At 34.8% G+C, this 72,089-nt stretch overlaps 3 non-coding genes and 1 pseudogene across 3 annotated transcripts; 2 read left to right on the plus strand and 2 right to left on the minus strand.

Annotated features, from left to right (window-relative positions):
* Positions 1–26,001: 26,001 nt before the first annotated feature.
* Positions 26,002–26,075, minus strand: TRNAV-UAC (transfer RNA valine (anticodon UAC)). Its single transcript has one exon. It is a non-coding gene; the product is annotated as a tRNA-Val (tRNA).
* Positions 26,076–26,297: 222 nt separating this feature from the next.
* TRNAL-CAG (transfer RNA leucine (anticodon CAG)) lies at positions 26,298–26,378 on the minus strand. Its single transcript has one exon. It is a non-coding gene; the product is annotated as a tRNA-Leu (tRNA).
* Positions 26,379–26,613: 235 nt separating this feature from the next.
* On the plus strand, positions 26,614–26,686 carry TRNAR-ACG (transfer RNA arginine (anticodon ACG)). The gene has a single exon. It is a non-coding gene; the product is annotated as a tRNA-Arg (tRNA).
* A 3,134-nt stretch (positions 26,687–29,820) lies between these two features.
* On the plus strand, positions 29,821–42,848 carry LOC149576314 (polygalacturonase-like; annotated as a pseudogene).
* The last annotated feature ends 29,241 nt before the right edge of the window (positions 42,849–72,089 follow it).

The raw sequence follows: 72,089 nt of genomic DNA on the forward strand, positions 1-72,089 counted from the left end.
CAATTGTTGCTCCTCCATTTATCAAGATTCCATCTAGTTTTTTCCCCCTCTTTTTGTCATTCCCTGATCATATCCATCATATTGCAAGATATCCTTGGCTCCTTAACCATGGCTCATGAACTTGTTAATATCCATTGTTATCCTACTTAATGCATCACTAGTCTATAAATACTCTGTCATTGGCCTTTGTACATAGTTTGTGTCTTGTCTAGGGGCATATTACCTACATAGTGCATGACTTTGAACTTGAACTAGGGCCATATTCCTATGCAATTTTTATCCATTGAACCTATCACATAATGCATTGGAGCAAACACTTGTTTTTATGATCTTGAAAAAATCCTAAAAATTCAAATTCGATTCTGAAAAAAATCCCAAAAAAGAAAATATGATCCTAAAAAAATTCATAAAAAAATCATAGAATGTTCTTTTAAAAAGTACTAAAAATAATAAAATGTCCTCAAAAAAGCACTAAAATAATAAAATGTCCTAGAAAAAGCACTCAAAATCATAAAAAGGTCCTAAAAAAAAGTTCCATAAAAATCATAAAATGTCCTAAAATAAACCCTAAAAATTGTAAAATGCCCTAAAAAACCTATCACACAAAAACATCAAATATTCCTCAATAACCCTACAAATCACAAAACCCACCAAAAATCTATAATAAACTTTGTAAATAGTCACTATGGATAATCACCCCTTTTGCATGAACACTTGCACTTTGCATACTAAAACTAAAAGCACTACACTTCCATGACAATCACACCTATTTTAGCAATGTGAACCAACAATCAATCCAAGATGTCACTATGGGCCTATCAACTAAATCCACCATCCCAACCATCACATGATCAACCTATCAAATGCTATCTGACAACCTAAAACACTAAAAAGCAAGTAATAATGGACAAGAATAGTTGTTGGCTCACACTGTTTAGTGAGTGATTTATTTTTTGCTTTATTTTTCTTCGATCATGCTCCTATGCCACTTGATGATATAAACTGATCTATGAGAGTGGCCGAGATGGTTCATGGTCATCTTTTATTTCCTGTCTATTACAATATACCTTTGAGAGTCTGGGGCATGTATATATGCCTTAGGAAGGACAAGGTCATTTTCTATCTACATCGTGCTTGATTACGCAAAATGTTTACATTTTGTGCTCTAGCCCTTTATGCCATGATGCATTGCATTCCATTTACCATATCAAAATAAAGCTCCATTTTCCATATAGTGCACTTTAAAAAGAAAAAACCTTCTAATCATACTAACAATTCCTCAGCTCATCTCCTCCATCTTCTGTGTCTTCTTTATCCACTACCTTGCATCTCATTATCGACAAATTAACCTACCATATGTGTATCTTAGTCAATTTCTTGAGGGGGCACCCATATATATCATTCTTACTAGGGTATGTTGTTATGGTTTTCTCATCAATTTTCTTTGACACAACACTCTAAATCACATTGTATCAAAGAGGGGCAAAATGTAGATGCTCAAAAATGGTTCACATCTACAATTTCATCAAAACAAAGCTCCACTTGACATATGGCACACTGTTTTGAAAGAAAGAGTTTTCACCTCATTCCAATTGGTCCTCATCTCATCCCTTTGGTCTTCTTTCATTCATGTCTTCATTCATCAACATTATCATGTGTTCTGATGCACCATATCATCTTCATCTTGTATTCTTGCATTCCTACATCACCCTATGTTGTTTGTCAACCTTCTAGGGCTTTCCATGTAGTCTAGCCTTGGTTTGACATTTTTTTGACTAAGTTTGACCAAATTCAACCACTTTTTAATAATTTCACTCATGTTCTAACCTTTTTCCACCATTTTGGGAAATCACACAAAGTTTTAGGTCATTTTGAGTCCAGTAGGTCTATTTTTGGCCCCCGTAGCCTTCTAGGGCACATTCTATACTTTTTGAGCATACTTGGGCTTCCCATGTGTGTCATGGGAACACTTGGTACTATCATGGTGTAGTTGGGCTTGCCAAGTGTGTACTCATTACACTTGGGTGAGTTTTGGGTGCACCTGGGGTAGTAGGATGCCCATAACTACTCTCGGAGACCCTATGTTGCACTTTGGAGGCCATAACTTTTGTATTTCAACTCTGAGTTTTAAACCGCCAAACGCATTGGATTCTTATCTTCATTATGAGAAAATTTGAGCTATCATTTTCATTATTTTGTCACTATCTTGAGTGGTAACCCTTGAAAATACTCTCGAGCCCCTCAATTGACATCACTTCTTCATACTAATTCATCCCATTTTCTCGTTCTACTAACTTCGATCTTTTGGCCAAATTGATCATACTTTATCATTTGTATCATCTTTCACATCACTATATCAAATTAATTTAGAATTACCCCAAACCAACTTGGAATCACTCAAAATTAGTCCTAATCAACCCAGAACATGTCAAACATCTCAAATCTATCATCATTTGTCCATTCCTAGGTATTCTTGTGGCTTTCAATGTCTTGGAAACCTATCAATCTATCAATCTTATCAATCTAACCTTAGTATTGTCATGGCTCTCAGTGAGAGGTCAAACTATCATTCACATCATCTAATCTTTGACATTGTTGAGGCTTTCAATGTCAGATCATGACATCATCAAACTATTTTAATATTGACTGCATTCGTCAATATTATTATGATCAACCATATCAATCAATCTCAATCTTGTAGCATTTACGATATCAGTTAAATGTTACGTATCTTAAATTCATGTCATGTGTCCTTGGAATGTTATCAATTTTGATCAATAAATTTGACCATAGCTTTGGTCTATCCATCATCATCCTAGTTGATTTCCATTATCATCACATTTCATCAAAGGATACTGTCACACTTATTAAATCAAACTAGCCAATTAGTTACTAATTTTCTTTGTAGGATTAAATAACCCATAATTTAATCCTATCATTCTTACTAATTATTCTTCCTAATTATCATCATCAATCAATTAATTAATTGGTTCATCATTCACAATCCATGGAAATTCTTAATTTCCTAAGTCACATTTTCCTCCATTAATTCCATTTTTACTAATTTCTATTTTGTGGAATAAAGGATTTCTAATTCAAATATTCCGTGAATATTGACATCATCATGACACTCAGGTATGACACCTCATGGATTCTCCTTTGAAATGTGGCTAAGATATGTCATAATCATATATTCTTATTCCTTATGCACATCCATATTTAGCTTGCTTTGTCATAGATTCTTGGCTTTAAGTGGGCTTGAGGTGTCATATGACGCATCATAGATTCTCTTCCCTCTTTAGCCAAGTTAGAATTCCATGCATCATAGAATCTTATACTTGGCATCTTGTGTCATATGCATCATGGATTCTCAAAGGAATCTCTTGCCACATCACATATCCAAGGGTGATAATTCCAATGCTCTCATCCTCCATGTTGATTATAAAATGAGCATTCTTCCTCTCATTTCGAGTCCATAATTCTTAAGTCTTTTTAGGTCCCTAGTTTTATCATTTTTTCACTCTTACTCTCACATTCAAATCACATCTTCAAGTATTCTCATAGCATTATCATCATCTTAGGCTTTTGCTTCATAATTGTGTGCACTATAGGCAATTTTGGAGCTACATCACATGGAGAAGAAAGAAGGACATGGGAGCTACAAATGAAAGAGGGTGTTTTAATATTGTTTTTCTTCCTTTCTATTAGTTTTGCTTTCATGGTAGACTAGAGGGTCCTGGTGTATGTTTATTGAGTTTTTGATTTGCTCTTAGTATGTTAGACATTAGCTCGTTTTCTAGGTCCTACACTTAGTAGATTCCACTTGCTTTGGTTCATCCAATATTTCAACTTAGTTTTCTTGTACTACTTATTTAAGTTTATTAGATTTATCTTTTTCTTTTGAATCTAATCTAATCTCAGGTTTCTTTGTAGACATGCTAAATAGTTAACCAAGATCATTCTTAGCATAAGTAGGTCTCTGTATTGACATTAAACCATCAAGCTTTTCTCTACTAGAATAAAGCTTCTCAATTTGTTGCTTGCACTAAGTTAATTCACCTTTCATAATAGTATTGTACTTATTAAGTTCTTAATTATCTTCTTTCAATGTTTCAAGCTCGGATGTCTTCTTTGCCAAACTTTTTCTAAGATCTGTACTCTCATTCTTCAAATTAGTTTCAATTTTTCTAGGATCACTCCTCAAATTTAACTTCAGATTCGTAATCTTCAATTCATGCTTCAAGATATTATACTCTATCTTTAGTATTAATTAATCATCATCACTAGTTTCAAATTCAATAGATTCAAGCTTGTTGAAATCAATTGCCCAAAGTATACTTTGGAGTCTTCATATCTATCCTTTAGGTTATCTCTTTCTTTAGTAAAGAAATTATTTTTTTCAAGTGCCTCTTCAAGGTTTTTCATCAAGTATTCCATATCCATAGGGATCTTACTCAAGTTGTTAAGCCTCTTCTGAGTTACAATAATCTGATAAGAATTGTTAGAAATATGAATTACTAAGAGGGGGGGTGAATCAGTAATTTACAAACTTTAGTCACCAACTAGATATTGTTTTTTACTTTAAACCACACATAACAAAGTAATAAAGTAATGCTGAATAGTAAACCACGCACAAAGATAACTCATAACACTATATTTTGTTAACTAGGGAAACCCTGGCAAAGGGAAAACCTTGGTGAGGATGATACCCACTAGATGATATATTGATATATAAGTTTCTTGTTAGAGGATGGACCCTATTAGGAGTCAATAAGAAAATTTAGTATAGAGAGTCCTTGTTAGGAGACTTTGAATCCCTATTAGGAGATTCCAACCCTATTAAGAGTTGTGTCAACCCTATTAGGATTTGTATTATAGTAGATGCAAGATAAGCCCACTGCCCAAACATGCACTTCCAATTACAAGAAGAGCTCACTACCCAAACAAGTAATTAGGATTTTGGAATATAAATTCTTTATCAATTCGATCTCAAATCACAACATAGCTTCACAAAATTTACATATATCACTTTCACAAAAGTTTGCATACAATTGCTCAACACAACCTCTCCAAAATAGCACACTTGAATTCACACGATGTCCTTTGTATAAATACCATGCCTTTTCATAATTTTTTTACTAGGTCAGTTAAGACCACAATACATTTTTTCAACCTAGAGTAAACATCTAGGATGTCGTTTGTAATTGGAAAAGTAATCATTTTGTAAACAAAAGCATTCCTTTCCTATAATTTTGATGTCCTGTTACATTGCTAAAACACAAATATCTATTTTTGGTATAGTTTTTGCTAACTTCTAAGATTATACATGTCATCATCAACATGTATACTATCTCCATCTAACTTTTCTAGTCATAATATAACATCCACAATAAGTTACAAACAAAACAATACACTATTGTATACCAAATTCATACTTAGACAATTTTCTAGGTACCAAAAGCTAAGTATCTTTATTTCTAAGGTTTCATGTAAGCATGTACATCATGTGTTGCCATAAATGGAAATGATTACATATCCTCATTAGCCAATAGTCAACAAGTATCACACTACAGTTATAGGTTCTATCATACAATAGTGGAAGAGTATTGCATGACTATAGTAAACTCTATCGCATGGTCCCTGAAAGTATCACTTAGTAGTTATTGGAAATTTCATATGATACTTGACAATTATCACTTGGTTGTATTAAAGTATCACTTGGTTATAGTTAAAAGTGTCACCTAGGTCTATGAGTAGACCTACTCAAACGACTAGTGAGCTCCTTCTAACTTGACCAAAACTTTTTTAGAGGTGACTTGGCTACCCTTTATGGATTTCTTGAACTCTAGCATTTGAATTTTCAAATTTGGGATCTTTTAGATTCAAATTTTTTTTGTGGCCTTAGTAGCATTGTCATTTTTTTTGGTTTTAGAGTCGCTTGGAGATTCATTGGTTTCCTAGATTGGTTGACTAGGTCTTCTATTGTGATGTTATGATCAGTTTCATGTTGATGTTTTTTAATTTCATGATTTAAAAAAAATATTGGTTTTTTATTTATCCTTGATTCAAGGATCTTTGAGTGGGGCATTAGAAAGCACATCCTATCATTAACTTGCTTGTAGAAATAGTTTTACGCATGGTTAGGTCTCTAGTTTATCTAAAAATAGTAATAACATATTCATCTGTGTCTATTTAAATATTGATATAAATAACCTAACATTTCAACGTTGAAAAAAAATATTGTTGAATTATAGAATCCAATCATAGGAATAATCATTATTTTTTCCTTGATGTCAAACCTGCTACTTGTTGGTAAGACAATTGCTAACTTTGGTTAGAATGATATCATTTGAGTGATTGATGAAGAGGATTTGAAAAAAAGGATAACAAGAGTACCTAGAGAAAAGGTTGAGTTATATGGTGTATAAAAGGAGCACTAAGACCAAATAATACTTTGATGATATAGTGTATATTTTATCTACTTAAGGATCAATGAAAGGATACTGAAACAAAGGCAACAAGAAGACTATACAAAAAGTATTTCTTTGTCAAACCTAACTGAGAAAATAGTGTAAGCTAAGCATTTAGCTCAGGATGAGAAAAATTTAGTTTATGCCAAGCAACCTAGAGTTGACCGAGCATCATAAATCAATTATTTCTAAGTGTTATTTTCTTTTTTGTGTTAACATATTCCATCTTCACCTCCTTATCTTGAACTAACTCTCTCAAGTAATGATACTTGATAGAAATGTGCTTAGTCTTTGTGTGCATCATAGGATAATTTGATATATTGATAGCAGTTGTATTATAACAATAAAGAGTTCAGATTCTTTGATCTCTTCCTTCATACCTTTGAGTAGCTATTTGATCCATACAATGTTTGCACAATTTACAATAGTAGCATCATATTCAACTTCAATGGTAGATTGTGAGGTGCAATTTTGTTTCTTGCTAGTCCATGTAACCAAGATATTGCCTAAGAAAAATGCTCCTCCACTAGTGCTCTTTTGTCATCAATGTTACTAGCACAATCAACATTAGTATAGGCTCTTAATTCAAATTTATCATTTTTCTTATGGTATATATCAAACTCTTCCATTCCTTCTAGATATCTCATTATTCTCTTTACAACCATCAAATGATTCTCCCTAGGATTAGCAAAGAATATTGCAACTATCCCTATAGATAATGCAATATCAGGTTTGCTATGTACTACATATTGCAATTTTCCAATCATAGACCTATATAATGTTTGATTCACCTCAGCTAAATCACCGTTCTTTGACAACTTGTGTCTTGTCACCATAGGTGTACTTACTAGTTTGGAATCCTCCAATCCAAAAGTTTTCAATATTTCTTTGACATATTTTGACTAAGTGATGTATATACCATATTCCATATGAAACCCACAAAGAATTTGATCTCTCCAAACATAAACATCTCAAATTCTTGTTTCATTTCATTTGCAAAAGTCTTACATAAAGCCTCTTGTCCTCAAAATATGATATCATCAACAAAAGTTTTAGATAACAAAATATCTTTTCCTTTCTCTGTCTTCATGTACAAGTTTTTGTTATCATTAGTCCTTTCAAATCCAATCTTCATAAGATAATTATGAAGTCTCTCATACCATGCTCTTGGTGCTTTTTTAAAACTATATAAAGCTTTTTGTAATCTACATACCATGTTCTTATTGTTAACATCAACAAATCCTTCTAGTTATTCTATGTAAACTTCTTCATCTAATATGTCATTTAGAAATATAGATTTAACATCCATTTGATAAACTTTGAAACCTTTGTATGTAGAATAAGAAACTAAAGTTCTTACTCCTTCCAATCTAGCAATAGGAGCAAATGTCTCTCCATAGTCAATTCCTTCTTCTTGTGCATATCCTTTGCAAACTAATCTTGCCCTATTCCTTGTGACTTTACTATTTTTATCTAACTTTTTTATGAATACCCACTTAGTTCCAATCACATTTTTATCTTCTAGTCTAGGAACTAGAGTCCATGTTTTATTTTTCTCAATTTGTTCAATCTCTTCTTCCATGGCTTTACTCCAGTCTACATCTTCTAAAGAATCTCTCACTAATTTGGGTTCATTCATGCTCAGAAAACATGTGTCATTTCTCAATATATTTCTTGTCATTGGTCTAGCATCTTTATCTCCAATAATTTGTGCACCAGGATGATGTCTCTTGACATATGTGGACAATCTTGGTTTAGCTCTAGTTTCTTCATTTTTTCTTTCAACTTCAATGTCACTATGTAAATCTCTATCAAGTAGCTCAGCATCTCTTTCATGTACACTAATCTTAGAATTATAGTGTGCAATAACTTCATTCTATAACTCGGCATCTGAATGTAGCTTGGTTCCTGAATACAACTCAACATTCATAGTATGTGACTCACCAGTCATTGAAACTTGCTATTGATAGGTAGCTTCATTTGTAGCATCTTCTTTAGTAGGCATACTTCCATAAAAGTATACAAATGGTTTGTATTCTTCTAGTTCTTTCATAGGTTCAACCTCAAATACTTCTATATATTCATCAAAATTTACATTTTTAGTTTCCAACACTTTGTTAGTGTTAGTATTTAAACACTTATAAGCTTTACTTCTTGAAGAATATCCTAGGAATATACCTTCTTCACTTTTCACATCAAGTTTACCATCCCTAAAGTCTTTAAGAATGTAAAACTTGCTTCCAAATACCTTAAAATATTTTACATTGGGTGAGTATCCATACCATAGTTCAAAAGGTATTGAATGAGTACCTTTCTTGACTTATACATGGTTCAAGGTATAGATAACTGTACTTATAGCTTCTCTCCAATATTTCAAAGCAACATGCTTCTCCATCATGAGTGTTCTAGTATAGTCTATTATAGATATGTTTCTCCTTTTAGCTATTCCATTTTATGGAGGTGTTCTAGGTGCAGATGTCTGTCTTTTAATTCATCTGTCATTACAGAACATCTCAAACTCATTTGTTGTGAATTCTCCTCCTCTGTCAGGTCTTAAACACTTCAGACTTTTACCTATTTCCTTCTCAACTCTTGCTAAGTACCACTTAAACATTTGGAAAGCATCAAATTTTTGTTTCAAAAACATAACTATCACTATTCTAGAATAGTCATCAACAAGTAGCATAATATACTTATCTCCTTTGTAGCTTTGCACATCAGTTGGTCCACACAAGTCAGTATGAATAATCTCTAGTATTCCTTAAGAGGTATGAGCTTTACTCTTAAAATTTGACTTTGTCATTTTTCCTATCTAAAATTGTTTATACATTATATTATCAAGCTTATTCAACTTAGGAAAACCTCTAACTTTTCTGATGTGATTGATACTAACCAAGTTATCAAAATTGACATGACATAAGCTTTTGTGCCATAACCATGCATCATCAAACTTTACAAGTAGACAAGTAGCATCCTCTATATCAAGATTTAATAGATTACTCCTAGTTTGATCACCCATTCCAATAAATTTCCTATTTGTGTCATATATCTTAGCAATCTTGTTTTCAAACTCAACCTTACATCCCGAATTATTCAGTTGTGACACACTCAACAAATTATAATTAATTCCTTTAACATAGTAAGCATTGTCACATAAAATCTTATTTGTGAGCTTGATAGAACCTTTTTCTTTTATCAAACATGGTACATCATTACCAAATCTTACACTATTTCCATCATTACAATTCAAAGTAATGAACTTACTTTTGTCTCTAGTCATATGATGTGAACAACTATTGTCAATGATCCATCTATCATTCTTGTTCACACAAGTCATAAGTGCAGTTGGCTCATCTTCATCAAATTTTTCCTTCATTGCAACATACACCACTTCATCATCATGTTCATCAAATTCATCCTTTGTTTCCTCTTCAGTAATATAGCATGACTTCTTTCTTTTGTCTTTATAGTCCTTACTGCCTTCATTCTTTTTACTTTTGTACTTGTCACAATCTTTTTAGTTCTTCTTTTCTGGACATCTAGCAACAATATGACCAAATTCATTGCAACTAAAATAAATGATAGGTAATTTACCTTTAAACTTTCCTTTACCTCTATGGAATATTCTTGCTAGTAGTGCTTCGAGTTGTTCAACATCCTCCTCATCTGTGTCACTGTCTCTGGATGCATACTTTATCTTTCTCTTCTTCTTCTTCTCATTATGTTCCTTCAATGACACCTTAGCTTTGAAAGCATATTCAATCTTTTCAGGTTTGTAATTATCAAAGTTAGATAGCTCAAAAGCAGTGAGTCTAGCTACCAAACCTTCAAGTGATAGATCATTCCCTCATATGCATCTCAGTTCTTGAATTGTAAAAAGTCTAATAGCATATATAGGAAACAGTGTCCTTAAAAATTTTCTTAGTATAGTATCATCATCTAATTTACCATTATCTCCTCTTATTAGATTAACAACCTCTTTTATCCTTGCAACATATTGAACAATACTTTCACTTTCTTCCATTCTCATTCATCAAACTTACCTCTGAGACTTTCAAATTTGGCTCTTAGAACATTTGTGTCTCCTCCATAGATGGTGGCTAAGATATCCCAAATTTTCTTTGTGCTATCAAGACCTTTGATATCATCAAATTCTTCATAACTTAGGGTAGAGGCAATCTCCAACATTGCCCGATTATGTTCTTTCTTCTTTTTCATATCCTCAACAATTAGGGCTCCAATAAGGTCAACATGCTTAGTAGTAATGGTAGATTTTGCATGGTCTCCAAGTCCTCCAAGGTTTAGCTTCATCAAAATTTTTCATGCAGGAAAGTTATCTCTATTAAACTTGGGAACTTCTCTTTTTGACATCTTAATCTGTGTGCTTCTAGTACCTTCAAACTAGTCCTCTTAAGTAGATGGCTCTGATACCAATTGTTGGAATACTTTAGAATAACTGAGAGAGAGGGTGAATTAGTTATCTAAGATCCAAATGTATAAATAAAAAATTGCATAGTTTAGTGAACCCATAAAACATTTATCATCATGCATGCATCCATAAGATTATGCAATCACTTAAAACTTGTCGGTTACTATTAAATCAACTTGCAGAAGTGTAAACATGAAACATAATAGATGCATCAACACACTTGACACAATGACTTATGTAGAAATTCAATTTGAGAAAAACTACCAATAACATGCTACTCTTTTTCACTCTTCTGAATTGATGCCTTGTCAAAGGCCAACCCTATTAGAGGTTACAATACACACTGTTAAATGTGACCCTATTAAAGGATTTCAATCACCCTATTAGGAGTGAGCCTTGTTAGAGGACTTTAGACCATTCACTTGGAATGCCACCTAGTTAAAGGATTTACAAATGATTGTTAGGTCAACCTTAATCCAAAAGATTTACCCTAGACTAATACAATTATTAGAGAGTAATAGTAAGGCTTGATCTGATAACAAATTACAACTCCATTTACAAATTATAGATCACTATTTTAATCCTTCATTCTACTTGGCCTTCACTCATTACAACTCTGATAGCTTGTTCATCCTTCAACCATTCATATCCTTAAGCCTTCTTGCTTAACATGCTAGTGCAAACTCTTCTCTTAGGTCACTTGATGAAGCAAAACCCTTAACTCCTTATCTTCCTTAGGTTCTCACACATGACAACCTTGCTTCATGACCAGCCATTCCCATGTATAGAAAATTAAGATCTTTTGCCACTCATTCTCCATCATCCAATTTAGGGTTAGGATGGATTAGGTAGGATATAATTAATCTACCCCACATTCCATATCTCTTCTAGAAATTTCACCTTCAATCCTCTTTGAATTTGCCCAAAAATGGTTTACCTTGAATTTAGTGTTGCCAGCTCATCAATCTTATCTTCCACCCAATTCACACAATCCAAGAAAACAAATTTGTCAGCTAAAATTCATGAATTCATGATCTTTAAAATAATGTAGAAACTCAGCATCATCTGGCTTTTGATGTTTGGCACATACTGCGTTACTCAACATCCTTTATAAAATTACTTAGCATGAACTAAAGTTTACTAGTGCTTGGCATCAACTAAACTTTACTTTGCATCCACTGTTCTACTTGGCATACACTAAAATAGACTTTTACTCAGCTTCAACTAATTTTTTGCTCGGCACCTACTATCCACTTAGTCAAAATTGGCAAACAAACTTTGTGTAACTTGTTCTTCTAAATTTCCATAGTGTAACTAACCTTTGTAACCTTAAGTAGATTAAAAATACATCATGTTATCATTGTCTTAATTGATTCTTGTACTTCTTTACATAATCATAACTCAACCTTTCTTCTAGGTGCTATTGTTACATCTTTTGATCAAATCATCTTCATCAATCAACTAAGTGATAGTACTTATATCATATAAGCAGTTGTCTTACTAGAAAATAGCAGGCTTGACATCAGTGAAAAACAATGGTTGGAACATGCAATCTCCCCCTTTAACAATCTCTTTTCAATCTAATCTCAACAATCTCCCTCTTTGGCATTGATGGTAAACCAAACTGATCAACCAAATGGCAAACACCTTGTTCAACCAAACTGACTAGGTTGAAATAGTAAGACCAACAAAATACCAAAAAGAAAATAATTAAATATGATTATTATTCAGAGCTATCACATTTCCACAATCCATCAATAAACAAAATTGATTTTTGGGCATGATTGTGTGAATATTTTTGTCATCAACGTTTCAGATCATACTACATGATCCATCATCAGGATGCAAGAGAGTCATGATTATTATTATTACTATATATATGATTATTATTATTACTATTATTATTATATAATCCAGTAATATATTATTATTATATTTAATATATAGTCGGATATTATTTTATAATATACTAATGTATTATTATTATATAGTAAAATATGATAATTATTATTAAATATAATATAGTAATATATTTTTTTTTTATTATTAGAAGTGAATAAGAGCAGGTCCATCAACCCTACCATACCCCATCTTAGTTATTTCTTCCCTTCCTACGACCCCATGATTAGCCTATGTCCTCGGACCCCTAGGGACCTATTTGATTTGTTTGAATGGTTCAAAAGGGATGCATTTCATGACAACATATGTCCCTAGGGACCCCTACGACCCCTAAGGACCTATTTGGTTTGTTTGAATGGGTCAAAAGGGGTCATAGGATAACTTATGACCCCTTTTGACGCATTTCATAACAACATATGTCCCTAGGGGTCCTAGGACCCCTAGGGACTTATTTGATTTGTTTGAATGGATCAAAGGGGGTCATAGGTTATCCTATGATCCCTTTCAATGAATTTCATGACAACATATGGGACCCCTAGGTACCTATTTAGTTTGTTTGGATGGGTTGAAAGGGGTCATAGGTTATCGTATGACCCCTTTTAATGCATTTCACGACAACATATGTCCCTAGGGACTTATTGATTTGTTTGAATGGGATGAAATGGGTCATAGGTTATCATGTGATCGCTTTCGACACATTTCATGACCTATTTGACTTGTTTGAATGCTTTGAAAGGGGTCATAGGATAACCTATGACCCCTTTCAATGCATTTCATGACAACATATGTCCCTAAGGGTCCTAGGACCCCTAGGGACCTATTTGGTTTTTTCAAATCAGTCGAAAGGGGTCATAGGTTATCTTATGACCCATTTTGACATATTTCATGACAACATATGTCCCTAGGGATCATAGGACCTCTAGGGACCTATTTGATTTGTTCAAATGGGTTAAAAGGAGTCATAGATAATATATGACCCTATTTGACACATTTCATGACAACATATGTCCTTAGGATCCCTAAGGGACCTATTTGGTATATTCAAATGGGTTGAAAGCGATCATCAATTTTTGATGCATTTTATGACAACATATATCCCTAGGGGTCTTAGGATCCATAAGACATGTGTCCCTAGGGGTCCTAGGATCCCGAGGGACCTATTTGGTTTGTTTGAATGGGTCAAAAGGGGTCATAGGTTATCTTATGACCCCTTTTGGTGCATTTCATGACAACATAGTCCCTAGGGGTCCTAGGACCCCTAGGGACCTATTTGGTTTGTTTGAATATCTTGAAATGGTTCATAGGTTATCATATGACCCCTTTCAACACATTTCATGACAACATGACCTGCACTAAACATCGTACGCATGTGAACTATGAAACTAGTCATAAAACTTTAATGTCATTCATCGTTTCCTTTATTTCACTGCATAAGAGAACCCTAAACCATATATTACTATATTATATTTAATAACAATAATCATATATAGTACTATATATTATATTTAAGAATAATCATATGTATATATATTACTATATTATATATAATAATAATAGATTTCTATATTATATAATAATAATATATTTCTTTATTATATAATAATAATATATTACTATATAATATTAATAAATACTAATATATAATTATATATAATTTAGCTATGTATTCCCCACACTTGCCAAATTTTGACTTCCCTCCAAAATTTGGTTGACCATTTTAGGTACCTGATATCTAATTGGGTATTTGATCTTGAATCAAATACCTAATAATATTGGATACTCGATATGGGATCAAGTACCTAAAATACTGGCATACTTTTTCCCAAAATATTCACTGTCACTATAGACTCAAAAATCACCTTTTTTGGGTCTATTTTCAAGAGTTTGGAGAAAAAAAATTTGGGGCCCATGCGATCGTAAAAGTTGCTATAAGGTTTGATTAGGTGTCAGGAATTGTTGTCTAAATGGGGAGCAGTAGTCATCGAATGGCTCAATGCAAAAAAAAGGTATCAAATGAAGACATTGCAACATATAGGGAAAGGGACAAGGTAAATCACCGAAGGAAGAGACAAGGTATGTTAAATGTGAACCAAATTGACAATGTATTGATCAAAGGTTAAATCATAGAGTTAGATAATGAATATGTTCATATGGGGTATGAAAATATACCATTTGATAATGATAATATTGGGATTAAAATTTTGGAGAATGAAAATTTACCAATTCATAATGTAAATGCATAGTAAAAGAATGTTGGAGAATTGTGGTGCTAGTGGGCTTCCAAAATCATCAAGACACTTGCTAGATCAATTTTTATCTCCTAGAGTTAATGGTTGTAACTTTTATAGAATTTCTTGCTTAAATGAGAAGTGCTCAGAATGTGGTGGCTTATCTAATTTTGACACATGTTCCCACGAGGGGTGTGAATAAGATCTTGGGAGGACAATAGTAAAAAAAATGGTATAGGTAATAGTGAAATACACATTGAAGAGTGGAGGTGAGGCCTCTAGATGTGAATCGGTTGTAAAAGAAATCAGTGTGGTTATTTTTATTTCATATTTCAAGACAAATATTTTCTATAAGTATGCAAGGCATAGTCACAGGTCTCGATGGTTGGATCAACAATTTATAATATGGTAAGAAGACTTTTCCCATTGGAACTATTATATCAATTGTTGACTTTGTAAAGAACTGAACATTGTAGCCCCAAAATGAGAGACAATATCAGTATTACAACTCCATTCATATTGTTATTTTGTCCACATAACATATAGACATGCCCCTAATAGTGTGGAAGATAATCGAAAGATTATTAGAGAGTACCTTTTTTACATGAGTGATGATAGATCTCACTCTCACGAGTTTGTGCAACATTGTTTTGAGAATTATTTTGATTTCTTATAGGAGCATGACATTACTATGGATAGACATATCGTTTGGTTAGATAATTGCATAGATCAATTCAAGATGCTCACATGTTTTATTGGTTGTGTAAGATGCACATAGAGAGGGGGTGCCTCATATTTGGATTTTTTTTAAGTCCATCCATGGGAAATGGGAACATGATGGAGCAGGGGCATGTGTGAAGAGATCTCTAGTGAAGGAGCAATTGAAGATTTTAGGAGTAGAGCTTCTTGATGCTCATAGCATTGTTGATTGGTGTAGTTCAACATTATCATAGTGCAAACTCTTGATTCAGTAGTACATAGGTTCTTTTGGTTGGTTGAGGAAGGGTCCATAGGTGATAGATTATATTGTGCTACTATTAGAGACTCATCAAAAATGCATTCATCTCAGAGCTCTGATTCTAGTACATGGACCATTTGGACATGACAACTAGCTCTCTTTTGTCCTAGTTGTTTTTAGTTTGATTGGGATCATTGTGAATCAAGTGATTGGGTGGACACATGGTTTCTACGTTATCTTACTCCATTGTCTATCATAGTCTCTATCAAAAATGATGAGATGGAAAGTTCACTTGAGCATAACCATCAATTGGATCTTCTTTAGCCAGGACATTTCTTTGCATTGGTTACACTACATAGGAATGATGAGAAATCAGATTATTGGTTAGCACATTATGCAAGAGGTAATCAAGAAATTACACAATTAATCACAAATGATAATGGATTCACATATCCTACTCGTTCAATTTTTGTTGCTAGAACATGGCTACAAATATACATGCTTAGAAGTAATGGAATTCCAACATTCAAACACTATCAGAAGCACAAAACAATAATCATATATTCACATCTTATTATAGCAACAAATATGAAGTTTTTGAAGCATCAAGGAAGACCAAAAGTAAAAGAACTTTTCACTATTACTAATGTTGATCATGAAGCCCTATTGAAGACCCTAAAATAGAGAGTGGACCCTATAGGAACACTCAACTAGGTATATTTACTTCTTATGTTCTTTTATCCATAATGCTTTGTTGAATCAATAATTATCTTATTTAATATGATTATTTACTAATATTTTTTATGATATTGAAATGTAGGTACATCATGAAGAGTAGCCATGCATGAAGATAAAAACTAAACAAGGAGAAGAATGAAGAAAAAACTATTTTATTTTTTATACTATGATTTTTTACACTATGATTCTTGGCACTACGATTTTTGACATTATGATTTTTGAAACTATGATTTTTGGTAGTTGTGTACTAATGTAATAATGATGAAACACTTGAGCTATTGTAAATGTAAACTTTTTGATTTAATGAAAGAAACGAAGATGTTTTTACTTAATGTAATTTATGTAGAGGGACCTAAAAATGATGATTTTAATTAATACTAACACCAAAATTTGAAACCATTGATCTTGGCATCGAATCATTAATACCATTAGCTCACGATGGGTAGGTGAACTCTAGTGACACCTTTTTTCTATCCTTGGAGAGCCTTCATCATTCACAATCACCCCATATCAAAGAGTCTCTAAGGTTCTCTAAGCGTATTTGGATATCAATCTTTAGAGGGTCGTAACTCAGAGCTCATGGGGGCTATCATTGAAATGTCAAATGCTATAGCACAGTCATGTCAAGGCCTATAACAACCTATTTCATTTGTGAAAGATCACATTTTGTTTGGATTTAGCATAGTGATCTTGCTTGATGCCAAAACTTGTAGTGTGCCTCAGTTCATTGGTGCATCACTACGTAACTTTGAAACCATTGATCTTGGAATCAAATCATCAACGCCATTAGCTCTGAATGGATGGGTGAACCTTAGTAACACCCTTTTTTTGACTGTGGAGAGCCTCTATGGTTTGCAGCCACCCCATACTAAAGAGTCTCCAAGGTGCTCTAAGTTTTTTTGGAGGTTGGTCTTCCAAGGGTCATAACTTGTAGCTTGTGGGGGCTACCAGTGAAATGTTGAATTCTACATGAAGCTCATGTTGAGGCCTACAATAACCTATCTCATTTTTTGAGAGATCACATTTTGTTTGGATTTGGCACAATGATCTCACTTGATACCAAAACTTGCAGTGTGCCTCAGTTCATTGGTGTATCCCTACGTAACTTTGAAACCACTGATCTTGGCATCGAATCATCAGTGCCATTAGCTCAAAATGGGTGGGTGAACCTTAGTGGCACCCTTGTTCTAGTCATGAAGAGCCTCCATCATTTGTGACCACCCTATACCAAAGAGTCTTTAAGGTGCTCTAAGTGCATTTTGGGGTTAATCTTCTAAGGGTCATAACTAGGAGCTTGTGGGGGCTATTGGTGAAATGTTGAAAGCTACAAGATGGTCATACTGAGGCCTACAATAACCTATCTCATTTCTAAGAGATCACATTTTGTTTGGATTCAACACAATGATCTTGCTCAATACCAAAACTTGTAGTGTGCCTCAATTCATTGGTACATTACTACGCAACTTTGAAACCATTGATCTAGGCATCAAATCGTCAGTGCCATTAGCTCCATATGGGTAGGTGAACCCTAGTGACACCCTTTTCTCAGCCACAAAGAGCCTTCATCATTCATGGCCACCCCATACTAAAGAGTCTCCAAGGTGCTTTGTGTTTAGAGGTCAATCTTTTAGGGGTCGTAACTCAAAGCTCGTGGGAGCTATCAATGAAATGTCAAATTCTATACGATAGTCATGCTAAGGCCTATGATAACCTATCTCATTTCCAAAAGATCACATTTCATTTGGATTCGTCACAACAATCTTACTTAATGTCAATACTTGCAATGTACCTCAATTCATTTGTGCATCACTGCATAACTTTGAAACCACTAATCTTGGCATCAAATCACCAATGTCATTAGCTTTGGATGGGTGTGTGAACCTTAGTGACACCCATTTTCTAGCTACAAAGAGACTCCATTGTTCACAACTACCCTATACCAAAGAGTCTTCAAGGTTCTCTAAGTGCATTTGGAGGTCGATCTTTTGACGGTCGTAACTCGAAGTTCGGTGAAATGTCAAATGTTACAGGACATTTATGTTGAGGCCTACATTAATCTATCTCATTTCTTTGAGATCATATTCTATTTTGATTTGGCACAATGATCTCACTCGATGCCAAAACTTGTAGTGTGCCTCAGTTCATTGGTGCATCACTATGTAACTTTGAAACCATTGATCTTGGCATCAAATTGTGAGTTCCATTAGCTTTGGATGGGTGGGTGAACCCTAGTGATACCTCTTTTCTAGCCATGGAGAGCCTCCATCATTCACGGCCACCCCATACCAAAGAGTCTCTAAGGTGCCCTAAGTGTGTTTGGGTGGGTGAACCATAGAGGCATCTTAAGGGATTGCAGAGATCATTTCAAATTAAACATTGCATCAAAATTTGATAATAAAGGTTGTTAAAATTCTCTTACAAATTATTTCATTTGAATTGAATACAACAAATATGACCATAATGAATGATATTCCATAAACATGAACAATGCACATGATCCATGATAAATTGAACAATATTATACTGAATTAATATGTATATCATTGTGCACATAAATGACAAAAATATATATCAAAAAAAATGTATACATAGAAAAATTACACAAATATATATATATATCAAAGTTCATGTTTCCATTGAAAAATTACACAAATATATATTAAAACACAAAGGTCCATATAAAAAATGTGGTTGATCATGCCATTGAAATGTGTATAATATCAATGTTTTTGTATACAATGTGGCATATGCCATCTCAAAATTTCTCATAACACATCCTATGACAACTATAATATCCTATGTTTCTGGTGGATGATCAAAATGTAGCCTCTTCACCGTACTAGGTGGATTGGATGCCTCTTACATAGACAAAAAAGGAAAACCCAAAGTTAGACTACTAAATTTATATGATTCTATGTATCTAACATTGCATTACTCAAATTAATAATGATCCTTTTTTTAATGAATATTTATAGTATTAAACTTTCATCATAATTACCTCTCTCATCAACCTCTTGTGCTAGTCAGGATTCCTCTCATATGTCCTTGACAATGCTTGAACCTCGTTGATTGTGACCTGTATATGTTCAAGTATGTTTGTCAGATGAATCTACAACTTAAACTATAACATTATAATTCATAGAAAACTAAATTTATAGCATATAATCAAGAATTCAAACTACAACTTACCTTTCTCGAGTCCTCCTCTGGATATAATGGCTGCGTGAGAAAAGATACAAAACTTTGATGTTCAACCTCCTATGCACTAGGTGTTTCCTATGAGATACAAAAGACTAGATGTTAATATCATGGAAATAAATTTTGAATTTGTTTATGAAACTAAGGAAAATAACAAATAAATGATACTTATACATATGATGGGGCTCTCACTGTGAATGGAAATGCCAAATGGTCTGTGACACTGAATCTGCTTGGACTCGTCATCAGAAGCCACACCTTGTACAATAAAGAATATAATTAATTTTCATTACCACAAGAATTTTACAAGAATGCATCAATATTTAGTCACTTTAAAAGTACCTAATTACCTTTCCCTTGTCACTGGGTTGTGCCTTAGCCCCCGCACTCAGCCCCCCACTGACAGGTGATACTTGCAAAAGAAAAAAAAAGATTAGAAACCATATGTGCTCCAATATCAAATAGAAAAACAATGACAACAAAACATAATGTATCATAGATGTCTCAAGGCCACATGAAATAGCCAAGAGCATGACAATATCAACCTATCTGAGCTCCTCCTTAGTCATCAACTAAACATGAATGAAAATCATATACATGTATAAGTTAGTATGGGTTAAAATTACTCCAATATAAAGATTAACTTTAAATCACATATGTCATAACAAAAAAATGTATACATGTACCTACACAATAGGTTTTCATGCCTCTGCATGCCCCTCCTCTCTTATGTCAGGGTGTGTAGTCTTTGTACATGCATCTGGTGTATCCTCCTCCTCAAATACAAACTGATACTCAAAAAGGTCACCTATGAGACCAAGACAAATATTCTTGTACATTATGCAAGTATGGGGTACAAAAACATGTGATGAGCTCGTCAATGATGAATTTTCCCATCATCATCAACATAGGAAGGCAACACTAACCTAGCCTAGGAAATGAATAGGCTACTCAATCTATGGATGACTCTAATAGTCTAAGAGCTAGCCCCTATAATGATATTAGGATGTTGCACTAGAGGAGAGGGGGAGACAAAAGTGCTAGCTTTCTTCCACTAGGAAAAAGGTCTATTCTAAGGAGCTCCTCATCCTACAGCCATGTTGGGCCTTATGCTCTAGTAGTTCACCTTGAGGTGCAGCACAAATTTGGTATACAATTTTTTAATGAAATAAAATAGCACCTCTAAATTTTTGTGTGGAGGTTTTTCAAAAACCATCCACCAACGATCCCAAAAGTTCACACGCATAGCCTCATTTGTGCACCATTTAATTGATAATGTGGTTTTTGTGCCTTCTACTAGTTTACCAGTTTTTGGGTCCGCAAAAAGGCTAACTATATCATCTTTAGTTATATTTAGGGTCGTAACCTCACCGTAGTGCAACCCATCATCAAACATGGCATGGGTTTGCTCACACCAATGAAGAGCAACATTTTGTTCATTGCTAAGTGTTTCAATATTATCCACTATGGTGTTTAATGTGGATAACATGAGAGCCAATGCAGTTATATTAGTATATTTAATTTGCAAAACTCTCAATTCAATGAGATTTTCATATATCAAATCTTCAATTCAAGGGGGGTTTTGAGGGGGTAGGGGATCATTTAGTGGAGGATTACGAAGAACATTGTTTCTTGCCTCAAGTCATCATTTAGGTCAACCATACCTATTAAATTGCAAAACAACATTTCCATTAAAAAAAACTTAGTTTTCAACTATTTCTATTAAAAAAACCTAATTTTCAATGATTTCTATTTTAAAAAACTAATTTTCAATTATTTCTATTTTAAAAACTATTTTATATTAAAATTCATTCAAAATCATAAATAAATACAAAAAAATCCTTACCTATATCATATATTCATTGCTATATCATATACCCAAAATGGAGTCAGCTCAAAACAAATCCAAACTCAAATGTGTTATTTGCTCTCAAGTTTTTTTGTTAAATCCAAGTCAAAGGTTTTGGGTATCTGATCTTATATTGGATACCCAATAAGGTTTGGCCCAACCTTTTTGCCTTGGTATCAGGATGGGTGAAAAAAAGTTAGAGGCGATTTTGAAATGCTTTTAGATGTTTCCAAACTCCACTATTTTCACACCACCACTTTTTGGCACACCGTGATCCTGCACATACCCAATAGTAAGACTTTAGAAGAGGCGTAGTTTATATTGGTTTAGAAAATTTCTTGTACCCCCCATTATGGGTCAAAAGAGATAGAAAACAACCAAATACATAGATGTGCTATTAATAAGAAAGACAATCAACAAACAAGATAACATACAAAGCTTGAGAATCAACAAACAACTCAAGGAAAAGGCATACCACATTAATGAGAAGAATTATCTTAGGGTTGTGCTAGAGAGGTAGAAAATAGTGCCTCGAGGAATATGGTGCAATTTTTTATGGCATTGCCTACAAAAGTAATCTGTAATGAATGAAAAAAGAAAATGGCGGTGAATCAATACTAATAGAAGTCATTGTTGTTGGTTTGACCTAGAAACAAAATCAAAGAGAATAAGAGCTTTCCACATTTAACCTCTATGGTTTTCTGGTGAAATCTTCATCAATAGTTTACTAGAGTAATCATTTACAATCAAAAAACCCTAAATTAGTAAGAAAACAAGGGATTTGGGAACGAGGTACTAGGAGCTGGAAGCACAAGAGTAGTAGTAATCATAACAAACACTAATATTTTTGGATCTATTGTATAAACACTAGAGTTGGGGAAAAAATTCGTATTCTAAAATTTTGTGAGACAAAACCCTTTCTTACTTGTTATGATCATAAATTTTTGCAATTCTAATTTACATAAACAAAAAAAAACTAGCCAAGAAGGTCTTTTCAAGCACGAACATCATTTTTGAACTTCGGTCTAGTAACAATTTCTTTTTAGACCTAAATTTTGACATTTCCACAACATAAAATGTCAAAATAAATGTTTTTACTCGAAACCCACATTAATAAAATAAGACCAATGGTTGACTAGAGGATAATGGTATCAATAAGTACACATAAAATAGTTTTTCAGCAGCCATCAAGTAGAAGAACACATCTCTAGAGTACTTCATTTAGACATTTTCCTGGCATTGTTCTTCTATTAGTGCCCTTTGGCTATGCAACATGAGCAATGAGGATTTTTTTACCATAGAATGGTGAGAAGACTATGAATTTGTATTGATGTTGTAGTCACAATTTTGGTTATTTTACTTCAAATGTTTCCCACACTTGAAAGAGTGACAAGCCTCTAGTAGGGAAGCTTGAAATATTCCACTCTTGAAACTCTTATGATAGAGTTGATAAATCCTTAAATAAATCAGACTTATAGTTGCAATAATGTGAAATGTTGTTTCCATGAACTATTAGAAGACATTGTTTTACATATAATGGGAAAGTTGATGCAAACCTAGCATTGTAATTGAAGCATGTTAAACAAGAGTTGTGGTAGAGTCCATGCTTGATGGGAGGGACGAAAAGCCGAAGAGGTATGTAGAAGTTGTTGTGTGGAGTGAAATTGAGTATAGATTTAGATACCCGTGAATAGTATAGAAGGCATGTTTTTATGATCCTTTATGAAGAGTATAGCACTTGTATTTTCATGATCCACTGAAGGAGAAATTTGTTGGTTGGGAACAATATATTAATGGTTAAAAAGATCTGGCATTAACTCTTTTGATGAGTTTGTTAACCAGATGTAAAGAGGAAAAATTATTTTCACACAACTTAGACCTCCAACTTCTTGAAATTAATAGAAATTGGGATCTTAGGTTTGTAATTATTACAAATGATAGTAAGACATGGAGATTAAAAAATTATGCCAAAATATTTTTAGGTAAAAACCAACACATATTTAGCTATTAAAATATAAACCAATGTTAACCATATCATTTTTCATTGATGCTAATGCTACTACTAATTTGGCATCTCTACACTTTGCACTTGCTGAGTCTTCAAAATCAATTACAGAATTATGCATTACACATTCAATAGAATTAAATTTGTAGAATTATGCATTATATATGGTCAATAGAATTAAATTTGCATTTATTAAACTTGCAATGTTCAAATGTCAACATATTAAAATTACATGAATTCAAAATTAATTACATAGTCAAATGAATCAAATTTACATTTATTGAACTAGCAAACATATATAAACTTGCAATGTTAAAATGTCAACATATTAAGACTGCATGAATTTAAAACTAATTTTGAAGCTTAAATATCATCAATCATGATTTTTCTAGTAATATGAACTAAGTCGCAATGTAGACTATCACTCTTGAAACAAAAGTTGATTAGTTGTAGCACTTTTTATGACCTGAATCCATTTAAGAATAATAGACATGATCGAAAGTAACAATCGCAAGTGTGGATGTCAAAAAAACCAATAGGAAAATAAACAATTATAAGTTCAAGATTTAAATTGCCTTATAGCTATAACACTAATAAATTAGCTTGACTTAGCAAATTATCTAAAAAGAATGTTCTTTAAGTTTACTTTAATTGAAGATTACTCTAATAACATTGGAAAACATGAAAATACAATATTCTCATTTGTTTCCACAATAAGTTGGCATACCTACTTCTGAAATATTAATTTTAATTATAAGTTTTGGTTTCCCCTATCATGCCCAACCAAGAGGTCAATCAGAAATGGAACAAGTAAAAAAGAAATGATGATAAAATTGAGCAAATAATTTCAAATACATGTATCTTAATCTAGTTTAGCATATGAGCAACAAAATATTAATATTACAATAAGTAAGGTTGTAAGATATCTCTTAAAAATATAATGCAAAGTAAGGATGTAAATCATTCCTGCTAAATTATATTTAAATGCAACTTTAGTTAGGCAATTTGTTTATTTTGTGGTGTACAAGAAATCAAATTCAACGAACTGTAGGTTGTAATTTATATTTCAAACTGTTAAAAAAATGAGGAGCGAGCGCAAGAAAAAATACAAACAAAAACTCTTTCCTATTGTCAGATTCATGTCATTCATGTGAAAACTAACATTTGATTTTTGAACTTGGGAAGGATAAGAGATTTTAAAGCAAAATTAGTAATAATAATAATAAATACGGGGGAAGATTGTTGTGGTGGTGCAGTTGCTCATCCTGCAGGCTTCAAGAAAGATGAATCATAACTTTATGTCATTGATTCAAAGTGCATCAAAATGTTAATATTTTGCTACTTGTTATGATCATAAATTTCTGCAATTCTAATTTACATAAACCAAAAAATATCAGTCAAGATGGTCTTTCCAAGCAGAACATCATTTTTGAACTTCGGTTTAGTAACAATTTCTTTTTAGACCTAAATTTTGACATCTCCACAACAGAAAATGTCAAAAGAAATGTTTTTACTCAGAAACCCACATTAATAAAATAAGACCAGAGGATAATGGTACCAATGAGTACACACAAAACAGCTTTTTAGCAGCCATCAAGTAGAAGAACACATCTCTAGACTACTTCATTTAGACATTTTCCTGGCGGTGTTCTTCTATCAGTGCTCTCAAGTAGAAGAGCAAAGAGGATTTTTTTTACCATAGAATGGTGAGAAGACTATGAAGAAATATAGGGGGATTTGTACGTATGAAGTAAATGCAAAATGGCATTCTCATGCTAATGGCACGTCTATTAATCTTAGAATGGCATGGGAAAACCAAAATAAACACATGCCTGCAAATTGGTACAAATTCTAGTGCTCTATTTTTTCTCATTTTTTATGAAAAAGAAAATACACAGACTAGCAAGAAAAAAGACGGCAACCAATGAAAATGCAGCAAAATACATTTACAAAAATTTGGTTTAATAGGGAATATTTATCAGACTATGCGATAAACGGTTATCGAAGCAACAACTGATAATAAAAAATGAGTTAAAACTTTAAAGAACGCAAGCTAAATAAGGAATATGGAAGAAAACTAGACATCTGAGGAGGAGGGATGATATCAATGTAATAGAATGTCGAGGAGCACATCAACAACACTATTGACATTATTTTGTGCGAAGATTAACCTGTCCCCTCTCTAAATTCCTAAGCCAGTCAAATGAAAACGTAGATGTTTCAACATTGGTGCTGCCCAGGCTCGAACTGGGGACCTTCAGTGTGTAAGACTGACGTGATAACCGACTACACCACAGCACCGTTTTTGGTAATTCAAGGTGGAAATTCAGAATTTTTTGAAAGAGAACCGGGGACATCAATGGTATCTCGCATATAATGTGAAACTATCTATCTGTTGTTGTCGTCTTGTTCGAAGATAAATTAATGGTGGTCCACGATAAGAAAACTATAAATGGTCAGGATGAGCATCCTATTTGCATATGCCTATGTCTTGCAACTGAGTTGTGAAAACGAAAATAATAATGTCAAGAATGGGATTCGAACCCATGCCCTTTCGGACCAGTACCTGAAACTGGCGCCTTAGACCAACTCGGCCATCTTGACCTTGCAGATTTTGAGGTTCTTATTTAGTAATTCACGAATACATTTCCATCATAGCCTGTACAGAAGCAGACATAGTGCGCTTGGATTTGAAAGATGCTTTTCAACGACGTGAAAACGGCATTGCCGAAATTAACTGGATGATCAGGCAGAGCACAAGGAATATTAAGTACAACGGAGATGTAATTGGGTGGCGAAGTGGGGGTGAAAAAGGAAGACAGAGAACTGAAAACTCTACGGCTCTATGGCCCAATGGATAAGGCGCTGGTCTACGAAACCAGAGATTCTGGGTTCGATCCCCAGTAGAGTCGCTACCTATGGACGCCATGTTTCCGATGATGAGGAATTCTGCCATCCTGTTTCGTTCTGCAAAACGGTATGACTTGTGCTACTTTCCTTGCCTCCAAAATGCCTTTCTATACCATGGTAGGGTCCATGCTTAATCTTTATTCTCTGAGGATTAAGTGACTCAGATCAGTGACATCCCTACTGATTAGGTTAATATCTGTGCCTTTTGGGTGACTCAGCTTCAAAATCATATCCTTCTTCTGAGTTGGAAGGATATGGATGATTTTCTTGCCATAGACGTTCTAAGCGGTCTTCAATAGATTCTTCCTTCCACAAGATGCTACGATCAAGGCGAACATATGTTGTAGGTTGACTGGTACCAATGCCTGCTATGTGAGGAAGAGTAGTGAATTTGGTAAACATCCAAAGGGGTTTGTGCTGAGTGGCGAAATGATGAAGATTGCGCAGTTCAATAGTGTCACGCTGCACAGGGTTTGGACCAAAGTGATAAAAAATAAACTGGTTTATTGGGTTAGAGGTATATGAATAAAAATTCAATTTATGCAAATAACCATAATTTACCTCGGTGGGCATCAAGGCATGAGAGTGAGGATACAAACCTCGAAAATACATTTCAAAAGGATCTCCTCAGGCTAGCCATCTTCATTGATTGGGAATATGAGTACTACTCAAGATATGAACTAGTCATTCAAACAGTGTGGCACTGGTAGCAGTATGAGCCAAATATGCTCAAATTTCATCATCAGAAGGGTGACATGGCTCTTTTTGAATGATAGAGTCTGTAAGTAATTTCCTAAATGCAGCAAAATGAAGATCTCTTTATTCTTGATAGATCTTTTGTGACATAGAGAATCGATTGTCTTCCCAGGGCACATTACTGATGAATGTATAAACTTCTTTTCTTTCACAAGTCATACGAACATGATGTTCTTGAGCTGGTACTTGATTAAATTCATGGAGGAGAACACGATACCTGTCATTATGTAGCCGATCATCTTCAGGATTGATTTGAGCTAGATGCTGAAACATTTGATGCATATGATCTATCACTTGTGTTTGATCTCATTCAACTTCAGTCACCAAGTTAGGTTATTGAACTATTTGTTGATCCGGATGTCCTTTTCAAACACCGCAAACATTTCACAATAGTTGTTGTCGATATGCTTTTGCCTGTCTTCCTTGAGCATTTTCTTCAAGTATGACTTGACGATCTTGAGCATATCTTTCCCATGGACCTGGTTCAACATAGACTCTGATATGCAGATTTGACAAGATATCTTGTTGACTATCTGTGGGTGTATCTTGCAGATTGGGTTGCAAAACTCGAACACCATCAACTGTAACAACAAGTTGATTCAAAGTATGAATATGATTTTCTTGACATCCTTCTCGACTGAGAAAATCTGCCAAGACATTCTTACAACCTTCTACATGTTCTGTTTCAAATTCAAAAGTATCAAGAAACTGAGCCCGTCTGAGCAAACGAGCTCGAACAACTTTGTTTTTGGATTCCTTTTTAAAGAATCCGACCAGATTTTGAAGATCACTTCTTAAGACAAACTTTTGATCACCAATGAATAACTAAAACTTTTTGAAAGCATTAACAATAGGTAAAAGTTCTTTATGAGTAGAATGATAATTTAACTCAGAGCCTTTAAAAGCGCCAGATTCAAATCTAACAATTTCTTCTTTCATCTTACCATTGACTGAGACAAATTCGAGGAGTACAACTCCCCAAGCATTTTCACTAGCATCTGTGTGCACAATTTTCTTACCTTTTCTTGGGATGCGAAGAGGTGGTAGCTGTTGACATTATTGCTTAATTTTTTGAATTGCTTCATCGTGCTTGGCTATCCAGGGTGGTGCATTCTTTCGAAGCAACTTATTTAACTCTTTTCTGACTACTGCAATATTCTGAAAATGGCCAGCAATATAATTAACCATGCCTAAAAATCTCTATAAACTTTTCTTATCTTTAACTTCAGCATTTTGAATTGCTTTCAACAGATGATTCTAAGGATAAAGCTTACCATTAGGCTCTATTCTTGTACCAATAAATATCAAGCTTTCAATGCACCAACTAAGCTTTGTAGGATTCAAACACAGACCATGAGTTTGACAAATGGAAAGGAATTTCTTTAAATGCTCCATATGTGATTTATGATCTTGGCTAAAAATGAGGATATCATCTATATATGGCTGGATAAATTTTGCATGTGGTGCAAAGATTTGATCCATGAATCCTTGGAAAATAGAAGGTGTTGTTTTGATTCCAAATGGAAGAACGTTCCATTCAAATAGTCCTTGTGACACAGAGAATGCAGATTTATACTTATCCTTTTCATTGAGCTTAATCTGCCAAAATCCCTTAGTCAAATCAAATTTGCTAAACACATTACATCCTTGAATTCTTTGCCAAATATAATCCTTGTTAGGAAAAGGATGTTGATTACTCTCAAGACATGCATTCAAGGGTCTATAATCAACTACTAGATGTTTTTCAACTATCTCATTTCCATTTTCATCTTTCTTTGGGAAATACATAACATGGCAGGAGAATGGACTAGTGCTAGGTCTGATAATAGATTTTTGCAATAAATCAGCAATTTCTTTTTCACATAATTCTTGTTTACTGCAGGACAAGATAATATAATTGGCTCGACTCTTAGGGAAAAGTTCTTTTCCATTCTCATCTCTTTTCAGAGGCAAAGAGCATTCAAAATTGTGCTGATATATATGCAGATCTTTGGTGAGGACAATGGCAGCAAAATCTTGTTGAATCTGTTCTAACTCCCCCCGGGTGGAAAGAGACTGGTTGGCAAACCAGACACGGGAACTAGGCAAAAGAGGCTTAGGAGGAGTAGAAAAGGCCAGTTTAGGTGAATATGCACGACTTTCATTGATTTGGGGAGCAGTGCCAAATTGAAAGGTGAGCGTAGTGCCGGGAAAACCAACAGTATAGGGAATCCATTGTTTCAAAGTATGGCTCCCAATGATACAATCATATTGGTCAACTGGAAATTGGAGAAACATAGCCATATACTGTTAAGACTGGAATTGGATAGGTACAACGGCTTGGAAATGAATAGGATTGTTGGAATGTGAAACAAAGTGGATAGTGGTAGTGGTTGGTAACATGTCGCAGCAGAAAGTTCTGGATATTCTTCTAAGAGTTTCTGACAGTCTGCTTCTAATTTTACCAAGTCAGCTAACACTTTTTGATGCTGATGAGGAGTCAAAATTTGAGCTTTTCTTGATTCCAACTATGAAGCTTTTATTGTCAAGTGCTCCAATTGCTATTCAGGTGTGAAGTCTAACCAATGTCGATTCTGTTGAGTGAGGGATTGACCTCGACCCAAAAAATAAGGCGATTTGCGAAACCTAAAACAAGCAAAAGAGATATCAGAATCAGACTCAGAATCAGAAGAAGAAGTTAGAGAAAAATATTCTTTGGGCTCTAGATTCTGACTAATTTGGTAGACTTTCTTGTCATCTGGAGCTTCATCTTCACTGGAGCTTTCTGTAAGCAAAATATTTTCAAAATCTGAAGGTTCTGAAACAATTGTTAGACGCAAAGTATCCAATTTAGCTTCTGTGAGAGTACGAACTCTCTTGGAATTCTTTTTGCCTTTATCCGGACATTTGTTAGCATAATGTGCTCCTTTACAAATGTAACAAGTAGGAGTAAAATCCTTTCTGTAAACTTTCCTTTTATTTCTTAGAAACACTTTTTTATGCTTAGATTTTCTGAAAGGCTTGGAACAAAAGGATTTCTTTTAGAATAATCTTTAAATCTTCTATGAGATTTATGTGTTTTCTTATGTTGAAAACACCCATAACTGTTGTCTTTACAATGGCATAGACTTGTTTTTAAATAAGGAAAAACTTCTTTCTTTTTTTTTCTGGTCTGTTTCTCAGTACATAGATCACTATTGATTTCCTTGATAAATTGGACCGAGGGAAAGTGACATCATTAATTGTCATGTTAGGAGTGTTGAGGATGCTATTTAGAATTTTCTCCCTATAGAAAGACTATAACTGGACAGGGAAACCTTCTAGATGTAATGCCCCGCTCGGGAACCCAAGAGAAATAAACCTAACATGTTACAATGTTTACTAAACTATTTTTTTTTTCTTTTTTTCTTTTTTGAAGTTTAAACAACATCAAGATAACATTAATGCGGAAGCAATAAGAACATACATATCAAATACACATTTGCAATTACAGATATAGTTTCAATTCCTCAAAGGTTCCTTTACGTTGAGTCACATTTAATAATTTTAAATTTAATAGTTTAAGTTTCCAAATACAATGTCTCATGATCATAAAGAAATAACAGATACATAATCGAATAAGCAAAGCATAAGTATATCTAATACAATGAAAGTACATCCACTACACATGTCGCAGGGTATGTGAAAATAGATACAATACACCAAGATATATGATAACATATATACATCATCTGAAAAGAAGTCTCTGAGATATGAAATAAGAATGATAAAGGTACATCTTCTACGACGAACATCCAATAGCTAGTAATGTGAAGGGAACCCAAATGGTAAGAAGGCACTACCTCCCGACCGCGTGGTTACCTAGTCAGGCTTCCACTCCCACCGTGCAGGGAAGATAATGAACGATCCACATACGGCTAATCAAACATAAAACATTCCTAAGCAAGGTACCCCTAATAGCCAAAACTACCTCAAAGGTAACACATGCTACTCAAGAAGATAAAATAATCCAAAAGTAAGAACACTCAATCCAATACTGACACCACATAACCAAACATCATACACGAACCAAGTATAAACCAAATACCAAGATCATAAGATAAAGTCAATGAAAGACAATCATCTTAAGTCAAAAGCCACATGTCAAAAGTACAACATCCATGAATCACCAATCATCATTAATGAAAGTAAATAACCATAATGAACATATCCAACAATAGATACACCACCAACAATAAGTACACCACCAGAGATACACAAAATCTACAGAGGAGACTTAGGCTACATACTAGGGAGTGTCATCACATGGCTGCTTAAGTTACCCTGGACTGATCTCCTAAGAGACCCCGGACCCTCAAGTGTTGAGTTACCCTGGACTGGTTACTATGAACCCCGGACCCTCAACATCACACATATGGAAACTAGAAAGCCCTCTCAAGAAGACGAGGCACTCATCTCATTCCCATCCTTAGTCTATACAAGCACTAAAGGCATGGGTAGATCAAAAATCTCTAACTTATCTTTTTAGTCTGTTTCCCCCCCATAAATTTTAATTACTAGATTATCACTTATTACATAACTTGCATTAGGTTACCCTGGTACTGACCACTTTGGGTCCCGGACCCTTATGCAAGCCACTCCCAAGTCACGTACCTAGACAACCTCTCCTAAGCACATAAAAACACAGTTGTGTCCCATACCACAACACCCATAAAGATCAAACTCGATTCCTTAACAGGCAATCCGAAAGCAAATTGGTTCTCCAAACCCAAGTACACATAAATGTTCCATAGAGTAAACCTCATAAATATAATCTCAATTTTGAATCACAAAGCACATCATGACTTCCAACCACAAAATAGTATCAAAGAAATTCCATAAAACCTCTGGTGTACGTCCTAGACTGGTCAACATCTAATCAACTCCAAAATCCCAAAGCATAGACCATACGCGCAAAACAATACAGTTTTATAGTTTGAGTTACAAGTAAAGTTTCAGTTTTGTTTTCAATGTGCGTTTTCAAGTATACAAGATTCTCAGTATCACCCTTATAACTTAACCCAATCATTTATTCGAATAAAGTATAGAATTACCCCTAATTGATTTAAATCAATTTTCAGTAATAATTTAGCATAACTATTTACTAAAATTATTACAGCAATACCTATTGATCTTTGAGTAAAATAATTGTGATTTTATTAAAAATTAATGTCATTAATTAATAACTAAAACAATTCACATCTTCTTCAATAATTACCATTATTTAACAATCTCAGATAAAATAGCAATTATATTAAATTATTAAATGTTAATAAGATTTATCAATAAAATTATTAACAAATAATAATTAAAATTTAACATAATCTAAACTTAATAATTTAAATTTATTAAATTATAATTAAATTACAATAAAAAAAAGATGTTTAAAGCCTGCCGGCTTTTGGCCGCAGCCTCTACTGGGCCGGCGGCAGCTCTGTCGTAGCAGGCTGCTGCTGCAACAGTCCTTGCTGCGGCAACAGTTATGCCGCCCAACAAAAAGGTAAGGGGGGTAGGGGCTGGGGTAAAACCCGCCCCTCCCCAATTTAATATTTTTTTATTTTTTTTTATATGCAAAAATAAATAATAATAAAGAAAACCATTTTCTCAAAAATTATATATATATATATATATATATTTTTTTTTTTAAATTTATTTTTTTAACATATCTTGCAATTATGGTCTGATAGAAGAGTTTTCTATTAATCATATATATAAATATATAATGTACAAAGTCCTATTTCAATTTTCAAATTCTTCCCAAACCATCCAATAAAAAAGGTTTGTCTAACATTCGAATTTCTCAATTAAATTTACTTTTAAACTTCAAACCCCTTTTCAATTATCTAATAGATTCTCGTATTGTTTGATTTCTTATTCAATCTTATGCAATCCTCTAAAATAAATTCAACGAAGTGTCCATCTAAGCCATGTACAAATATTTCTCAAACAAGAACAATATTGCATACCCGTAAAACAACACATACAAAAGACAAGGAGTAGACAGAAACTTGAAGAGTGAAAAACTACTATACAATTAAATCACGAGATCCTACTTGGATCTGATGCTAAATAGTGGCAGTTAGATAAAGATTCCTACTGCAAGTGAAACCCTTCAAGCTACGAAAAACTTCCCTTCTTTTCCAAACCCCTTGATTTTCTTTTCAAACCTGTGTGTGTCCTGAAATCTGTGTGTCTGAAAAACTCTCTGAGACCTGTGTGTGAAAACTTGTCTCCAAAAATCTCCCTTGAAAAATGAACCCTCCAATTTTGATAAGGAACTCTCTTCCTACAATCGGGGCACTAATTGTGCGTTTACCCGAGAGGTCTCTTGATCCCCCTCGTTAACTCTAAAATCAACCTTTATTTATCTTATCTTTCATATTTTCATGCACGTTAAATGGATTATTAAATCTCTTTATTTAATTTCCACTCAACTTCTATTTTAATCAATTTATAACTTATAAATCTCATGTGCACTTAATGCTATTAAATATCTTTATTAATTTCACATGTTTAATCTTTTCAATTAATTTCTTTTATTTTCAACTCATGCATAAATCATGTGAACTATAATCTTTATGATAATTAAATATCTTTTCACTTTTAATTTCATTTTTAGAAACTTAATTGATAAAATATTTATTAACTTAAATAACAATAATATTTAACATTTATTTAAAAATGCACTCTAAATATATTATTATTAAATTAAATAAATATAATCACGTTCTAAATTTAAACTTTAACTTTTATCTCCAATATTTAATTCTCTCTTATTTAATTAATTCATTCATGCACAATTAATTTCCTTTTTAAATTAAAATATTCTTTTATTATTCCTTCATGCACTTTAAGTGAATTATTAAATTACTTTATTTAACTTTCCACTTTACTTTACTTTAAATTAATTTAATAACCTTTTAAAATCTCATGCACACTTTCTTACAATATCTTTATTAAGTTCACATGTTTTTTTTATCTTTTAAATTAATCACTTATATTTAAAACTCATTCATGGGAACTTAAATTTTTTTCCATAAATTAATATCTTTTTCCTTTTTAATATATTTTTGAACGTTTAAATTGATAAATATTTATTAACTTAAATAACAATAATATTTTAAAAATGAACTCTAAATATATTATTATTAAATTAAATAAATATTATCATGTTCTAAATTTAATCTTATAGCTTTTATCTTCCAATTCAATTCTTTATATTTAATTAATTTCTCAATTAATTAAATATAATTAAATATTCAAAAAGTCATAATAATTCTCCATTAAATTAAATTATTAATTTAATCTATTAATTAGACTTAATTAATAGAAATTCATCAAAGACTCACAAAACAACATACGCACAAAATACTCATGGGTTTAAAAAGGGTAGACAGTCTGTTACGAGTCCTCCTTGTAGGACAAGTATTATAGGCTTATGGCTAAGATTGGACCTGATCATTATCTTCCCATTCTCACCATTTGAGTATTTGTAATAGGGCATGCTCATCCTAGCAATTCAGGGAAGTCGATGCCTGGTACCTGCATCTTGCATAAAAGACGAGCATGTACATGTATATAATATATCTAAACTAAACAGACAATGGCGAGGAGTGGTTCATCGTGTAGATCCCAACTAGCAGGTGACTACGACTCCCTCCCTTAACCACATCAAACACTTTAGACAGAAGGATAAAATAAACATGCGCACCATACACATGCAAGTATGGGGTAAGTATCATAAAAATCACAAGTCCAATATCAAATGTGCACATGTAATAATGCATCTCTATCAATACAACATAATCGTCATTAAAGATATCACGTTAACATTGTTATAAAAGAAACCGCATTTACTAATTAGGAATCATTAAGACATCATTAACGACACATGAATGAAATCAACTAAGCAACAATAACTGATACATTTGTAATCAAAGTCATGAAATAATATCATAATATTAAAAATCTAGAATCTCTAAAACTAATCAAAGCATAAAATCAGCCTAAAAGAATTTGACAATGATAACAGAAATGCGAACTAGGGGCAGGCACTACATTCACCCCCCCTAGAATTAGGCTTACTCCTGGAAGCCCAGTACAAGAAACATGAATCAACACAAAACTAAGGTCCACGATCGGGGCAATTGGTCGCTCTATGACCATATTGTCCATAAAAGTAGCAATCTCCACTAAAGCCTCCCTGAGCTTCAGGTGCACGCGACTGATCACAACTACCAACACTAGCATCCTCACTGAGAGCTCGAGGAACTCGATCCAACCTATTGCGCATACTACGCTTCCAGTTGCGATAGTTCCCTGACTGTGAACCACCACTGTTACCATGGAAGAACTTTCTTCTCGGCTTCTCCTGATTACCTTTAGAGAAGTTAGGAGAATTTCTAGAACTTCCAACCCCTTGAGACTGGTTATCCCTCAATGCTCCTCAATAAAGTGCCCCTCTAGCCTAAACACCTGGTAGGCCACCTTGGCCCAAAGTCACACTCATCTCAACCAAAGTAGCTCGCAATATAGCATCCTTAAGGGTTTTAGGTTGGAAAACCTTAACACCCCCAATGATGTTAGCATTAAGTCCTCTAATGAAATGTTGGACCATCAATGGTGAACTATCACTAACTCCTGCATAAGACATAAGCTCGAAAAACTTACGCTCATACTCCCCCACAGTCTTAGTACCCTGTCTCAAGTCATGGAACTCATTTGCCCTCTAAAGTTGCCACTGCTCTGATAGAAATCGCTCATGGAAGTGTTCAAGGAACAACTCCCATGTGACAGTCTGCATATTTATCCCAAGTTTCTTCTCCTCTATATTCCACCAATTTGCTGCAAAGAGCTCTAAGTGGGTGATGGCATATCTTGCTTTGACATTGGAGTCAAAGTCTTGCATGGAAAAACATCTATCTAGAGCAATCAACCAATTCTCAGCATCATATCCAGTACCTTCTCCATTAAAAGGTTTGATCTTGACCCATAATAGGTCATTCATCTGGATGGACTGGCTAGACTGCCTTATGTCCTCTAGATTCCTCCCTCTAGGACTCATGGACCTATCTCTATCTCCATGCTCTGAATTATGAGCTCTATCCTGCAATGGTAGGCGTGCTAGGATCTCCTTGACCAAGTCTCTAGTGACGGGTCCTTCTGTCTCAAGATCTTGCTTAACACTATCATCCTCTCTAGCCTCTTCCTGAATAGGGTCCCCTGAATGGCCCAAGGAAGGAATACGGTGACTAACTCTCCCATGACTTCTACCACATCCTGAGCTATGACCCCTAGCAATGGATCTAGAATTAGAAGTCATCTCTCCTACAACACTCAAACACAGCAACGACATCTAAGAATCCATCATAACCATAGGGTCATAACATACTGACATAAAGCAATAATCCAAAAAGTTTTATAAGTTTTCTAGTTCCATGATCAGAATTTGTATCATTTCAGAGTTTAATGTTCAACTGTTTGGTTTCAAGTTTGACGTCAATATAAGTTTGTCATTTAAATAAGTTGCAAGTTTACTAATTGCTCAAGTGATGGCGCACATAATGCCTAGAGTTCCCAATGTTGAAACTCAGGCTCTGATACCACATGTAACGCCCCGCTCGGGAACCCAAGAGAAATAAACCTAACATGTTACAATGTTTACTGAACTATTTTTTTTTTCTTTTTTTTTTTTCTTGAAGTTTAAACAACATCAAGATAACATTAATGCGGAAGCAATAAGAACATACATATCAAATACACATTTGCAATTACAGATATAGTTTCAATTCCTCAAAGGTTCCTTTACGTTGAGTCACATTTAATAATTTTAAATTAATTAGTTTAAGTTTCCAAGTACAATGTCTCATGATCATAAAGAAATAACAGATACATAATCGCATAAGCAAAGCATAAGTATATCTAATACAATGAAAGTACATCCACTAAATAACATCCACTACACATGTCGCAGGGTATGTGAAAATAGATACAATACACCAGGATATATGATAACATATATACATCATCTGAAAAGAAGTCTCTGAGATATGAAATAAGAATGATAAAGGTACATCTTCTGCGATGAACATCCAACAGCTGGTAATGTGAAGGGAACCCAAATGGTAAGAAGGCACTACCTCCCGACCGCGTGGTTACCTAGTCAGGCTTCCACTCCCACCGTGCAGGGAAGATAATGAACGATCCACATACGGCTAATCAAACATAAAACATTCCTAAGCAAGGTACCCCTAATAGCCAAAACTACCTCAAAGGTAACACATGCTACTCAAGAAGATAAAATAATCCAAAAGTAAGAACACTCAATCCAATACTGACACCACATAACCAAACATCATACATGAACCAAGTATAAACCAAATACCAAGATCATAAGATAAAGTCAACGAAAGACAATCATCTTAAGTCAAAAGCCACATGTCAAAAGTACAACATCCATGAATCACCAATCATCATTAATGAAAGTAAATAACCATAATGAACATATCCAACAATAGATACACCACCAACAATAAGTACACCACCAGAGATACACAAAATCTACAGAGGAGACTCAGGCTACATACTAGGGAGTGTCATCACATGGCTGCTTAAGTTACCCTGGACTGATCTCCTAAGAGACCCTGGACCCTCAAGCGTTGAGTTACCCTGGACTGGTTACTATGAACCCTGGACCCTCAACATCACACATATGGAAACTAGAAAGCCCTCTCAAGAAGACGAGGCACTCATCTCATTCCCATCCTTAGTCTATACAAGCACTAAAGGCATGGGTAGATCAAAAATCTCTAACTTATCTTTTTAGTCTATTTCCCCCCCATAAATTTTAATTACTAGATTATCACTTATTACATAACTTGCATTAGGTTACCCTGGTACTGACCACTTTGGGTCCCAGACCCCTATGCAAGCCACTCCCAAGTCACGTACCTAGACAACCTCTCCTAAGCACATAAAAACACAGTTGTGTCCCATGCCACAACACCCATAAAGATCAAACTCGGTTCCTTAACAGGCAACCCGAAAGCAAATTGGTTCTCCAAACCCAAGTACACATAAATGTTCCATAGAGTAAACCTCATAAATATAATCTCAATTTTGAATCACAAAGCACATCATGACTTCCAACCACAAAATAGTATCAAAGAAATTCCATAAAACCTCTGGTGTACGTCCTAGACTGGTCAACATCTAATCAACTCCAAAATCCCAAAGCATAGACCATACGCGCAAAACAATACAGTTTTATAGTTTGAGTTACAAGTAAAGTTTCAGTTTTGTTTTCAATGTGTGTTTTCAAGTATACAAGATTCTCAGTATCGCCCTTATAACTTAACCCAATCATTTATTCGAATAAAGTATAGAATTACCCCTAATTGATTTAAATTAATTTTCAGTAATAATTTAGCATAACTATTTACTAAAATTATTACAGCAATACCTATTGATCTTTGAGTAAAATAATTGTGATTTTATTAAAAATTAATGTCATTAATTAATAATAAAAACTATTCACATCTTCTTAAATAATTACCATTATTTAACAATCTCAGATAAAATAGCAATTATATTAAATTATTAAATGTTAATAAGATTTATCAATAAAATTATTAACAAATAATAATTAAAATTTAACATAATCTAAACTTAACAATTTAAATTCATTAAATTATAATTAAATTACAATAAAAATAAAAAATAAAAAATAAAAAAGACGTTTAAAGCCCGTCGACTTTTGGCCGCAGCCTCTGCTAGGCCGGCGGCAGCTCTGCCGTAGCAGGCTGCTGCCGCAGCAGTCCTTGCTCCTGCAGTAGTTATGCCGCCCAACAAAAAGGTAAGGGGGGTAGGGGCTGGGGTAAAACCCGCCCCTCCCCAATTTAATATATATATTTATTTATTTTTATATGCAAAAATAAATAATAATAAAGAAAACCATTTTCCCAAAAATTATATATATATATATATATTTTTTAAATTTATTTTTTTAACATATCTTGCAATTATGGTCTGATAGAAGAGTTTTCTATTAATCATATATATAAATATATAATGTACAAAGTCCTATTTCAATTTTCAAATTCTTCCCAAACCATCTAATAAAAAAGGTTTGTCTAACATTCGAATTTCTCAATTAAATTTACTTTTAAACTTCAAACCCCTTTTCAATTATCTAATAGATTCTCGTATTGTTTGATTTCTTATTCAATCTTATGCAATCCTCTAAAATAAATTCAACGAAGTGTCCATCTAAGCCATGTACAGATATTTTCTCAAACAAGAACAATATTGCATACCCGAAAAACAACACATGCAAAAGACACGGAGCAGACAGAAACTTGAAGAGTGAAAAACTACTATACAATTAAACCACGAGATCCTACTTGGATCTGATGCTAAATAGTGGCAGCTAGATAAAGATTCCTACTGCAAGTGAAACCCTTCAAGCTACGAAAAACTTCCCTTCTTTTCCAAACCCTCTGATTTTCTTTTCAAACCTGTGTGTGTCCTGAAATCTGTGTGTCTGAAAAACTCTCTGAGACCTGTGTGTGAACACTTGTCTCCAAAAATCTCCCTTGAAAAATGAACCCTCCAATTTTGATAAGGAGTTCTCTTCCTACAATCGGGACACTAATTGTGCGTTTACCCGAGAGGTCTCTTGATCCCCCTCGTTAACTCTAAAATCAACCTTTATTTATCTTATCTTTCATATTTTCATGCACGTTAAATGGATTATTAAATCTCTTTATTTAATTTCCACTCAACTTCTATTTTAATCAATTTATAACTTATAAATCTCATGCGCACTTAATGCTATTAAATATCTTTATTAATTTCACATGTTTAATCTTTTCAATTAATTTCTTTTATTTTCAACTCATGCATAAATCATGCGAACTATAATCTTTATGATAATTAAATATCTTTTCACTTTTAATTTCATTTTTAGAAACTTAATTGATAAAATATTTACTAACTTAAATAACAATAATATTTAGCATTTATTTAAAAATGCACTCTAAATATATTATTATTAAATTAAATAAATATAATCACATTCTAAATTTAAACTTTAACTTTTATCTCCAATATTTAATTCTCTCTTATTTAATTAATTCATTCATGCACAATTAATTTCCTTTTTAAATTAAAATATTTTTTTATTATTCCTTCATGCACTTTAAGTGAATTATTAAATTACTTTATTTAACTTTCCACTTTACTTTACTTTAAATTAATTTAATAACCTTTTAAAATCTCATGCACAGTTTCTTACAATATCTTTATTAAGTTCACATGTTTTTTTTAATCTTTTAAATTAATCTCTTATATTTAAAACTCATTCATGCGAACTTAAATTTTTTTCCATAAATTAATATCTTTTTCCTTTTTAATATATTTTTGAACGTTTAAATTGATAAATATTTATTAACTTAAATAACAATAATATTTAGCATTTATTTAAAAATGAACTCTAAATATATTATTATTAAATTAAATAAATATTATCATGTTCTAAATTTAATCTTATAGCTTTTATCTTCCAATTCAATTCTTTATATTTAATTAATTTCTCAATTAATTAAATATAATTAAATATTCAAAAAGTCATAATAATTCTCCATTAAATTAAATTATTAATTTAATCTATTAATTAGACTTAATTAATAGAAATTCATCAAAGACTCACAAAACAACATACGCACAAAATACTCACGAGTTTAAAAAGGGTAGACAATCTGTTACGAGTCCTCCTTCCAGGACAAGTATTATAGGCTTATGGCTAGGATTGGACCTGATCATTATCTTCCCTTTCTCACCATTTGAGTATTTGTAATAGGGCACGCTCATCGTGGCAATTCAGGGAAGTCAATGCCTGGTACCTGCATCCTGCATAAAAGACGAGCATGTACATGTATATAATATATCTAAACTAAACAGACAATGGCGGGGAGTGGTTCATCGTGTAGATCCCAACTAGCAGGTGACTACGACTCCCTCCCTTAACCACATCAAACACTTCAGACAGAAGGATAAAATAAACATGCGCACCATACACATGCAAGTATGGGGTAAGTATTGTAAAAATCACAAGTCCAATATCAAATGTGCACATGTAATAATGCATCTCTAGCAATACAACATAATCATCATTAAAGATATCACGTTAACATTGTTACAAAAGAAACCACATTTACTAATTAGGAATCATTAAGACATCATTAACGACACATGGATGAAATCAACTAAGCAACAATAACTGATACATTTGTAATCAAAGTCATGAAATAATATCATAATATTACAAATCTAGAATCTCTAAAACTAATCAAAGCATAAAATCAGCCTAAAAGAATTTGACAATGATAACAAAAATTCACGTCTAGATGTTGAATAAAATTCTTGCAGAAATACGTGAGGAAAAGAAGTGAGTCTTAAGAAAACTGTTCATTATTTCCTTTCTGCCTATGCATCAATGAAGTAAATGAAGTTGAGTCATTAATATTGTGATGTTGACTGTGTCAATACCGTACATGAACTATTTGGTAGAATATCTCTATTCTCAGTCCACAGCATGATAATCTCCAATGATGAATGCTATTGGTCATAATGGAAAGCATGACACCATGATTCAAACTTCACCTCCAGCTCTAACGGACAAATAGATGATACTACGGCCTTTCTAGCAACTTGGAATGCTGCATGTTCTTTGAATGGTTCACCAATTGTATATGTCCCAAAGATGACGTTTCTGATCAATCCAATTACATTTGATGGGCCATGTCAAAATAGTAAGATTAAAATGCAAGTAACTGGAAAGGTTATTGCTTCAACAGATAACAAATTTTGGAGTGAAAACAACATAAATTATTGGTTGATTGGCTTAACAGTTGAGGGTAATGAAGTTTTGGATGTACGAGGAGTTTCTTAGTGGAGAGAGATGAATGGAAAGAAGATGAATCAGAATGGGCCCGTGACATTGAGATTTATAAGTACCACGAATACCATAGTAAGAAAGATCACTTCAATCAATAGCCAACAGTTTCCTCTAAACTTCCATACTTGCAATTATATTTTGGTGGATGGTGTGACTATTGAGGCTCCGGGGATAGTCCCAATACTGATGGAATTCATATGGGATAGTCTTCCAATGTTATTATTAGAAACATCGTCATAGGAACAAGCAATAATTGTGTTTCTATTGGATCAAGATCCTTCAATGTTTCCATTGAAGGGGTTACATGCGGGCCAAGGCATGGGATCAGTATTGGAAGTCTTGGTGAAGATAACTCCATTGCTGCTATAAAGAACATAACAGTAAGTAGTGTCACTTTTCACAACACAAAGAATGGAGTAAGGATCAAAACATGATAGGAAGGGAAGATCATATTGCTAGCATTGCCAAATGCATTATGGAGATTCAAATGAAAAAATAGTTGTATGATATTTATGTGAAGTTTCAAATTCCTAGACTTGTATACATGACGAGCTCAAGCAACATTTGGATGAGAATTTAAAGAGAAAACTTGAAAATCTCCACATTACTAATAGTTGTCACTTTCCCTCTAATGGAGAATATTTTACACAAAATCAAAGAGAAGGAGGACCTTCTGAAGACATGTTCCAAGCCATACATTTCATTTAAGGTTAATTTTGTTGAGGTTAATTAACCTCACCCAAACCACGTATTTGAGGGTAGTTACTAACCATGAAAAGGTGGTTATTAACCTATGTGTCTATATAAGGGCTCTTTTGGGGCTTTGTAAAGGGACTTTTTGGCTTTATAAGAAGGGAAAGGGAACACTATGCTAAAATTTTGATTAGAAGATGATATTTGGAAAGTATGTAAAGATTTTTGTCTTTATAATCAAAAATTCCTCTTAAGTTCTTGGTGCAAGAAAATAAAGGAACGTGCTGAGTTCCCTCCTTTTTCGAATCTAAATTGTTAGAAATGTTGGTTCTCTTTGTAGTGAGCATTCTCCCAGTATGGTGCAGATGTTTATGAATATGTGGATCAGCATTATGCTAGTAATAGTTTTCAAGCGTAGATCTTGATTTTTGTTGTTAGCAATTTTAAGTTAGTAGTCTGGGAAAGCTTTGAAGTTGTGTGGTGCATTCATCATCATGAGCTTTCTCACCTTTTAATTTTGTTTTCATTTTTATTCGTTAAATTTCAAAATTATATCATACGAAGGAGCTGCCCCTCCAAATGCAAAGGAAGGCCACATAACAAGGGCCTATCCAACTGTTGTGAACGGTTTACCATACACTCCATTGGGAAAATTCATTTGTGACAAATCTATTTACCAACAAGACGCTATGTATCTTTTCCAATGGCCATTGGCATCATATATTCTCCAACCTAAGTTTTTCTTATCCAAGACAAACAATATGTTATTCCAAAGATGTTATGTATCTTTTCCAATGGCCATCGGCATCATATATTCTCCAACAATGACCAATAAAAATTAAGCAAAAAATTATATTTTTCGATTATTGAAAATGAATACTAATAATTAACTCTAAAGCTTTTCTTGAATAAGATTTATTACTCAACTCTGATTGGCTTTTTAATACACTCAAATAAAAAATGGGATTGAACAATTCCCATTTGGTTACTAGAATAGGAATAGAAGATTTGGAATATGTTTTCTATTTTTTGTTTGGTTTGTTAATTAGAATAGGGAATAGGAATACATATTCTCATTTTTCTTCTAAAATGTGCTTATAACCATTCCAAAAAATATTTGTTATTGGAATAGTCATTCCTATTCCCACTATGCATTCCTTATTAGAAAATTAACAAAATTTCTACATCCCATATATTCCTCATCTTTTTATTTGCCAAAATTTTCTCTTGTAAATTTTATTTGAAATTTCATTTAGAAGTGGTTAAACAAAATTGTTACCTTCACAAATTAATGCTAAAAATATTGAGCAACACCTGCTAGCTAGAATAAGCCTAGCAGCTACATGGGGACCTGCCCTACGTAGCCCTACATTATGCCTAGGAAATGTAGTTGCCATTGTCCTTGTGGTTTATCTAGATTATCACTATTTTTAGAGAATTAAAATGCTTTAAATTTTAGTGGTTTCATTGCTCGCAGTATCATATTATAGTTTTAGCAGTGTTGGGAGGGAGTTTGTTGTTATTTAACTAGATGTAGGACCTGGCTAATTCTGCAGCTTTTGGTGTAATTTTTCAGTTAGAGGATAATGAATTTTATAATGTCTTGTGAATATTGTTGTAAATTATGGTGCTGAAAGATAGTAAGGAGTGGTGGTATTGTATTTATTTCTTTTTTAATGGCTTCTACTTAACTTCTTTGTTTAAATTTTTAATTATCAATACCTATTTTTCTTTACAAGGCTAATCAAATTTCTAATGTAACTCAATACCAATTTTTCTTTACAAGATTGATCAAATTTCTAATGTAACTTAGATTTTTTGTTTAAATTTTTAGTTCTCAATACCAATTTTTAAGGAGTGGTGGAATTATATTGCTCTGTTCCAGAGGAATTCGGAAATCTGTGCAAGTTGTGTTGAATTGTCAGTCCCTCCATCCCTCACATAGATTTGGTTGCATCTAAAATTTGTTTATTTATAGGATACAATATTTGTCTCATTTTTGAATTGACAATGAAAGAATTGATATAAGATGTGGAAGTGGAATATGAAATAAGATGGATATGTAAGTGAAGGCCAAGGCAGAGCATGAAAGTCTGGAAGATAAGATGAAAAGAACATCTGATCAGGAAGGATCCAGAGATCAAGCCAGAATAGAGATTTGAATCTGCAAAGGAAGTTGCTTCATCAATTAGGTCAAATTGATGTTACTTTCTAACCACTGTAGTAGGAAAAAAAAATCTCTTAATAGAGTTGACTAAATAATCATTTTGTAACTCCTTTAACAAGCACTAGTAGAATTGGCCTCTGTTTTTTATGAAAATTGGTCGAATGATCCACAAATGGCCTTGTCGGTGTATTTCCCATCAAAAGTTTGACGAATCCTTGTTCAGGTCTAACTTTCTATGCAAGTCTTGGTCAAAATTGGCATCTGCATTTATTCATTATGATCATAAAAAAATTTACCATTATTGGTCAAAAAGCATGGCCCATCTGACCAAGATGCCAAACCCACGATGGTATCCTAATCGGTCATTTGGTCAAAATTTTAATGAAAGGTGGTCAAAAGTTTGATCAAGCTTGGTTAAGGTTTAGAAATTGACATTTACATTTAGAAGTTTGGTTAAGGAGTGGTGGTATTGGATTACTCTCTTGTTTAATGGCTTCTACTTAATTTCTTTGTTTAAATTTTTAATTATCAATACCTATTTTTCTTTACAAGGCTAATCAGATTTCTAATGTAACTTAGATTTTTTGTTTAAAATTATCAAAACCAATTTTTAAGGAGTGGTGATATTGGATTGCTCTATTCCAGAGGAACATGGAAATTTGTGCAAGTTGGGTTGAATTGTCAGTCCCTCCATCTCTCACATAGATTTGGTTGCATCTGAAACTTGCTTATTTATAGGATATGATATTTGTCTCATTTTTGAATTGGTGCCAAAAGAATTGATATAAGATGTAGAAGTGCAATATGAAATAATTTATCTACAAGGTGTCCCGATGATGTGGTTAAGTGCACATATAGAAAGTTGAAGACATGTGAAAGTTTTTAGTAATGTATAGAAGACAGTGTGCAAAGAGAGTACCTAAGAAGTAGATTATAGTATTCGGATTGTATCTCCTAATAGGGATAGATTCTTGATGAGCATAGTTAGATAATAATAGAAGACATCCTGATAAAAATGTTAGTGAGTGTGCTCAATTTTTCCCAAGAAAATCCCCCAACTAAGGCAAGTCGAATTGCCAACTAATCAATGAAATCAAAGATACGATTTCAAATTTATTACAAAAACAAAATTCTTAAAAACTGAAAAAAAAAACACTAAAATCCAATTTTGAAGGTCAAGATGAGTTTTCAAGCTCCTATAAAAATGTCGAAACAACCACCTATCGAGTTGAATTCAATCAAAAATCCACATAACTCCTTCTAGGGCAACCACCTGTAAAATTTCAGCCAAAACCCACATCCGAGTCAAAAGTTATGACCACCAAAAATAAATCTTGACTAAAACCCACATCTAAGTCAATAGCCTTGACCCTCGAATGCCCCTACATCATTCTCCCCTGCTTGAAAAGAACGAAGCTCCTACGAGTTTTGGTCTTCAAATTGCTTCATTTTAGGCTCATCCAGCTTTTGCAACTCTCATTCCGTAAGCCAAGTGCTATCTGTTGCTGCCAACCCTTCCCATTGCACAAGATATCTGTTATAGTCACCCTAACAAGTCTGAAAAGTCTTCTTGTCTAGAGTTTGTGCAACCTTTTCTCTCTTTTTGATGGGAATAGTGTACATCCAATCTACCTCATCCTCTTTTTCAATAGAGATATCATCACCATGGAAAGTATACAAATCAGAAATATTAAAAACAGGAGATATATCAAGACCACTTGGGAGCTCTACCTCATACGCATTATCATTAATCTTCTTCAAAATCTTGCAAGGACAAATTTTCTTATATTTCAATTTATGATAAGTCCCAGTAGGAAACCTCTCCTTTTTGAGGTAAACCATCACTAGATCCCCTGCATTAAAAACCTAATACCTTTGAGTAGCATCTGTAGAAGCTTTGTACCACTCATCGTTGTCCTGCAACTTTTGTCTTACATTTTCTTGCAACTGGTGGACCTGCTCTGCAAAGGCTTCTCCATCATCACTAACTCTATCACCCAAAGGAAGCTACACCAAATCGAGAACACCCTAAGGGTTATGTCCATAAACAACTTGAAATGGTGACTTAACAGTTGACCTGTTCACTGAGCTGTTATAAGCAAATTCTACTTGAGGCAATGCCAAATCCCATTGTTTGGGCTTCTCTCCAACAATACATCGCAACAGATTACCCAAACTACGATTGAAAACCTCTGTTTGTCCATCTATTTGTGGATGGTAAGCACTACTGAAATATAATTTTGTTCCCATTTTCTTGCATAATGTCTGCCAAAAATGACTCAAGAACTTGGTATCTCAGTCAAAGGTGATTGTTTTAGGAACCCCATGCAATCTGACTATTTTAGAAAAGAATAACTTAGCCATCCTAGTAGCATCACTAGTTTTCTTACAAGTAATGAAATGAACCATTGTTTAGAATATGTCCACAACTAAAAAAAATAAAGTCATTACCTCATTGTGTATGTGGAAATCCCAATGCAAAATCCATACTCAAACCTGTCCACGATCTAACTGGTACTGGTAATGGCATGTATAATCTATTGTTCTAGGAGTGCCCTTTGGCTACTCGACAAACTTGACACCTCGCCACAAACCTGGTGATATCTTACTTCATCTTTGGTCAATAGTACTTATCTGTATAAGTTGTGAAAACCAACTTCACAGATTGCCAAGATCACCTGCATGCAAATAACCTACTAAAGAGAAACCAAAAAAAGAAGGAAAAAGTAGAGCTTGGAAGAACTCAACAAGATGAGATAAAAACTATATTCCCAGGTTGATTGAATGAATGCTTGAAAAAATAATTACAAGAGTTCAACCTTAAAGGTGAACGAAATCCCTAAAGCCTAAAAAAGCTAGGTTGCACAATATAATTAATAAAATATTAATTATATGCACCTACAAGATAGCTTAAGAAAACTAGAGTAATAGGAAACTTGATTAATTAAATCAAAGTGATTTAATTAACAAGTGTGAACAAATAATTACTCTAACACCCCCCCTTAAGCGAAGCTCAGGAGGTAAGCTAACCTAGCACAACTATGAAAGCAAGAAAAAATGGGTCCTAACAACAAGGCCTGATCAAGTACCCAAAATAAGGAAATCTCTATAAACCGAAGACAAAGGAGAAAACCCAGTGGGAAAAACCCCTCTCCAAAAAGAGATAGCAAAGAATGTTCCAAAAGATAGGAACAAAGAGAAGATCATGAAGAAAACCACTAAAGTAGAAGAAGCCGCAAAATCTGTCAGAAAGAAACTACTGATCTGAAGATCCTCCACAGAAATAGAAGGCACGAACCAAGAGTGTCTATATGGTAGGTGATCCATCTCACCGAAATGCCTAGGTAGCCAGCCACTGCAATCACTTGGTATATAGGATCAAAATACTACATACATAGCTCACTCCAATGAACCATCGAACCAAGGAAGCATTAGAATCAACAATATAACCCCCCCTTAATGCAGACGGGGTGCGGTGACAGGCAACTGAAAAGATGGGCCAAAAATCTCCTACAACATAGGAACCAAACACATCGAGAGTGAGGTACAGACACTTATAAAGGCATGTGTCACCAACACTGCATGAGGCAAAAGAGGAAGAGGGCACAAAATCGGCAAACAACTATCCCCCCCATGGCACTTTATAAAATAGTGTGAGTACAACAAACCACAATGATGAAAAGGATCCCGAAATGCAAGAGTGGCACTTTATCTCAGTGCATTTGCATAAAGATGCTTACAAATGATATCAACAATGATCAAAATAGGAAAAAAGCTAATACAAAAGATAGTACAGCTCAAAAGAAGAGATCCCATGCCAAGAAAATGATCCCTAGACCTGAAATACCCAAGATATCCATCATAGAGCAAAAATACCAAAAATATGATAGAAAGAGCATGGGGCAAAATCTGGAAGAAATTACATCATTTCTAAAAAGTAGACCAACTAGCTTTCCAAAAATATCATGTTTTCAAAAAATGGAGACGGGACGCACAAGAAATGCTTGCTAAGGTCAAAAATAGAACTTCAAACTTCAACTGCAAAAATAGGAAACTAAACTGCATCAAAACCAAAAAAATCTTGGACTGCTATCTCCATCTTGGAACCAGCTTTTCGATGCTTCTTTCAGATCGGAAAAAGACCTCCATATGCTCAAGATATGGCCAAAAAATGCGAGTAGGTCAAAAAAGGACCTAGAGTGCTAACAGGGGTGCTGATGTAGGATGATGTCATGCTAATGTCATCAAAACACTACCTTAAATTTGATGGCCAAGAGGCCATTGCAACAAAAATATATGCCATGTGTCAAAAATGATGATGTGGCTGCTGACGTGGCAAAGGCCATGTGACAGATGCCAATGTGGTACCCTTGGCCATGTGGCAGCCACATGTCACGCCAACTATGCAAAGGGTGTCCATGCAGGCTGACTGTACAAGAGGTGGCGGACTGGAGATCACCACCAGTGGTGGTTGCAAGGGTGGCTGCCACCAGTGTCGCCGTGGCAGAGGAGGTGGTTCGGCGACACCCAGGTGGCGATGGAACGGCGGAGACTGGTGGGTGGCATCACGGTGGCTCCGCGGTGTTGCTTTTGATGGTAATGGTGCATGAGCTGTGTGAAGGCGACGCGGTGGTGGCCATTGGGTGGCGGCACTTGCGGCCGCATTTTTCAAAAATTGCAATAAATGCATTTGTACACCCTCCCAAGGGGGCAAAAAAATTTGTATGACACTATTGAAGCCAAAAAAATAAATTTTATATGGATCCTAACTGTAAACGGCCTTTTGGATCTGATGGCAGCGTTTGTTTGGGCCCAAAGTGCTTTGAAAAATTGTTCTTCCTCTGGATTGAAGAAAAAACCTCAAAAAAGTTGGGGTTTCTAACTCCGAATCATGGCTTCAAAAATATTTTGAACAAGAAGCAGCAGGGCTGCTTTGATACCATGTAGAAGTTGTGAAAACCAAATTCACAGATTGCCAAGATCACCTACATGCAAATAACCTGCTGAAAAGAAACTGAAAAAAGAAGGAAAAAGTATAGCTTGGAAGAACTCAACAAGATGAGAGAAAAACTGTATTCCCAGATTGATTGAATGAATGCTTGAAAAAAGAATTACAAGAGTTCAACGTTAAAGGTTAACAAAAGCCCTAAAGCCTAAAAAAGCTAGGTTGCACAATATAATTAATAAAATATTAATTATATGCACCTACAAGATAGCTTAAGAAAACTAGAGTAATAGGCAACTTAATCAATTAAATCAAAGTGATTTAATTAATAAGTGCGAACAAATAATTACTCTAACATTATCTACCACCAAAGCTATTATTTAATCCTTCTCAAAATGCCTAGCCATACCACTACTATGAAATTCCTAAATAATGTTTTCTCTCATTGAGCCTATAGGAACACATAGCTGATTTCCCTTGAATAAGTAACCATCTTGTAGTAGATAATCACCTTGAATAGTGTCTGCATGTCCAAGTACTGGATTCTTCAACTGATCAACAACTTCCCAAAAGTCACTATTAGATTCATTCAAGTCTTTGATTGCATCAAATCCAACCACCTCTATTTCCATGATATTCAGAAGAACAACTCGCCTGCTTAAGGCATTTGCAACTTGATTTTGTTTCCTTGATTTATGCTTTAGAACAAAGGTATACCCTTGTAGGAAAGAGACCCACTTAGCATGTCTAGTGTTCAATTTCTTTTGTGTGTTCAAGTATTTCAGAGCAATATGGTCTACAAATAACACAAATTCTTTAGGTACTAGATAATGCTTCCAGTACCTCAAAGCTCGCACAATTGCATAGAATTCTATATCATATGTAGAATATTTCTTTTGCACATCATTCAATTTTTCACTAAAAAAGGCAATGGATTTACCTTCTTGGCTAAGTTTAGCACCAATGCGCACATGTGAGGCATCACAGTCCACTTCAAACACTTTGTCAAAATATGGCAGTGCTAGTATTGGAGCTTTAGTGACCTTCTTCTTTAGGTATTGGAAACTCTCTTCAACCTCTTTGGCCCATGAGAACTCTTGACCCTTAGTGCAATCTGTCATAGGTGCTACAATGCTACTGAAATTACAAATGAATTTTCTATAGAAAGTAGCCAAGCCATGGAAACTTCTCACCTTGGTGATACAATGTGGACTAGGCCATTCAAGAATGGCTCGAACATTCTCTGGATCCATCCTGACACCATCTGCAAAAATGACAAATCCTAGAAAAACCAAGCTTTCTTGCATGAACCTACACTTCTTTAAATTAGCATAGAGCTTTTCTCTCCTCAATACCCCCAATATTATCCTCAAATGTTGCAGATGTTCTTCCCTTCGCTTACTAAAAATCAATATATCATCAAAATAAATTACTACAAACTTACCAACGTAGGGATGCAACACAGTGTTCATGAGTCTCATAAAAGTACTAGGTGTGTTGGATAAACCAAAATTCATAACCTTCCATTCATACAAACCATCCCTAGTTTTGAAAGTTCTTTTCCACTCATCCCCCTCTTGGATGCAAATTTGATGGTACCCACTTTGTACATCAATATTAGAAAAATATTTTGCTCTAGCAAGAACATCCAACATGTCATCCAAACGTGGAATTGGAAAATGATACCTGATGGTTATCCTATTGATGGCTCAATTGTCTATGCACATCCTCCATGTTCCATCTTTCTTTGGAGTTAATAAAGATGGGACAACATAGGTGCTCATGCTTTCTTGTACTAAGCCCTTTTCTATGAGCTCAGTCACTTTTTTGTCCAGTTTTACATGTTGTGTCAAACTCATTCTATATGCCACTTGATTGGGAAGACTTGCTCCTGGAATAAGATCAACATGATGTTGGATATCTCATTCTAGGGGAAGTCCATCAGGTAGCTCCTCTAGAATGACATCTGAATATCCTTCCAATACTACAGCTACTTCTGATGGTATAGTCTTCATCTTCCTCTTTCCCCTTTTGTACTACCAATGCATAACAACACCTTTTTACTTTCATCTCCTTGACAAGTTCCTTTTCAGATAGCATACTTTCAGTTTTTCCATCACCTTTTAGAGGTAATAAGACTACCTTAGATCCACCCTTCCAGAAGGTGTAAGTATTCTTTTCCCCATTATGAACAACCTTTCGATCATACTGCCAAGGACAACCCAAGAGGACATGGTATGCATCCATCAAAATCACATCACACCATAGCTCATCCTTGTAGACCTTCCCTATGGAGAATTTAACAAGGCATCTCTTATCTACTGTGACTTCACTTCCCTTTTTAAACCATGCAATTTGATAAGGATGAGGGTGCTTTTCACACTGAAGATTTAGTTTATCTACCATTTCTTTAGAAACCATATTCTCACAACTACCTCCATCAACAATTACTTGACATACCTTTCCCCTTGAGGTACACCTTATCTGAAATATGTTGGTCCTGAGCCATGAATCATCTGTGCCTTTCTCCTCCACATCCTCCTTGGCTGGAATAATCATTGCCCTTCTCCTCATGAGGTTTTCTCCCATATCTAGGGGTACTTCTTGTTCAGATTCATTGTCAACCTGGGCTAGGTTCACTTTGGATGGTCCTCCTTGATTCCTATCTTGCATGTTGAAATTGGAACACTCAAAAGCCCTGTGGCCTTCTTCTCTGCACCTAAAACAAGTGAAAGGCTTTGTCTAGTTTTCCTAGCCTCTTCCACTTATGTAGCCTTGACCTCATTGAAACCCTCTTCCTCTTTCTTGATTTGGAGGATCTTGCCTAGCATCTATACTTATTTTAGAGCCTTGAAAACTCTCTCCCCAACCATTATTGAAACCTCCCCAAAATGGAGTAGACATACCCCTTCGACCACCTCTACTCCTCTAGTTATATTGTCTATTTTGGTTTTCTTCAGCCTTCAAAGCTAGTTGATAGGCTTCCTTGATACTGTTAACACGATGCATGCTCAGTTCATCTTGAATAGAGAATTTCAAGCCATTAACATATCTAGCAGCCATTTGCTCATTATTTTCTTGATGTTCTATGTGCATGGATAGCTTGTAGAACTCATTTGTATAGTCTTGCAATGAAGACAAATTTTGCTTCAAATTTTGGAATCTGTGAAAGAGGGTTTGTGAATAATCCATGGGTAAGAATTTTTCTCTCAACTTTTTCTCCATCTTGATCCATGTCTTAATCTTCTACTTGCCATTTCTAACTTGTTCCTTTTGGAGGTGATCCTACCATATCATTGCATGTCCTTTTAGCTTTGTGTACACAAACTTCATCTTCTTTTCTTCTGTTATGGGCTTCCATTCAAAAAAAAATCCCATCTCATTCAACCAGTTTATTAGTTCTTCTGGCTTAAGACTACCAGCATAGTCTAAAACATCAATTTTTATTGCTTCACTCCTTCCTTCTAAAGCCCTAAGAACTCTATCTTCATAGCTCAATTCTCCTAGTCTCTCATCTTCATGTTGTCCCTCTTCATCAGTATCATTTCTTCTTTGTATTTCTTGATTATCTAGCCACTCATTGAGTCAGTCAATCTGCCTTTGCATATCTAGTACCAATCTTTGCATTGGCGTGATGCCTCCTCTTCCTCTTCCTCTTCCTCCATCCATCTTATTGCTCTAATACCAAATGATGTAATCCCAATATCATAAGATAATAAATCTGAATTTGAAACAAGTGTTTCAGAATAACATAGCTCTTCATTAAAAAAAATTATGCCACTCTACTCTGCCTCTACAATGAAAACAAACACCTACTTATTACAAATCCAAAAATTACCATATTTGGTAGATTTTTGGGAAAAATAGAAATTTCCATTTTTGGTAATTTTTAAAACTCATCCTATGAATCCCAATTTTTCCTAGGAAAAGCCCCTAACTAAGGCAAGTCGAATTGCTAACTAATCAACGAAATCAAAGATATAATTTAAGATTTATTACAAAAACAAAATTCTAAAAAAATAGAAAAAACACTAAAATCCAGTTTTAGAGGTCAAGATGAGTTTTCAGGCTCTCGAAAAAATGTCAAAATGGCCACCTATCGAGCTAAGCTCGAATAGAAATCCACATAACTCCTTCTAGTGCAACCACCTGTAAAATTTCAGCCAAAACCCACATCCGAGTCAAAAGTTATGACCCCCGGAAGTAAATCTCGACTAAAACCCACATCTGAGTCAACAACGTTGACCCTCAGATGCCCCTGCATCACATTCCTATTCCCAATATGCATTCCTTATTAGAAAATTAACAAATTTCCTCATTCCATTTATTCCTAGTCTTTTTATTTGCCAAAATTTTCTCTTGTAAATTTTCTTTGAAATTCATTTAGCAGTGGTTAAACAACAATTGTTAGCTCCACAAATTAATGCTAAAAATATTGAGCAACACCTGCTAGCTAGAATAAGCCTAGCAGCTGCATGTGGACCTACCCTACATAGCCCTACATTATGCCTAGGAAATGCAGTTGTCATTGTCCTTGTGGTTTCTCTAGATTATCACTATTGTTAGATAATTAAAATGCTTTAAAGTTTAGTGGTTTCATTGCTTGTAGTATCATATTATAGTTTTAGTAATGTTGGAAGGGAGTTTGTTGTTATTTAACTAGATGTAGGACCTAGCTAATTCTGCAACTTTTGGTGTAATTTTTCAGTTAGAGGATAATGAATTTTATAATGTCTTGTGAAAATTGTTGTAAATTACGGTACTAGAAGATAGCAAAGAGTGGTGGTATTCGATTGCTCTCTTGTTGAATGGCTTCTACTTAACTTCTTTATTTAAAGTTTTAATTATTAAATACCTATTTTTCTTTACAAGGCTGATTAGATTTCTAATGTAACTCAATACCAATTTTTCTTTACAAGATTGATCAGATTTCTAATGTAACTCAAAAAATTTGTTTAAATTTGTAATTATCAATACCAATTTTTAAGGAGTGGTGGTATTGGATTGCTCTATTCCAGAGGAACTCAGAAATTTGTGCAAGTTGGGTTGAATTGTTAGTCACTCCATCTCTCACATAGATTTGGTTGCATCTAAAATTTTCTTATTTATAGGATACAATATTTGTCTTTTTTGAATTGGTGCTAAAAGAATTGATATAAGATGTAGAAGTGGAATATGAAATAAGATGGATATGTAAGTGAAGGCAAAGGAAAAGCATGAAAGTATGGAAGATAAGATGAAAAGAACATTTGATCAGGAAGGATCCATAGATCAAGCCAGAATAGAGATTTGAATATGTAAAGGAAGTTGCTTCATCAATTAGGTCAAAGTGATGTTACTTTCTAACCATTGTAGCAAAAAAAAATTCTCTTAACAAAGTTGACTAAATAGTCATTTCGTAAATCCTTTAACAAGTGCTAGTAGAATTGGCCTCTATTTTTAACAAAAATTGGTCGAATGATCCACAAATGGCATTGTCAATATATTTCCCATCAAATTGTGATGAATCCTTATTCAAGTCTAACTTTCTATGCAAGTCTTGGTCAAAATTGACATCTACATTTGTTCATTGTGATCGTAAAAAATTTAACCATTATTGGTCAAAAAGTGTGGCCCATCTAACCATGATGCCAAACCCACAATGGTATCCTCATCGGTCATTTGGTCAAAATTTTAACAAAGGGTGGTCAAAATTTTGACTAGGTTTAGTTAAGGCTTAGAAATTGACATTTACATTTGGCCATTGTGGTCATTGAAACTTTGACCAATGTTGGTTGAAAAGCTTGGCCCATCTGACAAAGATACCAAACCAATGGCAGTGCCCTTGTTAGTGAGTTGGTCAAAAGTTTGACTATGGTTAGTCGAAAGCTCAACTAGACTTGGTTAGGTTTTGACCAAATTTGGTTGAAAGCTTAATGAATATAGAATGTTTAAGAAAAATAACCCCTGAAGATAAATATCTAGACTAGTACTTATCTTTAGGTGTTACTTTGCATTCTAAATACCCAATCCATGAGAAGCTTGTCCATGCATCCTTACAACTTGGACTCCACAATATGTAAAGAAGAGTTGCAATGGTAAGAATCCACAATGAAATCTTGAAATCCCAAATCTAAGAGGTCACTCACCTCAAGTTTAGCATAGATCTCCAATATTGTAAATCTCGTAGAAAAATGGTCACTATTGATATCATCAAAGGCTCTTAAAGTTATCAATAATCATTATTGATGTCATCAAAGGCTCTTAAAGTAATCAATAATCAAGTGCAATATCTCAATCATGGCATAATCATCATATGGTACTTGAGGAGAAGCCAAGACTCAAAATATCACTAGACATGTTGTAACTACTACCTTGATTTCCTTTTCATGGTATCTCAACAACCTTGGTTCTCTTAAACTAGTCATAATTAGAGCAAGGGTTTGTTGTAGAAACATTGGAGGCAAGGTGGTTGATCTAACTTAGACAAGCATGCTTCTAATATGATATCTAGTGGAAGCTCAATAGCATCATTGATTTATTTTCCAATCTTTTGTATTGCCTTCATGCACCAGTGTAATCTAATGTTTTGAATGACACACCTCAACAATACATACATTTCCATAGTACTCAACAATGCACTACTACCATTCTAGTCCATATTGTCACTATATTAGTTAGCTTTGTCATATGTTGGCCATCTACATGCACTCCACATACCACATGTCTTGTCAGCACTATTATACACCTCACACTCCACACTCTACCCTCAAACATTCAACAACCTAGAGCTTGCCACTTAATCCCTAGCAACTTTCAGCATGCTACAAACTTCACAATGTGAGAGTTTGATCTACATTAGAATACTAAGAAAAAATAATATAGCCAATAATATTTTGTGAAGCAATAGATTATCACATGAATAAATGAATTATTGTCACATATTAATTGTATTCAGATAATATCTTTTATTTCATCAACCTTGACACCAAATAATGTTAAATTCCCATTAAAATCACAAATATATAAGACAAAAAAAAAATCCAGAACACCTTCCTACAATGCCAACACAACCTTAGAAGCCTTCAAGTTTCTTGAAGGGTTACAACTAATCCACATTGAGAAAACATGAAATTTAATCACCTTAAAAGACTTCATATTATTTTGACACTCTTTTGTTTTCATATTTGGTCATGCTAATGAAGACTACAAGAATCACAATTGCTCAGATGAACCACAAAGCTCTATATATATTCTGAACAAAAATCAAGCATGTAAACATGACTTTTGTTGGAAATATAAGATTAGTAACTGAGAGGGGAGGGGTGAATCAGTTGCCACTAAAATAAATCCCAAATCCTTTAGATGTCAATACAAAATAAACTGTGAAAACTGAATATTGTCGATGCTTGACAAACACACATAAAATGTTGTAACTCGATAAATATTAAATATGCTTGGTAGGTACTTAACATGAAAATATTAGATGTTATCTATGATTACCATTATTTTAACTTAGATGCAAACACATAAAAGAAAATAGCATGAACACAATTGACACTAGGATTTAACATGGAAACCCAATTTGGGGAAACCATCAATTGCAACTAGTTATTGTTTTCACTCTTTTGAAGTGAGTCCTGTTAGGAGCCAACCTTGTTAAATGTTACAAAACACACTATTAGGTGTGACCCTATTAAAGGATTTAATCACCTTATTAGGAGTGGCCTTGTTAGAAGTCTTTAGACAATTCAATAGAACTACCACCTTGTTAGAGGTTTTACAAATAGTTGTTAAGCCAACTCAGTTAAGGGATTTAGATCACTGCTACAATGGTTAGAGAGTAATAATGAGATGGCCTAATTTTTGATGCAACTAAATTGCTGATTACAGATCTCTATTCTAGTGTGTAGTTGATCCTTCCTGATTGAATATATTTCTTTTCAGCTTTACAAGGATATTCTACTTATCCTTCTAATTTTCTTCCATGTTGCACCATTAGATCTTCAAAATCTTCCATGCATTCATACTCTTACACACTTTCAAATTCTCAACTTGACCTTATACTTATATCATTTATATTGTCAAGTCATCTCATACACAACTTAGAATAACTAATATTCATCACCTCAGTCAATTCGAACCAATAGATAAATTTATTAAATTCAATATGCCAAAAATAAGAAAATCCTTTGTTAGCCGACTTGGCTCGATACACACTAACTCATAAATGATTTTCCTATGTTAACCAAGTGAACTTGGTTAACACTGCATATTCATAAAGATCACTTGGTAACCAAGTGAGTTCAATTAACATTGGTTCCATCTAAAATTTCCTTCATTAACCAAGTGAGCTCGGTTAACACTCATCTTCTATAAACTTTCCTTTGACACCCAAGTTAATTTGGTAGACACTGCCTTCTGAACTAGGCAAACATAGGAATGCTTGGTAGACACAGAAAACTATCTTCACTGTCTAAGTGAGCTCGACATGCACTAACTAATAATGAAATTACATTTGTGTAACATCAATGACAATACAAAATTAATCAATTGTATCCAACAGACTTTATTTTTGAGAAACCGTAATATGTGAGGCTGGATCCTTTATATAATGTGTACTAGATTTGTCTCTGTAATATGTATCCAACAAATTCTTGAAATACAAATCCATAGTGAAGTCATTGAAATTAAAAGGATAGGTTAATGTTAAATTATTATTTAAGGCACTTGCATTGTATTGGTAAACAAATTGTCCTTTTAAATAAATTCTCAAAATGCTCAAATCTGAAAGAACAATTAGATGCCAACAATTGGATAATCTATCATGAGATTGATAGATTTCCTCTGAATTGAAAGGTACAGCTCTCTTATGAAATGATATGCAATGAATTTGTTTTATTGCCTAAACTAATTGGGTGCATTCTTAACCCAAGAATAAAAGAGGAAAACCAAGTCAATCCTAGGAAAGATTAACTTAGGAAAAATTTAGATCCTAAATCTAGCCAACGTCGAGAACTCACACATCTTATGACTCCTTGGCATTGGTGATGCAATATGAATTCAATAAATGCAAATGCAAATGCAATGTAAATGAAATTAGAACAAAAGGTCATCTATTTTGGTTCTTGTAATAGAAATGGCTACAAACACCTCTTATCCACAACACATTTGTTATCCAATTCTAAGGTGTAAGATAATGCCCAAAATTTATTATGCAACTCTCTGATTGTGAATAATTAGAAAAACCCCTTTTGAACTCTCTAATTTGACAAAAGATCTCTCTTTATTATGAACATAGCAAATAATGATGCTCTGATCATTATTACTTACAACTTAGTATCAAATCTAAAAAATGGAATAGAAAGCGCCCCCCCCCAAATGCAAGAAATGAAAATTATAGAAATTAAATGTGCTCCTCTCCCTACTCTAGCTCTCTGACTGTATGCAGAAAAAGCAGAATTTGGACAATAAAGAATTGACACCAAGTGTGATTGTCTCTGCAATCTCCCTTCATACCAACAATTTGCTGACCCTCAATACTGAGCTTCCTATAGCATTTATAGAATTTCCTTACAATCCATAGATTTCACATAAACTCATGATCTTCCATCTTCTCTAAATTCCAAAAATCAAGAGACAATATATTGTGAAAATGCAAGGAATATGGATCAAGTCGATCCTATCTTTTCACTTCTCATAAAGGAAACTGAACAGTCCTTTTACTATTTAAAACTTTGAATAAAGATATGAATATCAAGCTACCATTTATTACAAATATAGACTTTCAATGCCTCTATGCCTCTGAAAAGTCTCTGAACCAGATTCCATATTATGATCTCTCGGTGTCACTTCAAATCTAGAAAATAATGTCCTGTCCTTTGGGAAATGATCAGGAATGAAATGCATTGCAACAGGATGTTTCTTAGCTGATATGATAGAAAGTTCTCGTATTGCAAAATTGGAGCATTTGAGGGTGATAACTCACCTGAAATTTGAGCATGGAAAACATGAACATCCAAAGGCCGATATGTTACAAGAATATAATCTTGGCATATGTCCATCACCATAGGCCTTCAAGAAAGCTAGTAAGTTAAACCCTATCTTGCATATATGATATGTTGGCTCATTAAATAAGTGAAGCATGATGATCATGTGTAGTTTGAATTTCACAATTTTCGAAAGTTCTTGTTAGTACTTGATCTATTTTTGATAGAACAAAGTTCCCAACTACCTTCTCCATCACTCAACTGTCCATCAAGTATCTCTATAGCATCACAGCTACTACTTTTTCTGAACCCTTGTGAAGCTTTTAAAGTGGCTTTTGCAAGTGTCAGTGGATATATAATTTGATTCTAAAGGGTGCCAAGAGCAGTATAAGGTTGCTGAGGCACATAGCGTATGTTTTGACTAATTTGTGAACTTGGAATGTTATCACAATTCTCATCTAATTTATTTATTCTTCCACTTGCTACTGGCCAAAGACCTCGAAGAACATGAAATATTGAACTCTTGCCATTGATGCCACCAATATTGCTACCAATCCAACAAGCATAACCTCTTTGGCAGAAAATATGAAGATGGCTTCTCCCACGAAAAATTAACATTTTCCGTCTCCCACGAAAAATGAACACAAGTAGTCATTTTCCGCCAGAGCAACTTCTTTGTCATTTTCACCATTCCGCATGTTATTTCCAAATAGTTAGTGCCATGCAAAATGAAATAATACTTGAAAGCCAAACAACATATAAGGTTTACTATGAATTCCAACTTCATAAATAAGGATTCTTTATGGGCTCAAGTTCTTTATTCCTTTTGTTATCCGCATGTGGTCAAATGGGAGTGACTCCCTTAAGTTCAAATCCAAGGCTCCATCCAACAATGAAATGTCTGAATCTGCATCCAACTGTTTGTCAATGCTATTATGTTCCCTACCTCCCTTAATAAACCAAAAGAGCCTCAAAGGAGAACGGTTGTCTCTGTAACTAATCTTCCATTTACATCTGTATTGCAAGGAAAAACATTACATTTCACACTTACATTTGTTTTGGCCAAGTAAATGCACTTCGCAATGCCAAAGTCTGACAAATGTGCTTGAAATTTATCATCTAAAAGAATATTAGATGTCTTCACATCCCTATGAAAAATGTGTGGGTTGCATTCATAAAAATATTCTAATCCTTCTACAACACCATGAGTTATCTTTAGACGATTATCCTAGTCTAGTTTAATCTTCTTTGATGTTCCATGTAGGATGTCCCAGAGACTCCCATTTACCATGTAGTCATAGAATAGAGGATTCCCATGTGGTGAAAGTGAATATCCATGCAAACTTACAAGATTCCAATGGTTGATACTTCCAACTATTTCTAGCTCAGTTTCAAATTCTCGCAAGCTTTGCAGACAGTGGTTGTACAATCTGTTTATTGCAGTTGGCTTACAATTCTTTAAAACACATTTATAAATAGTGCTTATAGTACCATAGCCAATTATGTATTTCTCATTTAGATTTTTGGTAATTCTTATAATGTCATCATAAAGTACAGGGCCATGTCCATGTGAAGTATGTTTAATCTTGGAGAACCTTGATCTGTTGTGTATTCATTAAAATTGACTTCCAATTGTCCATCCTACAAGAGAATTATGTGCATCATAGAAGATAGTGGATGTTTGGATGGTCTTATGAAGTTTGGAGGAGTTGGCAGAAGAGAAACACCAGAACTATTGCTATCAATAGAGAATTCATTCATTTCATTCCACTTGCTACCATAGTGAGAAGGATCAAAGGTCATATTATTATAGATAGTTTTCTTCAATTCTGCAACAAATTTTGGAGACAGCATGTCAGATAGAACATTTGAAACATTGACAAAATCTAGATCACCAAGATTCATCCTCACAGCAAACATATGCTTAAATGCTTCAATCATTCGATGTAGGCCCAACACTCCACAGGATGCTGATGGAATTCCATATCTCGCGATTATGTTCATAACTAATATCATTCCTACACCACTAGAAGATGGAGACGGCATCTGTCGCACTACCACACTATCCTTATTTCATATTTTCTATATTTTTGAATTCCTATTACAATAGGACCATCACCTCCAAAGGAAATTACTTCTTTTGAATGCAGAAAGAATGCAAACATAGTTCTATCACTGCAACCTCTACTTTTCTATAACCAATGTATTTATTAAGAATGAGAGAAGTTTCATCAACAGAACTACGCACACTATCCTGAGGAGAGAAATTCTAAATTTTACAATGCCAATTCTGTCATTACATCAGTCACCTGAAAACTCTCCTCTGTAGATGCTTGGATATCATAATTCACAATCATCATTCTTCTACTAAAAAAGATCATCAATAGGAGCATATTATCTTAGCTGAGTTGGGATCTATAACCTACCTAATATGAAAAGACCTTTAGAAAAACCCAACCGGCTTAGAGAAGGAAAAGTAATGACAAGGAAACCTGACAAAGATTGCCTACCTATAATGACTTAGAACTAGACTCAAGACTGACTAGACTGACTTGATATGACCAATATTGCCAAAAAATGGGTGACTAAAAGTCAAACAACACATTGTAAAGAACTAGTAAAATTATGGGTGGTCTATGTTACAAGCATTGGAACATGCTTCACCATATCCGCAGTGATCAACTAATTTTGAGCCAATGCTTTGATCTAGTTCTTCCTTCATTTCTTGAATCTATGATCATCCTTGCATGCCTTATCTATACTCTTAGGTTCAACTTGACAAATTAAACATAATTCCTCATGTATTATGTGTATTGTCTTAAAATGGAAGCACTTCCATGATAAGAGCATTAAGCCCTTCGAGTAACTAGTATGGGGTAATGCCAAGCACCTTGAATAGGTCTTTGCATGGATCTAGTTGTTTCCCCCCTATTTTCCTTTTGTCCCCCTATTTCCAGACTCTTTCTAAAAACTTTTTTTGAGAAACTGAAGACTAACTTCCTAGGTCAATGGTGACCTAAAGGGTCAAGGTTGACCTCAACTCTAACCTAGGTCAATGACAACCTCTACCCTAACCTAGGGTAGAGTCAACCTCAACCTTGACCCCAGGTCCAAATTTTAAGTTTTGGAGGTTTTGGGATATTGGGCTTCAGAAAGTTTCATTTTCTAGCTTCTAGGTTAGCTATTTTGGGTTTCAAAATGGTAAACTCTTAAATTACATCTAATCTAGGTCCATTTCTAGCGGTTAAGATTAATTGGGATTTAATTCTCCAATGTCAGCCTCTCTAGAAGTTTGTGCCCTAGATCACTATATAAGGAAGCCTCCTCTCATTTTCTCTAAGATGCATGATACTAGATGATCTATTATCAAGCATTCAAGCATTCAAGCATCCAATTCATCAAGGAGATCCATTGGTAGTCATTGAAGGATTCAATCTCTATGGAGCCTTCTTGTTGAATATTTTTACATCCACATTCATTCAAGCCTCTTCCTATGCTAAGATCCATTCAAGATTGGTGTCGAATATCTAATGCCATTGATTTTAAGACACCCTACTCACAATTCTACATTCATTTGGAGCATCCATACTTGTGGATTCAAGGATTCAAATCCTCTGCAAGGATTTCAACATAAGCAAGTTGAGTAGTTCCATTTACTTTATTTTTACATATTGCAATTTCAAATACATTTCAAGGTTCATTCCAAACTGGGGTTTGACCAAGGCAAACCCCTATCCAAAAAAAAATGTAGGTACAGGTACAGGACAACAAATTGAAGTTCAAATTTGGATACCCTTTTCAATGTATTGGTCTGATTTTTCACAATGCATAATTTTTTTTGAAAATTTTATTAAAAAATCTTTTAAGGCAATGTATCATGTAGATTAGGGTTCATTCCTTGTATTTTTCAAATTCTTAGGTTGCCCTAGTTTGTGTCTTGGTCTTTGTGTCGTTGGAATTTTATCAAATTCTCAAGGTTTGTCATCAGAGAAATTAGTTGAAAAACCCTAAATATGGAAACCCTAATGCCTGATTTTATATTACCTTAGTTTTGAAAACCCTCAAAAATAATATTCCACAAAATTATTTTAAGGCATATTATTTCTACCCTAAGGTTGGGCTCAAGCAAGAATGACTTCATTAAAAATCTTATTTAAACCTTTATTAGTTGTGCTTTGCTTGAAATTTGATTGATTATTTTATTGCGAAATATCCTATCTGATGCAAATTTTATGTGACCGTTGATCTTGTTTAGATCAATGAGTATTGCATTCCCATAATGTTGAGATGCAAGTTTTTTAAATAGTGTGGGCTTGTGCTTTGATGACACGTAGCCCTTACCTTTTTTAAAGTCTCAATGAGCCACAAAGTTTGTGATGAGTCATAAGTTGTTAGAACCTTTTGCAGACTTGTCAATACTTTTTGTGCACATTTTGGAATTCCAACAATGTCATTGGTTGATTTATTAACAAAGGTATTACTTTATCACCAAGATTCACCAACCATTGACTTCATTTAAATCAAGGGCTAGCGCTTTCCCACAAGTAGGAGATGCTAAAGAGTTAAATAATGTGGGGAAGCGCAAACAAGACACATAGCATAGTCTAACAACATGGGCCCACCATTTCCAAGGATGATGTTGAGATGTCTTCCATAGCAGTGTTAGATGAGTTGGATTGGAGGGTAATATTTTATTCATCAATTCAGCTGATGTGGTATTTAAGACACATGATTCTATGACCGTTGATCAGTGTGAGATCAAAGGCCAGTGCATGCCCACATTTTCAAGCTACACGAGAGATAAATAAAGTGGGCAAGTAGTTTTTTGACACATAGAAAGGTGGGGTCAAGAATCTCTAGTGTGTGTGCTGTGATGTGCCAAGTTGTAAGGTGATTGCTGATATGTACTACCAATTTTGCCAATGAAGAAGTTTGTCTGCCATATAGGATCAAAGTTTTATCAACCATAGATATTTCAAAGATCAAGGGTTAACACAAGCCCACATTATGAAACTACTTGTCCAATAAAGAATGCGGGTATGCACCTTTGCATCACATGTCATAGTGGGGCCAAGATTAGGTGAGAATGTTGAATCATGCTTTGATTATGTCAGATGTGCCTAGCTGGAAGTACTTATGCTACAGGCATAGAAATTCCAAAAATTAATGCAGTAGCCAGATTGGTCAGAGTATGAGGATCGAGGCAAGTCATTTCATTAATCCAAGTGGATGATGCGACAATAAAAGTTCAAAGTTTCAACTGTCGTCAATCTTGATCATATCCATGAAAGGCGCATGCACACATTAGAAACTTGAAAGAAATTTAAGCAAAGTGGGTATGCGCCATGTAGACACATGTCCATGGTGATGTCACTGCCCACATCTGAGAAGGTTTGTAGGATTTGAGTAGTCTCACTATTGATCTTTACAAGATCAATGACTGGTGCAAGCCCACAGTTTAAAGATGCTCATCCAATAAGGAAAGTGGGAATGCGCTAAGTTGATACATTGAAAGGATGACATCAAGTACCACTTCCTTCAAATTTAACATGGGACCTTCTTGCATGGAGGTTGTCAGGAGGCACAGATTCACATAGAGACTTCCTATTGGTTAGTACAACTGACTGGGCATTTTTCAATTGTAAACTTATGTGATCATTGATCTTATCTTGATCAATGGATAGGGCTTACCTGCAATTTTAAGATTCAATAAATTTAAGGAATGTGGGTAAGCAGTAATGCAACACGTGGCCACGTTCTTAAGGTCATAAAGCTTGTTAACCTTTTGATTTAAAGCCATTTGATACAATGAAATTGATAGATAAGATTTGAATCTTTGATTCAACTTGAGAATAACGAATACTGGAAGTTAATATGGTTTAGAACTCGTTCGTGTGATTTCAATGCTTGAATATAATTCACAATCTTGCCATTACTAAACCATAGAATTGCAAAAGGTTATCAGAACACATAAAGTTTTCAAAGTTGGGGCACAAAATTTTGTAGAGAATACCAGTGAGTTGCAGCAAAGAATTTCATAGAGTGAAGCATAATTTCATGGGTAAGTGCTCTTAAAAACACTTGAGTAGCAAGAATTTGGTGTGATAGAAATTTTAAATCTCAAAATGCCTCCATGAAAAGAGTTTATAGGACAAACTGATTATCTAAAGTGCTCTGTGCATGATGACTTTCTGGAACAATTCCCTTTATTTGTACATGAAGTAACTAAGGGGAGGGAGTTGATTCCTAAACACCCTAGGGTAGCCAGAGTAGAGGGTTTCTATGAAAAAGCTAATTGGGTATGAGATGCCCAGGTTTTCATGAGAGGTCTAGAGTTATTCAGAAAATGGTTTTCAGAGAAAAAATTGGACACTCCTATGAGCAATGTTTGGGAGTTTGACATTGAGAAATTAATAGTCCCCGCAATTTTATTTGATAGTGATTTATTGATGGATTTGGCCAAGAAATATGATCCAATTATAGGGTGGGTAAAGAATCATGCTGGGGTGAATCTTTTTAGGGTCTGCCCTGAACTAATTAGTGAGGTTTTCAACCTCAACCCTAACCATGCCATGCATGAAATCATTGATATGGATGACCTTCAAGCAAGGTATGATGAACAAAGGATTTACTTAAGAATAGGGCCACTATAGGAGCATGCTGCTAAAATTGGTACTTTTCCTATGATTACAGCCAACACCCCAGAGCCATTACTAAGAATACATTTTAACCTTAGGGCTTAGGCATTGTATTTTTCTCTTTGCAAGATTTTTGGAATGGATGAAGCTGAGAAAATCCCAGGCTCAATTGTCCTTATTATGGCTCAAACTCTTCAATTTGGGATGATCACTATTTTGGATTTTGCTACTTTTCTTGCAAAAGAAATTCACAATGGTTTGGTGGGGATAGCACGGGGGAAAGTGGACAAACCATTCTATTGGTATTCATTGCTTATGTATGTATGCTTGTACAAAGGATTTACCTTTTTCTCCAAGGGTATGGAGTTGGAAATAACTAGGGATGGAGAGAGGAATCTACTGCAGTTATGGATTGTGGATATGACTTCAGAAGCTATAGATGCTAGTTATGTGAGGTTTGATAGATACTTTGCATCAAATCTTAGATTTCTTTTAAGAGGGGACAACCCTAGAATTCCACAAGCACTATTAGAATTGGTTAGACCTAAGGACCATGCAATAGGACTACTAGTTAGTCATAATTGGGGGGATGTAACCCCTTATAATGTTTCAACAGTAATAAGAGTGTATAGCTTCTTCGGAAAGCCTCATGGGTTACCATTCCATGTGCCACTAAAACTAGGGATAGCAGAGTTATTATGGCAAATAGGCACTATTGATGAAAGAGATTTGCCAAAGAAAGGTACATTCTTTCCAGTTGTTATTGTAGTGCATAATTTTGTTTTTGTGAGGAAAGGGTGGAAACACCTCAACTTGCTCTTGGATAGATACAACATGGCAGAATCTCATGCCAGATTTACTGACCCTAAAGGATTCTATGACCTCTTAAGAGAGAGGACAAAGGCTGCTCGCATGGTGTTCCAAGTATACTATCCTAAGAATGTTATTAGAAATGATTTTTCTTTACAAGAGAAAGAATTGAGAAAGGAGAACTAGATACTATTTATTAAGACTTTTAGAATTCATTAATGCTTTTGACTCTAGCTATGACCCATTGAAAGATAAAAAATATTGGAGAGCTAAGATGCAAGCATTAATGAATAATTTTGCTTTGATAATCCAAGCTATGAATGAGAAGAAGGCCATGTGTGTCAAGAGTTATCTAGAAAGGGTTGCAGAGGTGCAAAGAAGGATAAATAGCAAAAATGTAGTGGCTCCTGGTCAGTACACTTTGCAGAGAAGAGCATGTTATGTGATGGTTTAAAATGTGCAACAGGCTCCCTTTCAGCAAAGACCAAGGCCAAAAAGTCCATCTACAACTAGTGCTCCAAAATGATAAAAGTTAGAGCAAGGGTCTTCTTCTTCTCAAGAAGAATAGTACTCCCCAAGCCAATCCCCAATCTAGATAGATGATGAAGCATCTTTGAGGGAACAACTTAGACAGATTGGTGGAGAGGGGGATGTAATTGTTACTTCCACTAATATGGAAATTGGAGAACCACAAGAACCTCCTACACCTTCCTTGGATTTAACTGTTGTTGATTACCAAGGTAAGGAAATAGATCCTATAGTTACCCAAGCCTCTAAGAGGTTTATTAATGATGAAAATTTTGTGAAGTCTAGAGCATTTGCACAATTTTTGTGGAGGCTAAACATAGGAAATTTTGAGAAAACTTGTGAGAAAATAAAGGCAGAACAACCTGATAAATTGGATTATTCTATTAAGGAAGAGGTAAAGTCTAAATTTTTGAATGATTTTCCTCAATTTACATGTGAAGAACCTCCTTATAGCAATATCGTGAGAATGCTCGAAATAACAGAATACCAAGTGATAGCAGAACTCAGAATGAATCTACTGATCGCAGGCCACTTCGAGGGGGTAACCTCCTTTGAGAAAGCTCAATACAATAAATTCGTCTGTACCCATCAAGGGCCTCAACCTATTCTTATATACTGGGTACGATCTAGAAAAGTAATACTACCTATGCATGTGGGATAATAAAATATACTCATGGGACGACTTACAAAGCATATGCGTCCAACAACACTACTCTAACAAAATAAACAGAAGGAACACACAGGTTCCTAACATCCCCTCTCCCTTAGAAAAAAGCTTTGTCCTCAAAGCTTAAGGTGTGGAAATTGTTGTTGAATCTGAAGAAGGGGTTCCCAGGTAGCATCCTCTGGTTGCATGCCATGCCACTGAATCAAGACCTCAGAGATGGAGCGAGAGCGAAGCTGGCGAGTGCGCTGGTCAATGATTGCCACCGGCTCCAGGATAATGGATCCTTCCATATCCATTTCAGGGAGAGTAGTTTGTGCTCTGACAGTGGTACCCAGAACTTTCTTTAGACAAGAAACATGAAAGACTGGATGAATGCGGGAAGAAGGAGGAAGTTCCAGTTTATAAGCAACTGAACCAATCTTCTGCAGAACCTTATAAGGCCCATAAAATTTTGGGGCCAGCTTATGACGCCCTTTCAGCTTTAGGGAGGATTGTTTGTATGGCTGTAGACGAAGAAAAACCATATCCCCAACTTGAAATGAGCGCTCAGAACGGTGTTGATCTGCTTGTTGTTTCATCCGATTACGGGCCATGTGAAGATTATCCTGTAAGGTACGAAGAATCTGATCCCTGCTGCAGAGAACTATGTCAACTGCCTGGACTGGTGAGCTGTTGGGAGTGTAGGGAAGGAGCACTGGAGGTGCCTGACCATAGACTGCTTCATATGGAGTCATTTTAGAGGCAGTGTGGTAAGAGGTATTGTACCACCATTCAGCTAAAGGGAGCCACTTGGCCCACTGATGTTGCTGCTCGGAAGTGAAGCAACGAAGATAAGTTTCCAAGCATTTATTGACAATTTCAGTTTGACCATCAGTTTGTGGGTGATAGCCCGAACTCATCTTCAGTTTGGTGCCAGTTTTCTGAAACAGTTCAGTCCAAAAATGACTGGTAAAAGTTGCATCACGATCAGAGACAATGGAAGAAGGGAGTCCATGAAGACGAAATATCTGGTCCATGAAGATTTGTGCAACAGAGGAGGCAGTATAGGGGTGGCTGAGGGCACAAAAATGACTATATTTCGAGAGACGATCAACCACAACCAAGATCACTGTCTTGCCACCGGATTTAGGAAGCCCTTCAATGAAATCCATAGAAATATCAGTCCAAATCCGTGTAGGGATGGGCAATGGTTCGAGCAAGCCAGGAAGGAGGGTCGTTTCACCCTTGTGGCATTGGCAAGTATCACATTCAGCCACCATCTGTTGAATCGTCTGTTTCATCCCTTTCCAAAAGAAGTTTCTCCTTGCTCGCTCATAAGTTTTGAGGAAGCCTGAGTGCCCTGCTGAAGGAGAAGCATGGAGTTCATAAAAAATAGCCTGATGTAGAGCTGGGTTCTGAGGAAGCACTAGCCGACCCTTATATCAAAGAGAAGCACCATCCCAAGAGTAATGTGGTATAGCAGAAGGATTATTGGCTAGCTGGTGAATTATTTGAGATAAAGAAGAGTCACTGTCATAGCCCTGCTGAACAGACGCTAACCAATTGGGAATGGGCATAGAAATAGCGAAAAGGGAAGCTTGATTATCAAATGTGCGAGAAAGAGCATCTGCCACAATATTCTCCTTACCCTTCTTGTAGGTGATCTCATAATCATACCCCATGAGTTTGCTGACCCATTTCTGTTGTGTAGGAGAGGATACCCGTTGTTCCAGGAAGTATTTCAGACTTTGGTGATCGGTTCTGATGCAAAAATGACTCCCTAAGAGGTATGGCCGCCACTTCTGTACAGCATGCAAAATAGCCATCATTTCTTTTTCATAAGTAGAGAGGGCTAGATTCTTACCAGAGAGGGCTTTGCTAGTGAACGCAATAGGATGGTCATCTTGCAGGAGAACAGCACCCAATCCATTGCCGCAAGCATCACTCTCAATAGTGAAGGGTTTGGAAAAATCTGGCATCGCGAGAACAGGTGTACTGCACATAGCCTGTTTCAGTTGTTCAAATGCAGTCTCAGCAACAGGGGTCCAGGAGAAGGCATCCTTTTTTAACAGAGCTGTCAATGGTGCTGCAATTTTCCCGTAATCTTTGACAAACTTGCGGTAGTAGCCAGTCAACCCCAAAAAACCTCGAAGGCTCTTGAGAGTTTTAGGATGCGGCCAAGTTTTCATGGCATCTATTTTTGTAGGATCCACCCGCACTCCATGCTGTGCAACAATATGCCCGAGATACTCCACTTCCTCCTGGCCAAACACACATTTAGATAGTTTTGCACAGAGTTGATGATTAGAGAGAAGTTGCAAGACAAGCTCCAGATGATGGAGATGCTCAGCCCAAGTTTTGCTATATATGAGGATATCATCAAAGAAGACTAGAATGAATTTCCGGAGGTATGGTCGAAATATGTTATTCATCACTGCCTGAAATGTTGAAGGAGCATTCGTGAGGCCGAAGGGCATGACTAAAAATTCATAGTGACCATCATGTGTGCGGAAGGCAGTTTTAGGTATATCCTCCTCATGAACCCGAATTTGATGATACCCAGAACGAAGATCTAACTTGGAGAAAAAATGAGCCCCATGAAGTTCATCAAGAAGTTCATCAACAACTGGAATGGGAAACTTGTCCTTTATAGTGAGATGATTAAGTTCTCGGAAATCAATGCAGAGTCGCCATGACCCATCTTTTTTGCGAACAAGCAGAACTGGAGAAGAAAAGGAACTGGTACTAGGGCGAATAATACCTTGCTTCAGTAAGTCACGGACAAGTATCTCGATTTCAGTCTTCTGATGAAATGGGTAGCAGTATGGCCTGATGTTGGGCAGAACACTGCCAGGAAGGAGCTGAATACGGTGGTCCTCTGGACGAGAAGGAGGTAATCCCACAGGTTCAGCAAATATACCAGAATACTTGTCCAAAATGTGTTGGAGATCGGCAGGAGTGCTAGAGACTGCTGATGGCTGCATCTGAATGGAATGGAGCTGAGCGATGACACCATGTGAATTCTTCTTAAGAAGTTTTTCCATACGGTGTGAACTGATGATGCTGAGAGACCCTGGTTGTAAGCCTTTCAAAGTGTGTTGGTGCCCCTCGGCTGAAAACTGCATCCAAAGTTCAGCAAAATCCCAGAGAATGGGGCCAAGAGTGCGTAACCATTGGGCACCCAAAACCACATCACAGCCACCTAAGGGTAAGGAAAACATGTCAGAGCGCATGTTATAATCTCCAATAGAGAGACGCACATTGCGACATTTCCCTTTAC

The sequence above is a fragment of the Cupressus sempervirens genome, chromosome 1 (genome assembly GCF_028749045.1).
Source record: "Cupressus sempervirens isolate cs-2001-9-10 chromosome 1, ASM2874904v1, whole genome shotgun sequence".
NCBI classification, from domain to species: Eukaryota; Viridiplantae; Streptophyta; class Pinopsida; order Cupressales; family Cupressaceae; genus Cupressus; species Cupressus sempervirens.